Here is a 53,269-nt window from a genome sequence, read left to right as displayed (position 1 = left end):
ACCAACTGAGCCACCCAGGCGCCCATTTTCTTAAAACTACTTTTTGCAAAGCCAAAGTTTTTAATTTTGGCAAAGTCCAATTTATCAATTTTTTCCTTTATGGATCGTGCTTTTGGTATCATATCTAAGAATTCTCTCTAACCCAAGGTCTCAAAGACTTTTCCCTATGTTTTTTTCTAAACCTTTTATAGTTTTACCTTTTACATTCAGATCTGTGATACATATTAAGTTCACTTTGCCTTGAGGTGTGGGATTTAAGTTGAGGTACTTCAGTTTTTTTGCATATTGATGATTGATTGATTGTTCCAGACCATTTGTTGGAAAGACATATCCTTCCTCATTGACTTGTCTTTGCAACTTTGTAAAAAATCAATTGGCTGTTTCAATGTGGGTCTATTCCTGGACACTCCATTCTGTTCCTTGGATCTGTGTCTAGTCCTTCACTAATAATTTTATAGTTGTTCTTAAAATAGGGAGATGAGTCCTCAAATTTTTTTTTCAATATTTTTTGGCTATTTCAGTTCTTAGAAATTTTAGAATCTGCTTATCTTCTATCTACAAAAGAAATCTGATATTTTTATTGGAATTATATTAAATCTATAAATCAACTGGGGAGAATTGACATCTCAACTATATTGGGTCTTCCAGATCAGAAACAGTGCATGTCTCCATTTATTTCAGTGTTCTTTGCTTTCTTTCACCAGCATTTTGTGGTTTTCATTGGACAGATCCTACACATGCTTTGTTAGTTTTATTTCTCTTTTTTAAAAGTATTTCTCTCTCTCTCTTTTTTATTTTGGAGCTATTTTAAATGGCATTGTGTTTTAAATTTTGGTTTCCAGTTGTTTATTTTTAGCATATATAAATATGTCTGATGTTGTATGCTGACAATATGTCCTGTGATCCTGGCAAACTCACTTATTAGTTCTAGGAGATTTTTTGGTAGATTCTGAGGGATTTTTCTATGTACACCTGTTACCTGTGAATAGGGTTGTATTATTTGCAAATAGTTTTATTTCTTCCTTTCCGAGCTGTATACCTCTTTTCCTTTCTTTTTCTACTTTTTTTCTTTGTCTTATTACACTGGCTTCCAATATTATGTTGATTTGTTGAATAGAAGTGGTGAGAGTGAATGTCCTTGCCTTTTCCTAAACTTTAAGGGGAAATATTCAGGGTTTTTTGCTATTATATATGTTAGTTGGGAGGCTTTTTGGTGTAGGCCCTTTATCAGATTAATGAAGTTCCCTTATATTCAGTTCCCTAGGTTTTTTTTTTTTTTTTGATATTTATTTATTTATTTGAGAGAGAGAGAGAGAGAGAGAGAAACAGCATGAGAGGGGAGAGGGTCAGAGGGAGAAGCAGGCTCCCCGCCGAGCCAGGAGCCCGATACGGGACTCGATCCTAGGACTCCAGGACCATGACCTGAGCCGAAGGCAGTCGCTTAACCAACTGAGCCACCCAGGCGCCCAGTTCCCTAGGCTTTTATCATGAATGTTAAAATTTGTTAAATGTTTTTACTACATCAATTAATAGGAACATATGGTTTTTCTTTTTTAGTCTTTAATATAATAGATTACGCTGATCAACTTTCAAATATTGAACCAGTCTTGGATCCCTGTAATAAACCCCATCAAGTTGTTACACATTATTCTTTTTATATATTGCTGGTTTTAGTTTGCTGATATTTTGCTCAGAATTTTTTTTAGATATGTTTATAAGGGACATTGGTCTATTTTCTTTTCTTGTACTATCTTTGTCTGGTTTTGATATCAGGAGAGTGTTAGACTCCTAAAATTAGTTGGGAAGTGTTAACCCACTTATTTTATTGCTGGGGCCTATGGATTATTTAGAAATGTGTTGCTTAATATCCCAGTATTTGGAGATTTTCTAATTATCTTTATGTTACTGATTTCAAGTTTAATTTCATTATGATCAGCAAACCTACTTTGTATAATTCCGTTATTTTAAATTTATTAAGGTTTGTTTTATAACCAAGGGTATTGTCTATCTTGGTGAATGTTTCATGCACACTTGAAAAGAATTTATATTCTGCTCTTGTTGTGTGTAGTGTTCAATGATTGCCTGTTAAATTCAGTTGGTTGATAGTATTATTCAGTTTTTACATGTCTTTCCTGATTTTCCATCTGCTGGTCCTATCAATCACTGAGAAAGGACTGCTAAAATCTCCAACTGTAACTGTGGATTTGCCTACTTGTAATTTAGTTTTATTAGTTTTTCCTTTGTGTATTTTGAAGCCCTGTTTTTAGGTGCATACATGTTTAGGATTGTTGTAGCTTCTTCATGAATTAACTCTCTTATCATTATGAAAAGTAATAAGAAGCTTATTCCTAGCAATTTTCCTTGCTTTGAAATCTACTTTGTCTCATACTAATACAGCTACTTCAGCATTCTTTTGATTAATATTCAAGTAGTATATATTTTTTTCTGTTCTTTTTCTTGTCTATGGCATTATATTTGAAGTGAATTTATTGTAAACAGCATAGAGTTGGTTCTGGTTTTTTAAAATACTGACCGTCTATGTCTTTTAATTGGTGTGTTTAGACTATTTAGATTTCATATAACTATCGATATGTTTTTATTCAGGTCTGCCACTTTATTATTCATCTTCTGTTTGTTATTTCTGGCTTTTGTTCCTCTGATAGAGGGAAGAAAGCATTAAGGATTCTTCCCATGCCCTTGGAACTATAGTTCCTCTAGTCAGAGGAAAGAATTTCCCTTTTTCAGAATTTTAGGCACCTGCATGGCCACCAGTGCCATCCCTGTTGCTGCTATTGTTATTACAAGATTGCCTGGGGGAGATGGAAGGAGGAATTGCAAAAGAAAAAGTAAATTCCCCCATCTCTCCAATCCTTTGGGGACCCATTTTTTGATCCTCAGACCAGAAAGAGAGGCTTTTCTTCTAGCTCTTTCTGTCTGCCCTAAGTGTGCACTTGTGAGTTTCAGGCTGTCTTTGTGTCCAGGCCAGGGTATAATGGGGAGGGGGGACGTGCAGAAAACTCATTGTCAGATTGTTCACATACTGGTTTTCTTCCCCATTCTGCATGATACCATTTACTTTTCAGAATCCTCAGATAGCCGTTCCATGCATACCATCCAGAGTTTTTAGTTGTATTGAGTGGGAGAGTTACAGCCGAGTATACTTACTCCATGTTAACTAGTACCCGGACCTCCTCCAATGTCAAGTTTTGATGTTCAGTTTTTCCTGACTTTTTACAATGCATCTGAGCAAATTTAGAAATATACTTTTTAAAATTAATGTGTTAGAAAGGTGTTAACTGTTTTGTTACCTAGTGTTTAAAATGAATACTTCTGAAAATCTTTTTAATTCAATAAATGTATCATTTTTATGTCTGCTTAGTATTCCATTGCACAAGTAACTTTTATTTGCTTAACTGATGCTCTGTCATTGGGCCTTTAAGTTTCTTCTGTTTTTCTCCCTTTATAAACAATGTTTCGATGGACATTGTTGTATACTTTCCTTATGCACTCATCCAATTATTTCCTTAGGAGAAATTCCTAATAGTGGAGTTGCTTGGACAAAAAGTATACACATTTTGAATTTTGATGCTTATTGCCCAGCTACCCTCCAGAAAAGCTATACAAATTTCCACTCTCACCAGTTGAGTACAGAGCAAATTTTCCATATCTCTAGCAACAGTTGTTGTTTTTATCTTTTCTAATCCTTGCCAATGGCATATCACATTTTAATATTCCTTTCTATGATTATCAATCATCTAGAATTATTCAGAATACATTATAATTTTAATTCATTGAAATCTATCAGTGATATTTATTTTATACTTTTAATATTTAATTTTTTATTGTGGTAAAATATACATATCATAAAATTTTCCATTTTAACCGTTTTAAAGTACAAAAATTCAGTGTCATTAAGTACATTCACAACATTGTACAATCACCACTGTCCATTTTCAGAACTTTTTCATCATCTCTGTACCCACTGAGTAATAATTCCCTATTCTTCCTTCCCCATAGCCCCTGGGAACCTCTGTTACACTTTCTGTCTTTGTGAATCTGCCTATTGTAAGTGCCTCATGTAAATAGAATCAAATAATATTTGTCCTTTTGGCCTGACTTATTTCACTTAGCATGATGTTTTCAAGGCTCATCTATGTTGTAGCATGTGTCCAAAGTTCATTCCATTTTAAGGTTGAATAATTTTCTTTCGTATGGATATACCACATTTTGTTTACTCATTCAACTGTTGATGGACATTTGGAGTATTTCCAATTTTTGGTTATTTTGAATAATGCTGCTATGAACATCAATATGCAAGTATCTGTTAGAGTCCCTATTTTCAATTCTCTTGGGTATTTACCTAGGAATGGAATTTCTCGGTCCTGTGGTAAATCTGTGTTTAACTTTTTGAGGAATCACTGTACTCTTTTCCACCACAACTGCACCATTTTGAATTCCAACCAGCAACGCACCAGGTCTAATTTCTCCACATCCTTGCCAACACTTGTTATTTTCTGTCGTTTTCTTTTTTAAATAGCTGTCCCAGTGAGTGTGGAGTGCTTCATCTATTTTTTAAAGTATCTTTATTAGATTTTGCTATCAAGGATAAGTTGACTTTTTCAGAGAATATTTCCTTCTTTCTCTATGCTTTCGAACAGTTGAAATAGCTTAACATTTTTCTTCGCTGGTTTGAGAGAGCTTATCAGAGGAACCATCTGAGACATATATCACCTTTTTTTAAAGAGATTTATTTATTTATTTTAGAGAGAGAGCGTGTGTATGAGTGGGGGAGGGGCAGAGGGAGAGAGAGAGAGAGGAAGAGAATCTCAAGCAGACTCCACACTGAGCGCAGAGCCTGATGCGGGGCTTGATCTCACGACCCTGAGATCATGACCTGAGCCGAAACCAAGAGTGGGACACTTAACCAACTGAGCCACCCAGGTGCCCTGACGTATATCATTTTTTAAGAGCTAATTCTTTGACAGCTTTCTTTATTTCTTCACTGCTCACTAACATAAACAGTTTTGCTAACTCTTATGAAGCCTTTTGTGTCATTTTTATTTCCCTAGAAAACCATGTGTGAGATATAGAGTTCATATTTTTTTTGCTACAAATAAACATATATCACAAATCATATATATGTGCATATGTGATATGCATGTATGTTATCGTTTTAAATCAATGCCAACGGTGTATCACATTTTAATATTCATTTCTATGATTATCAACAGGCTACAATTATTCAGAGTACATTATATTTTATTCCATTGAGTATACTTGATATTTACCATTCCTGATATTTTCTTATTGTTCTCTCTCTCTCTCTCTCTCAATTAGCTTTCTCAGGCATATTTTTATTCACTTATTCTTGGATTTGTTCATAGTTCCTCTGCTTTTTAGTTGTGGAGTTTATTGCTCTGGGAAGCAGGCTTTGGGGGTCCCTCCGACTGGGATCATGGTCGGGCAGCCAGGGGTCATGACTAAGGGCATGCATTTGAGAGCCAGACAGTCTGAGTTCATTCCTTTACTTACCAGCTCTTTGACCTTGAATCATTATTTAACCTCTCCTTACTTCAATTTCCCCATCTGTAGAATGGGGAGGAAGATAGTACCTACATTATAAGGTTAATATGAATGTTAAAAAGTTGATCGTCTTTAAGTGTTTAGAAGAGTACCCGGCACATAGCCAGCACCATAGAAGAATTTCTTAAATAAATCTAGGCTTTCCTCCAACGCACTAGAAGCCTAGGTCCCCTAGGAGCCTCTCCATTCCCCCAAATATACTTTCTGTACCTTCCCACCACTTACACTAACTGCCTTTTATTTTGCAGAACCACCTCTGTGCGGAAAAACAACCACTTTACTTTCCATTCTGCTGTCTGAGACAACCACATCCTCCTCACACGTACCCCAGGCTCCCATGGAGAGCTCAGGTCAGTATGACTGGGGGCAGAGGGGTCCAGTGCACCTGGCTGCATCGCAGGGTAGGCCTCCCTTGCAGGTGAGAAGGCCCCCAGGGCAGGCAAGACCACCTTCACCTTCATCCCGACCCCCAACTCAGCTGCCCAAATGGGAGAACATCTTGAGAAGTGGACATCCACACACTTGTGTGAGCCCCAGCTGCTTGTAGGTCACTGAGCTGGACACTGGGGATAATGACAATAATAGCCAAGATCTGTCACCAAATGCTTGCATTTATTTAACAAAAACCTCTCTAGTGCTTATACTCTATCAAGTAGTGATAGAAGCAATTGACAAATATTAACTCATTTAGTCTTCATAAAGACCCCATGAGATAACGGTTATCATTCCTCCCATTTCTCAGAAGGAGAAAGTGAGACCCAGAGGGGACAGGTATTACTTCCAAGGCCATACATTGATACTGTACAGTCAAACCAGTATTTGACCCCCTCAATCCAGCTCCAGCCCTATGCCCTTAATGATTTCACTGAGGATTGCCCTGTGCATTCATCAGAAGGATTTGTGAGGTACAGTATCAATGTAATTGTCCTCGTTTTACTGAAAGGGAAACAGAGGCTCAGAGAGGTTAGGTAATTTGCTCAAAGCTACACAGCTAGTAAGTGGCAGAGCGAAGATCAGAACCAAGGTCTAGCTCATTTCCCAAACCCAGACTCTTCATGCTCTATCAACCTGCGACAGCAAGGAGAGACGACCCTTCCCTCAAGATGTGTATCACCTAGTGGTCACCCAGGAAGACCCACAGCACTCCTCACGAGGCCTGACTCTAATGACCTTGAAGACCCCGATCCCAGGGAAGGGGAGGGCACGTCCAACGCAGGTGCAGCTACCAGATTGTTACCATCCCTAAGACACGCATCCTTTCCACAACCTCCTCACCCCCATCGTCATAGTGCCTCACCCAGCCAGAAGAAGCTCCATCTGAATCAGGCAAGTCCGTGAATCCTGGTGTTGAGATATTCTGGGTTGTCTTTAACCAGCTGGGGTTTGCACCAGGAGGATGGTGGTGGAGCCAGCCCTGTGAAAATCTAAATATTTCAAAACCAACTTACTTTGCCCCAACTTTAATTATAATAATAGATGCACACCATGCTGTTTTAGGAAGAGAGGTGTGCCAATAAAGTTCTCTGGATACAAGCAGTAGAAACCCATAGGACTAGTTTAGTTGTCAAAAATAAAGAGTGGCCAAGCATTGAAGGAAAAGTGAAGCCTCAGGCACCAGTAAGGGCAGGGAACAGAGTGGACCCACCACCAGGACAGGAAGAGGTGGACAGTGACCTCAGAGAGCGCTCCACACGTTCTTCCCTGCTGGCCATCATCTGCACAAGGTTTGCCTAGAGGGAGGGAGAGTCCATTGGCCGGCTCGGTCCTGTGCCCACTCCAAGGCCAAGGCAAAGCAGGGCACCTGGGCCACAGTCTCACCAAGACAACAACAAGCAGGGAGGATGGCTGGGCAGAAGAAACAACAGATATCCACCACCAAAGATGTGACAGATGACCCCCCCACCCACCCAAATCAAATGGGCAGGAGGAAACACCCCAAAATTAGGATGCTTGCCCTGGGAGCTCTGAAGGGGAGTTTTCCCATCATGATCAGAAATGCAGTTGTATGGGCTGTCTTCCCAAATTACAAATGTTTATAACTTCCCACCTCCCTGTAGCCCTAAGGGGTTCTGTCATTCTAGAGTTAAGAAGAAGGGCACCTGAAAAGTAAGATATTTATTTTAAGGGATACAAAAGGGCAAATTGCAAAGATACCAACGCTATTGTTACTTAGCCACCCCTGCAAACAGGGCCAAGATGCAAACATTTTTAGAGCAATCTGAGCCTTTGTTCCACATGGCGGCAAGGGGGAATCAAGCATGGGATGGAAGGAAAGCGTGAGCCACGTGACTCCAGCTTACGGTGCATCTGGGTGCTGAGCCCAGATTTCAGTGAGCAGCTGAGATGCCGAGACAGCTGTCTATGCACCAGGAGATTCCAAGACAAGTCCTCGGCCCTGGTTGGAAGGGCAGTCCATGAGGTCCAGATGGTCAACATGTCAAGGTCAGAGAAAGGTCATCCTCTGAAATGGAAACCAGTGTACCAAGTGACATCCATCTGTACAGAGCTAACCTACCTCGGGAGTCCCAGGTCTGAATTGGAACACACATAGACCAACGTGTTCCTCTCAGTTGTTTTATGGCTCACCTCGCATGAGGAAACAGGACCTGGGGTTAGTGATTTTATAGTGATTTCAAAAGAGAACAGACCGGAAAGAGTTTGTTGGTAAATTTCCATTTCCATCCCAGGGAGGGGGTGCTGATTCGGATGGTTGATATCCAGAAAGTAGAAAAGGACAATTCTTCTCAACACTCTAGTTTGAGGGGAACATCCTTTAGGAATTACAAATTCAACCTCTTTGGTAATAATAATTTAGGATACCAAATGACCTGAGTGTCCCTGTAACCCTTGCATCTGGATGGACATGTCCACCTCCCAATTCCACTCCTTGGCTGAAGAAGGCTGAGGAAGCACTAAGTTTGATTATTCTATCAGCCTTCCCCATCCTGATGCCATGGTCCTCTGTGGGTGTGTTAGGAAGGGTATCCTACTGTATACACATACATAGAATGAGATTTATTATAAGGAATTGGCTTGCATTATTATGAAGGCTGTCAAGTCCCAAGGCAGGAAAAAACCAATGTCCCAACTGGAAGGCAGTCAAGCAGGAGGAATTCCCTATTACTTGGGGCAGGGGGGAGGGGGTGCGGCGGTGTCAGCCTTTTGTTCTATGCAGGCCTTCTACTGATTAGATGAGGCCCACCCACATTAGGGAGAACAATCTGTCGACTCAGTCTAGTGATTTAAATATTCACCTCATCCAAAACCACCCTCCCAGAGATGCGCAGAAGGATGTTTGATCAAATGTCTGGGCACCCTGTGGCCCAGTCAAGGTGACACATAAAATTAACCATGACAAGTAGGAATAGAAAAATCTGAGAAGATTTTATTCATGTCATGGCTGGACCCCAAGAGAGTTAGAGACCTAGTGTCTGCTTCCTAGCTCCCAGGGTCACATTTCTGGATGAATGCCATACCTGTTGCAAAACAAGCTAAGAAACAGCAACAAACAAAAATCAAACTTTCTCCGATTGTATTCTTTGAATCTCCTCCCGCCACTGTGACAGCCAGGGAGGAGCCATTCTGACCCTGTGACCTTCATCCTTAATGCAGGGATGATTGTCGTCTGTGAACTCTGAGTGTTTTGGCACCTGACTCCTTCCTTGACTAACAGGTTAATTGTCCAGAACTCTCAGCTTATCACCTAAGACAATAATTCTCACCCTAACTATCCATTAGAGTGTCCTGGGGAGCTATTAAAACAAACAAACAAAAACATTATTAGTCCCTACTCTCAAAGATCTGATTTGAACTGGTTTGGGGTGGGCTGTACATTAGTGCTTTTTAAAGCTTTCCAGGTGATTCTCCTGTGCAGCCAAGATGGGGAAGGAGGGAAAAGGCAAACATCCTACAAGGATGTTTGGGAGAGATCTGGTTCTGTCTGGGATCACAGGGCAACACAGAGCTGGAATGACCAAATGCTACTATAGCTTCAGGTGGCCTGAAATCGAAGACTGGACCTTGAACTACCTCGAGAGCTGGGACTCTTTTTCCAGGCAACTTTATCTGGGGCATTGGCTTTTGGCATTCAAAGCCCAGACACACATAGATGGACGTGTGTTCTTCTCCCTTTTCTGGGTAAGCAGGTGAATATAAGGGCACACGGAAGGGTGAAGCTTTCGAGGAAGAGCATCTGCCAAAGAGAAAGCTCTGTTCCAACAGCTCTGTGGCCTTACACAAATCACCTCTCCCCTCTGAGCCTCATTTGCCCAGCTATCAAATGGGACCAGAGCCTCCGAGGTCCCTCTGGGTCTGAATTCTGTGTTTGGAGAGGCAATATGGGGCAAGAGTAAGAGCTCTTGATTTGGAATCTACGAAACAAAACAGGGAGAACAGTATTTGCCCTGCCAAACTCCCAGGGCTCTGCTCAGAATCCAATGAGATAAGATTCCAGAAAACTCTCTGCGTGTCCGCGAGTCTGTCAGAGAAGTCTAGCCGCTATAACAATGACCCCGATGTCGGTGATTAGCACAACAGATACTTATGTCTCACCCACTACACCATCCAGTCCAGGCTCCAGTCCTTTAGGGACTGAGGCTCCTTCCTGCTTGTGGCACCGTCTTCTCCAACCCCTCTTCCAAGGTCACCAAGGAATGGGAAGACAGCGGTGGAGGATAATGCAGAGGATTTTTTTTTAAGATTTTATTTATTTATCGAATGTGTGAGAGAGAGAGCACAAGCAGGAGGAGGTGCAGAGGGAGAGGGAGAAGCAAGCTCCCTGCTGAGTAGGGAGCCCAAGGCGGGGCTCGATCCCAGGACCCCGGTATCATGACCTGAGCCGAAGGCAGATGCCTCACAGACTGAGCCACCCAGGCGCCCCAGTGCAGAGGATTTTATGTCATACGTTGTGTCCACTGCATTCCACTGGACAGGACTCAGCCCATGGTACCCATCTACCTGTAGGGGATTCTGGGAAATGTAGTCTTCCCAGTGACCTGGGACAAACATGAAATCAGTTTGATGAACACATAACATTGTCTTTTTTTTTTTTTTAAGATTTTATTTATTTGACAGAGAGAGAGAGAGAGAGAGAGAGCACAGCAGGGGGAGCAGCAGAGGCAGAGGGAAAAGCAGGCTCCCCGCAGAGCAGGGAGCCCAATACAGGACTTGATCCCAGGACCCAGGGATCATGACCTGAGCTGAAGGCAGATGCTTAACCAACTGAGCCACCCAGGCGCCCAACACATAACATTGTCTTGCCACACCTCCGTAAGACTCTGTGTGTACGCCTTTTACGTGCTATTTAAATGTTAGTTATTAATAGTAATGTGATGCCTGATAGTAATATCCCACATTCCTAGATGGAGGGGAAGATAATAATTTTGAATGTCATTTATTTATTGGCTGTTCTGAGTCAAGAATAATAGAGACATGCATGTCGTATATGAACAACCCTGAGACACTCGAGGCACAAGAAATATCCCGTTTCTTTCTTTTGCTTAATCAAATCAAATCCAGCTTCAAGCTCTCATTTTCCAAGGTCAGTACAAATTCCAGTGTCATTCGCTTGGGGTGCTTCCCCCGTCTTTGTGATCTTGTAAGCCCAGGCGTTACAAAGTCTTCGTGATGGGAAGAGGCCATGGTCTTCAGTCCGCTGTAGCTACAGCCCACCCCCCTCACCGAACAGGTTGGCCAGGTCTGCATGGTCCGTAGGGTGAGAGGGGGTTCCTTTGGAGACATTCTTGTGCGCTGGCCAAGGTGACCCAGGAGACCACAGCAGTGACCCTCAAGCACAGAGTGTAGTGCTCGCCTGCCTTCAGCTGAGATCTCTGCCACCCCCGTGAGGCTGTGTCCCAGCCAGCCCCAGTCCTTCTCATTCCTGGGTCCCCGTAACTCTTGGGCGCTCACAGTCCTGGGGAACCCAGCCTCCCGCCTCGGGGTGCCACTGTCCTCAGTAGCTAAAACCAGCAGCCTTCATCCCCATCCCTTTGAGACAATCCAGCTGGGTTGTCTCAGTCCCAGAGTCCGGGGTCTCAAACCCAAGGGGCCGGGTACAGGGTGTCGATGAGCAAAACAAGGAGAGGGGGCACTGTGAAGAACCAGAGTAGCTGTGCCCCGTCTCAAGGGGGAGCCCCCCCTCCCCAGCCCTGTGGATTGCCACATGTGCGAAGAATGCGCTCCTGGTGTCAACAGACTTTCAAGAGATGCCAGGAACCCAAACTTTCATGCAAAATCTCCTGATTTGTACATGTTGGCAGCTGATTCGATTTTTTTTTTTCCAAGACACTCTACAAGCCCAAACAAAACACGTCTGCAAGCCAGATGTGGCCCAAAGCCTGAGCGTTTGTTCCAGCCGCCCAGACTTTCGAAAACATAACTTTATTTGGGGCTGTCTCCTGGGGCTACTGGCAACTTCTCTATTTTTCTCTGAAACATAAAAGCTTGACTCCCTGTGCAAGGCAGGGGAACCCAGGGCTCAGAAGACAAAAGCTTGGCTGCCCTTCTAGTGAGGGGGTGGGGAGGAGATCACGGTTATCATAGTTTTAAGTCTGTGCTGTCCATGGTCTGGTGGCTGGGGAAGGAGGGAGGGCAGAAGGAATGAAGGAGGAAAAGAAGAAAGTAGACATAACATAATGTTTTAATAATTCCGCCTGCGTTAACGCCTTAAATCTCCATGCAAGGTGGAGACAGGTAGATGGAAAGATAACTTGTGACCAGCCTTCGTGCCAGGCTTAAAGATTTCTTTGCCAGTGTGGGGGCGGGGGAATGCTGCACTGCCCAGCAGAGTGGCCGGTGGAGAAACTTGGGTTGTAAGAGGTGCCCACTCTCAGCCTTGGGGAGACTCAGGAACAGACCTTGATGAGGTCCAGGGGGACCAAGTGAGCAGCAGGAGAAAGGTGGGGGTTTCAGAGAAGCCGGGGGGCCCTGGCCGACTTAGCCGAGCTCACGCCGGAGCCCCGGAGGGGCTGGTCCCTGAGCACCAGCACCTTGGCTAGACACATTCTACCTGGTGATTCTTTAAAATGTGTGATCTCTATCCTGCCTGCTTCCAAAGGAATGCGAGGGAATTAAGATATAGGTTTAGTAGAACATAAAGCAAGAGCACCAAAAAGGAGCAGAGAGGAGGCGTCCGTGTCCCTGGAGATGAGCCGGGTTTTGGGGCTGGTGCCCCCACTTTGTAAGTTTCCTGACAACGCAGCAAAAGAGGAACCCCCGAGGCATGTGGTTTGTATTGTATGACAACCAAAGAAGGCACACTTGCCTATGAAGACAAATGCTTGGTGAAAGCCAGTCATAAAGAGGAATTTATGGTGCGGGAAGTGTCTCTCATGCTTCCTGTTTTTAGTCTGAAGACTCCAAGAAGCAGACCTCACAATAGGGTGGCCATGCAGGGATTGAGGTGGGGACACAGCCCAGTGGCGGGATACAAAGAGGGTGCTGACTGATATCCAGCTCCGAGGGAAGGAGAAAGAGTCAACGAGCTCGTGGAAATGCGTTCGACTGAGCTGTGACCAAGAAAGGCTCGGCAGGGCGGTTGGGGAGCCCTGAGCTGAAGTCAGGTGCCTGGAGGGCATCCAAGTCTTGGAGGAGGAGTGCCACAGTGGCCGGGAGCGTGGCCCCGCGCCAGGCGATGGACTGCAGGTGCACAGCCCCGAGCACCCCCCAACCCCGGCCAGCTAACCTCCCTGCAGTGGGAGATGGGCCAGGGGCCTCCTCACTGCTCCCATGCTTCCCGATGTCAGGGGCTCATCCTTATATCACGCTCACGCTTTGCCACGTCAATGGACCACAGTTGAAGAAAGAACGATCCCGTGACCCTGGTTCCAATGGCCGGGGAGACTTTATTCTAGACCTCACACCAGGGGACAGAGATGGGGCTCAGTCCCAAATGACACAAACCTGGGGAGTTACAAGCCCACGGACCGCGAGGGGGTCGGCGGGTGGGAAATCGGTCCAAGGAGACACGGGGCGTCTGGATTCCGGCCAACAACGTTCTGCTCAAACTGGGCCAGGCGGGCGGGAGACAGAACTGGGGCGGAGGCCGGGGTCTGGAGGGAAAGTTGGCTTAGCGGAGCCTGAGGTAAGTTTGATGAGGGGACAGTCTGTCACCTCCTGTCCCAGCACTGATCTGCCGTGAAATTGACTTGAAACTTAGGAACACATTATATTTTTTTCGAACACACATTTTAAAAAGTGCATAATTATTCAGGTTTTAGGACCACTCCGGTGCTTTGGGGACCGTGGGTTTTACAGAGAACACGGAGATGCTGATTGAAAGGCTCTATTGCAGACCCGTGTGTGGGCTGCCCGCTCTAAGCTGCTCACTTTGGGGCACCTCTTGGGGCTTATAGAAGGGGCAAAAGATGGTCTCAGGGAGAGCAGGGGTAGGGGCAAGGGTGAGGCCAGGGGCGCTGAGCTCCAAAGCTCCTGGCCTCAGTGCTCCCCCACCCCACCCCTGCTGCCCAGATGTGGAGCTGGACCTCCAGCGGAGTGTGCAGGCAGTGCTCCGGGAGCTCAGCACCCAGGCCCCAGCCCTGCAGAACAACCAAGGTAAGAGCCAGCAGGCAGCCTCTGCGCCCGCTCTTTCTCAACCATCTCCCCAGCTCCCCGTGCAAGCAGAATTCCTCTTGACCTCTGAGCCCGCACGACTTCCAGAAATGTGGCCCGAGGAGCTGAGCTGCAAACATAGCCAGCCCATAAGCCACACGCACACTCCGCCCCACTAATGTTCCACAGTCCCCATCCTTTCCACCCTGAGAATTTGCTGTCCTCGATGGGTAGCGGAGCAGAATCCCCCCATGTGTGACAAGCCCACCCTTGTGCCCCCAGAGGCAGGCGCCCGGCGGAGAGGTCGGATCTGTGGCTGGTCAGAGTCATGGTGTGGGGCTCCAGGGCTCAGGGTCCTGCTCAGGAGGGTCCCCTCTAAGAGCCCTCTGCCCCACCTGTGTGCTGGGCTCTCCTCTGTCCTAGCCAGGCATGTGGAGATGGTCCCTGCACAAGAAGGTCGAGCGAGATCCTGGTAAGAGTCCGGTGCTGGTCCGAATTCTGCTCAGAGAACTGGAAAAGGTGGGTTCTCTCTCAGGCTGCGGGGAGGCAGATGGGTTGGGGGAGGAGGTAGAGAGAGGCGGGGCCTCAGTCCCATCAGTACTGCATCCCCCAAACTCTGGTCCCTTGTGGCCCGCCTGCATGATTTTCAGCAGCTCTGTCTCCCTCTTGTACTTCTATAAGGGATCCCATGGTTTCCCCTGACTTTGCATATTTCAAAAACTCTGTACCGTGGCCATACATGGAAAACCCCCACTTGCAGGAACAGAAAACGCCGATAAACATAAATGCAGACCTATTAAAAATGTTTCAAAATTGTTCTTGTACCACCCAAAATTATCCCCCACACCACCCGATGCTCTGCGTTGCAACCGTTTGGGAGACGTTGCACTCAAGGCACCTCCATATTTGGGGTGGGGGGGCGGCTGGCCTGCTGCTTGGCATGAACTCCTGCCCTGCGTGGTTGCCCCACGCGCCCCAGGCTCTCCCAGCCGGCTCCCACCCCTGTGCTCCCTCCCCACCTACCCCTCCCCTACTGGGGCAGGCTGTGCCCTTTTCCCTCCCCTTGGTGTGATGGGACGCTTGCCTTCCACCCCATCTCCTGCCCACCCCCACCCCCCCAAGCTGCATCCTGCTAGGATGTGGGGAGCCCCCATTGAGCGCCAGCCCAGTAAATGCCCCGCGGTCTCCTGTTTTCCAGGCAGAAAGCGAAGACCTCCGGCATGTCATCATTCCCTTGCTGCATACCCTACTGTACGTGCTCACTAAGGTGAGCTGGGGCTGAGGGTCAGGGGGGTCGTGGAACCCCACAAGTCCCAGGGCCAGACACTGTCCTCTCCCTCAGAGGACACCCGGTCTCTGCCTGGGTGAGCCTAGAACTCTTGGAAGCCCCAAACTGGCTTCTCCACCCTAGCGGCGCCCTCTCCCTAATACACGGAGGGGAAGTGGGGAAAGCAGTTCACAGAATGCACGAGAGTCTCGACTGCCAGAATGAGGTCCTCATTCTGTGCACTGGGGGCCATCACTGACCCCTGCACAGAGAACGGACAAGCCACGGAGAAAATGTCTTGAGAACAGGAACCAGGAGCTGAGTATAGTCACAGGGGGTGGGAGTGGGCAGCGAGGGAGATGAGGGGCACGAAGAGCAGTTCAGGGGCTGTTGGAATCCAGGGACAGGATGGGGCTGGGCTCTGGCCAAGGCAGGAGGCTGGGCGGGGGCAAGGGGAGCCCCCGGGCATTGCACTGCGAGCATCGTGCCCACTGGATACCCAAGCTTTGAGCCTGGAGCACTGCAGGAAAGAGGAGCCGAAGGGTGGTGAGGGGGGTGGATTTGCCAGCAGAACAGGGTGAGATGGATCCATACCATAGTGAATTTGAGTGGGGTGTCAGAGAAGAGGCTGGGGGTGTACATTTGGGAGGGAGGTGTGAGCCCAGGTCTGGCTGTCAGCCCGTCCTTCCTCCTCTCCATCCCACTCTCCCACCCCGCCCAGAGCCCTCTGTGACCTAGGGCTCTGGGCACCCGATTCCTCCCTCCCACCCACCCAGGCCACCGGCATCAGGGAGGAGCTCTACCGGAGAACCTACAACTTTTGCACGAAGCTGCTAACCCTGCCCGCCCCCTACTGCACAGTAGCCTTGGACTGCGCCATAAGGCTGAAAACAGAGACAGCTGTCCCAGGTAAGATCCGTCCAAGCTAAGTCCCAGCTGCAGCGCGTCATCGTCTTGCTCTTTCTCCAAGGTTCCTGGAGCCTTAAAGTCCCAGCACCTTCTGAGGAGGGTGAGGAATGGGGGTCAGGGACCAGGGGCTGGTTGGCTGAGGTGGTCTGCTTTGCAGGGACGCTGTACCAAAGGCTGGTCATTGCCGAACAGAACCTGACGAGTGAGCTGTACCCCTACCAGGAGAGGTGAGTGTCCCCAGGAAGACTGCTGCCTTCTGTCCCGTCCAGGTGTTGGGACTACGTGACTGCTCACTGAGGGGGACCAGGCAGGGTGGAGAGGAACCCTAGCAGAGCTTCCCATGCATGACATGTGTCTAGCAGGGGGGTGTATTTTCAAGGGTGGGCGGGGCCTGCCTTCTCCGGAGATCACGGGAAGCAGGGTAGGTCTTTCTTGTTGGGCTGGGCTTCCGAGCCATCCTGCTCCCATGCAGAAGGTGACATGAGCCCTGAGCCACTCTGGAGTTCTGTCGTCCCACCTCCATCCTGCCCTTGGCCGTGAAGAAGTATCAACCATCCAGGCAGCCAGAGGTCGCTCCGGGGTATTTATAGCTCAGGCCACAAGCACACCATGGAATCTGGGCCTTTCATCTGTGTGTGCCTTGCCCTTTACGCAAGATTGAGCCAATGTCCACTTGTCGTGTTGGGAAGAGGGGCTGATGGAGTTGGGGGTGCCGCGCCTCCCGCCCTGTAGGTACCACTGCTGAGCTAGCACTGGAAGGGGCAGCTTGAGGTGGTGTTCACGGAGGGTGCAGGGAGGTGGAGGGACCCAGAGGAGCTGGCAGCGGGGAGGGGGAGCAGGTGCGGGAGGCTGGCTTTCGGGTGTGATCGGGCAATGGGAGGAGATGGGGCTCACTCAGGGTCCAGAGCCCATTTGGGCAGGAAGGATTTAGGGTCCCTCCTGGAGGCTGATGTCATCAGTGGGCCCCGGAGCTAGGGGAGGGAGCAGAATTTAGGTTGGGGCTTACCTGGACTCTAGACTAGCCTTCCCTCTCCCCCCGCCCCAACAGGGATGAGCTGCTCCTGCCTGCTCTGATTTGCCCCAGTCCCCACCGCTCCCTATCACCATCCCCCTCCTAGACTTTCAAATTCGAGGCTCCTGTTTTTGGAGAAACAAAACACTTGGGGGCTGTGAGGCTCTGAGGGTGCCCATCCAGGGGCTCCTCTCCTGGTAGTCATCCTCACCAGCCCCCCCCCCCCCCACCCCCTGTCCTCAGAGTGTTCCTCTTCGTGGATCCTGAGCTGGTGTCTCCCTCCGTGTGCAGCGCCCTGCTGCTGGAGATCGAGGCGGCCCAGGCGCAGCAGACCCCGGAGGCCTGCATGCGCCATGTGGTCTCCCACGCCCTGCAGGCCGCACTTGGGGACTCCTGCCATGCAAGTTCCCTGCAGAGGAAGCTGAAGGTAACTGCCCTGCCCCAGCCCTCCTTGGCTGTAGCCCACGCCGGCGCTCCAACTCACCCTCCCGCTTCTTCTATTTTCATACCGTTTTGCCCTCAATCAAAAATGAGTACACACTCAAGGAGGAAGATCTGGGGGGGGAAAAAAATGCACGTAAGCCAAAAGAGGAAACAAAAATCCCTCACGCCCCCCAGCCAGACATACTAGCAATGAACATTGTGGTCTATTTGCTGAATCATACTGACGACACTCATCATCATAGTTGCCGTTGACTGAACGTCTGCTCTGTTCCGGGCACAGCGCTAAACGCTTCACAGGTATCGCAAAATTCTCACCACATCTTAACGACATTGTGAAATGGATATAATTGTCAAAACGGGCACAGAGAGGTTGCTAACCTACCCATGGTCACACAGATACAAAGGGACTGAGTTGGGATTTGAACCCAGATCTCTCTGACTTCAAACCTACATTCCACCGCCTCCCAGCCCCAACTCCCCACCAGTGCTTTTTTAACAAAAGGAAATACCAAATTCTGTATACAGTTTTTATATACCGCACGCATATGTGCACTGGAACACTGGAAATACGCCATATGGAAACGCTTTCTTTGGAAAATATGTACCCCTAATGGCTGCACCATATTCTCACCTATGAATGTGCTGTTATTTATTTAACTAGTCCCCTGTTCCTGTTGTGGGCATTTCATTCATTTCTCACGCTCACCTGTTTACTTCCTAATTTCTCTCTCTGACTCAGCCTGGGCCCTTGTACACAGCCAAGACTCCAGTAGGTTAGAGATGCTCCAGCCAAGCATTGTAGCAGATGCAGGACTTCTTAGAGGGGGAGGATGCCACCTGGGGCTGTGCGTCCCGCACCGTGGGAGGCGACCTTTTTGAGGGGAAAGGCTCTGGTCCTCTGGGGCAGCTGGGTGGGATCATGGCTAAGGTTCCGAGCTCGGGGCTGTGGAGTTGCTGCTATGGGAGGGACAGGCACCAGAAGGGGGGGTGCTCTTAGGGGCTCAGCTATCCCCCGCTTGTCCTGCCCCAGGAAGGGGTATCAGTCCTTCATCCGGCCCTGTCTCAGACCCTGCTTTGCCCGTCAAGATGCATCGGATGCGGCCCCATTCCTCTTGCCGTTCTCCACCTGGAACCCTCCATCCATGCTCTGAGCCCAGCATCTTGGACACTTTCTTTGACAGTGACTTTTATGTATGGCTAGGTCCCTCCTGAAACCATGATGACTGATTTCCATCATTCCTTTGCTCTCAAAGAGCCCTTCATGCCTTCAGAATTCCATTCCTTTGTGGTTGCTGGGACCTGTAGAAGGTTCCCAACTCACTCCCCTTCCCCACTATCCTTTATGTCCCTCATTGATAGCACCCCCTTTGGGGAGTTCACAGCACTGGGCCACATCCTGGAGGAAGGTGCCCCCAGCTCATACCTAAGCCCCATGTTGGTTTCAGCCCAGGCACCTATGGCCCCAGATGGGATTACTGTCCCTTCTCCCTGCAATGGGCCATGGGTCTCAGAAATGTGGGGAGGGGAGGAGTTTGTCTACTGACCCAGCAGCCCCCACCGCCTCCCAGCAGCTCTGGTGATTGTTTCTGGCCTATAAGACCCTCTGAGAGGGCGCCTGGGTGGCTCAGTTGGTTAAGCGACTGCCTTCGGCTCAGGTCATGATCCTGGAGTCCCAGGATCGAGTCCCACATCGGGCTCCCTGCTCAGCAGGGAGCCTGCTTCTGCCTCTGACCCTCCCCCCTCTCATGTGCTCTCTCTTTCTCATTCTCTCTGTCTCAAATAAATAAATAAAATCTTAAAAAAAAAAAAAAAGACCCTCTGAGAGCAAGTGCCCTAGATTATGTTCTCTGGCTGTCTTCCCTCACCCTCACCCACCACTAAAGAATCCCATCTTCTAGCTTAGAGGATGCGGGGTTCTAACAAGGACATCAGCAGGCCCACCTCTGTTCTGTGCTAGGAGTCTGCCGAGAAGGGTCCTGACTTCCCGATTAAGGAAGAGCAGGTCATTCTGACCAGCTAGGGCTCCAATAAATATTTGTGGAATGAATAAATAAGGCAGTTAGAGGAATATATGAATCAGAGTTGGAAGGGGCCATAGAATCCATTTCGTCTTGTTGCTTAATTTATAAATACATTAAATATTTACTGAGCACCCACTATGTGTCAGGCATTGTTCGCTCTAGGTGCTGGGATCCAGATAAAAATTCCTGTCCTCAGGGAGTTTATATTATAGTGTATCTCTTTCTCTTTCTTGCTCTGTGTGTGTGATAATAAACAAGATAAGTAAAATGTATAATATCATAAATAACAGCTAAAGGGGAAAATGTGCAGAGAAGAAGGACATGAAATTGGGGGGGGAGGGGCTGAAATTTTAGATCATGCGATCAGGGACGTCTCCCTGTCAGGTGACTTTTGAGTCAAGTCCTAAAGGAAGTGAAAGAGCGAGCCATGTGGATATCCAAGGGAACATTCCAAGCATCGGGAACAGCAAGGGCAAAGGCCCTGGGGTGTAAGCATGTCTGGTGCAATTGAGGAACGATAAGGAGACCTGTGTAGCCAAAGCAGAGTGGAAGAGAGGAAGAGTATAGAAGATGGAATCAGATGGAATCAGAGAGTAAATGAGGTGGTGGGACAGATCTTGAGGGTGTATATGACTGGAGGCAGGAAGCAGCCATGCTAAAGAGCACAGAATGCACAACGAGAGGCTTACGAAACCTGTTTCCATTAATTTCCATTAAGGAGAAAGGCTCAGCTTGGTGCTTTACCCCTAATTTCTTTAACACTAACTTCCCTTTCTAAAAAGAGAAGGCAGCAGGGGCGCCTGGGTGGTGCAGTTAATTAAGATCTGACCCTTGGTTTTAGGTCCAGTCGTGAGCTCAGGGTTGTGAGCTCGAGCCCCACAACGCCCTAAGGCAAGCCCCTAGTTGGAGCCCCATGGGGGGCTCAGTGCAGAGTCTGCTTAAGATTTTCACTGCCCCTCCCCCTGGCGCTCATGCATGCGCTCTCGCTCTAAAATAAATAATAAATCTTGGGACTCCTGGGTGGTTCAGTAGGTTAAGCATCTGCCTTCGGCTCAGGTCATGATCCCAGGGTCCTGGGATCAAGTCCCGCATCAGGCTCCCTGCTCAGCAGGGAGCCTACTTCTCCCTCTGCCTGTCTCTCCCTCTGCTTGTGCTCTCTCTCTCTGTCTCAAATAAAAATAAAATCTTAAAAAAAACCCACATAAAATAAAATAAATAATAAATCTTTAAAAAGAGAGAGAAGGGAAGCTCCAAGCTCTAGGCTTGGCAGGCCAGAGTACCTGGCTAGAATTTAATAATCGTGCCTTGTGATCGTTATAGTCACCTTAGTTATTGTCTGTTACCTCTGCGACACTAGCCTTTTTATAGAGAGTAGCAACATAAATTGCCCCTCTGAAATCATTCTGAACACAAAAAAGTGAGCTGATTGAAAGAAAAATAGCAAGTAAATCAAGATAGCGTAGGAATGACAGAAGTCTAGGCAACTGTTTCTGGAGCACCTGCTGTGTCGGAAGATGTTCTAGGGGCATCGGGTGCAGCTGCAAACAGAGGCCTGCCTTCCCGGAGTTTGCACCCAGGTGGGGGCAGCACATTGATCCCAGGACGGCGATCCCTGCCGCTCTGGGGTCCAGCCCTTGCAGGGAGCCACAGTGGGAGGGACAGAGGGGACCCGCAGGTGCAAGCAGCTTCGGGCAACGTCGGAGCTGGGGTGGGTGGGTGCTGGGCCAGGACCCAGGCTCTGGCGCTCACCGCCCCCCCGACAGGCCAGCCCTCGCCACGCCCTGGAGCGCTATTTCCACGCCGTGGTGGCAGCCGTGGAGCAGATGGCCGGCGAACCCAACCCGAGCCGGGAGGTACACCTGGAGAGGCTGGAGGAGATTTACTGCTCGCTGCTGGGGCCGGCGGCGGCCGCCAGGGGGAGCTGCTGCGGTAAGCGGGCGGGGACAGCGAGGCCCGGCGAGGGCCCGCAGGGGGCGCCAGAGAGCAGCGCTGCACCTGCCGCGCGCGGGGAGCCTGGGGACTGAGGGCCGCCAGGAACTTGGAAGGGGGGGGGAGCGGCTAAGAAGGTGGGTGATTTGGTCACAATGACAGCTGTCACCTGCGGGGCACCGCCTGTCCCCCAGCTGCTGTTCGATATTGCATGGATTAATCCTCAGAGCAAACTTCTGAGATAGAAATTATGCCCCTCGTTTTATAGACGAGAAGCCGGAGTTAGAAAGAGGCTGAAAAATCTTGCCCAACATCACCCGGCTACTAAGAATCAGACCCAGGCTGTGTTATAGAAACACGGCAGCAAGAAAGGTGACCTGGCCTGGCTGCGCTTCTGGCTCGGGGTTAGCGGGAAAGGACCAACCACGGGAGGAAAGGTCCCGAAGGACACTAGGAAGTTTGCAGGAAACAGGGGGCCGCTAAACAGCCTCGGGCAGGGAGGGGACAGGTGGCTGTTGGGCCCTGGGTGAGCCGATGGGACAGAGAGGCAGCCTGGGCTGGACCATATGGGAGAGAGGGTCTCTGCACCCCCTCTGGGCCCTATAGGAACTGGAGGGGGGAGGGCAGAGAATGCCACAGCCCTCCTCCTGCCTTCAGGTGACCGCCTGCAGGACCCGCAGCCAAGCATCCCTCTGCCCAGCCCTCACATCACCTTCCACCTGTGGACCGATGAGGAGCAGCTCTGTAAGTGCCTTGCATCTTCTCCGTGGAGAGCTGGCTGGAAATAGGTGTGTGTGTGCGTGTGTGTGTGTGTGTGCGCACGCGTGCTCCTTGTTCCCTGAGTCATTCCGCACATCCAGGAGGACCCCTTTTCTCTATGTCAGAATAGCTCACGTGCCTAGGAATTGCCACATGCCATGTTGATGCTAATAGACAATGAATGTCCCCAGGGAGGAGGCAGTCGCCAAAAACAGTTCCAGTTCCAGCAGCTGGAGGGGGCCTTCCAGAGAGACCCGCCTGCCTGACACTTCTATCCACCTGTGTTCCCATGCGGCTGTCCCCAGCCCTTCTCAAGGCAGGCCGGTGGCGGGCAGACAGGGGTGTGGATTATGGTGGGAAGTGCTGGGCTGGTGAACTGGGTCCAAGTCCTGGCACTTCCTTTCCTATGCTGGGTCACCCTACACTGACTCAGTTTTCTCATGGGTAATAAAATGAAAGCAGATTAGAAAAGCCTAGAAGTCTTTCCTGGAGCAGGTGCAGTCTGTTCTCTTTGTCCCGGGGGAAGCTACAGACAGTGGGAGGATGGGAGGAAGCCGATGAGTGGATATGATAAAGAGGACTCCAGGGTCAGCTAAGTGGGAGGTACTGAGTGAAGCTGACTTCTTTACTGCAGGACTTCTCAGAGCCTTTAATATGTTTACTAATGGAACTCAACAAGAGGTGGCAGGAATATGCGGGGTTCTCCGTCTTTGTTAGCCACAGAACCTTTATTCCTTTGTGGGGCATCTTGTGGGGCTTCTATCTGGCTGAACGGGGTTTGAGAAACACGGAACCACAGGCCTTGATGGGGTGAGACCCTGCCAGCCTCACGTAACTTCTCCGCCCTGATGGTCCCCTTGTTCTCCGCATCCCAGGGAAGGAACTGGTACTCTTCCTGCGCCCGCGATCCCAGTTGCGCCTCAGTGCCGACTTGGAGGCCTTGGACCTGCAGGGCCTCTGGCCAGACCGGGAGCTGGCCCGGGCGTCCATGCTGTCCACTGACAGTGGCATCGAGCGGGACCTCCCTGCAGGGGCCGACGAGCTGCCTGTCCCCGGCAGCCCTGAGATGGAGCGTGCCGGGCTGCAGCGCAAAGGAGGCATTAAGAAGCGGGTGTGGCCCCCCCGACATCTTGATGCCTGCGTGCTGGGACGGGCCCCAGGGGCTGCACCGCAGGACGGGCATGCCCAGTGGGGATGGGGAGCTACTGCCCGGTGTCTCCCGGATCCACACGGCCAGGGTGCTGGTGCTGGGGGACGACAGGATGCTGGGGCGCCTGGCCCAGGCCTACCACAGCCTCAGGTAGGGCCCCGTGGCGGGGGGGCGGGGGGGGAGGGCAACTGGAGGTGGGGGTGGTGCTGGCCGGGGCACAGGCGGGCCCATATGCAGCAGGGGTGCGGTCACCAGCTCGGCGCTTTGCAGTGAGCTCCGTGAGCCCCGCCACCGCCCCTCGAGATGGACATTACTGTACCCATTCTGTAGATGGGAACACAGAGGCTCAGAGAGATTGAGCATGTCACCCCAAGTCAAGAGATACTAAATACCAGAACCAGGATGTGGAACTGTTGGGAACCACAACACCTGCCTTTACCCCTGTGGTCTGCTGCCCCTTTCCAGGAAACGAGAGACCCAGAAGTTTTGCCTCACCCCCAGACTCAGCCTGCAGCTCTACTACATCCCCGTGCTGGCGCCCAAGGTGGCTGGGCAGGGCAGGGGAGGGAGGGGAGGGACGTGGGGGAAGGAGTAGGGGGGCTGTTCCCAGCAGGGGTCTGGCTTAGGCGCTGGGCAGCTGCATCCCTGGTTCCAGGGACTAGGATCGTCCTTCCTTAGGCTGCGGGGCCGGGGGAGCCCGTCTAGATCAGGTCTGTGTTCCAGAAGCCCCAGATGCGGGCCCTGGAGGCTGAACGTCCCCTCACGGGGGCAGCCTGCCCATGGCTGAATTTTGTTTGGCTTTTCTAATGGAATTCATTGCAAGCTTCTCCTCAAACAGGGGCTCGCACACTGTCACATAAAAGGAAATTTCAGACAGTGGGAGCCCATTGATCTATTGGGGGGTGGGGGACAAACTTACTCTTGCAGCTTTGCATTTCTGCTGTCCCACTCTGCTTGCTTTTCCGGGAGCAGTAAATTCAAAGCAGTCCTTGTCTCTCCACTTCCAAGGCTCATGGTCATTTTTCAATGTCCCTGGCAAGCGGCCCTCAGTCAAGGGTATCCCAGCTTCACCGGAGGCGTAAAACCTAATGGTCTTCACATGGCAGAGAAACTGAGGCCCCAAGAGGTTCAGTGTTTGGCCAGTTTGCCTAGGGGAACCTCTGGCCAGGAAGAAAGTGCCAGAGACCAGGCCTGATGGGTCCGCCCTGTCCCCCTGTCCCCAGGAGCCGCCGTCATGCAGACATTCGGAGCTCAGGGAGCTGGCCACGTTCCTGGGCCGCGCAGACCCGTGGTACCAGAACACCGTCAACACACTATGCCCGGCCATCCACAAGCTGGCAGAGATGGTAGGGGGCCCGCGAGGGTAGGGGGGAGGTGGGAGGGGCCCGTTTTCAGATACCACCCTTGGCTCTCGACCTCAAGAGTCAGCCCCAGGGCCTACTGGGGTGGGATGAGGCTGGAAGGGAGCGCAAGGGAGGAGCCCTAACCAGCTCGTGGTGGAAATTCACTCGGAACTCTTTTTTTTTTTTTTTAAAGATTTTATTTATTTATTTGAGAGAGAGAATGAGAGAGAGAGAGCACATGAGAGGGGAGAGGGTCAGAAGGAGAAGCAGACTTCCCGCCGAGCAGGGAGCCCGACGCGGGGCTCGATCCCGGGACTCCAGGATCACGGCCCGAGCCGAAGGCAGTCGCCCAACCGACTGAGCCACCCAGGCGCCCATCACTCGGAACTCTTAACAGGCACCTGCTTTGGGGGTGGGGGGGACACTGGGGACAATGTGAAGCCGAACCTTCTTCCCTAAGGTGTAGGCCCGTTTCTTCCTTCTCTTCTGAGGTTCCTGGGATGGTTTCTCTGTGATTGTAAGAGCCCATGCCTCCTGGGCGCTCACACGGGCCAGGCACTCAGCAGCCCTACCAAGTAGGCACTCTTGCTGGCGGATGCTAATGTTGCCATGTCCCCACTTTACAGATCAAGCCGCGGCGATGCAAATAAGTTAGGTGACTTAGTCCAGAGTTGCAAAATGAGAGGTAGAGTCCCACTTGGAATCAGACAGCTTGATTCCAGAGCATATCCTCTTGACCACAAAACCAGGCTGCTACCCCCCAACCCTCCTGGGTGGTAGGGAGGGAGTTCCCATCTTTTCCTGACTTGGAAAGGCCTTTATCTATTAAGAGAATCTTTTTTTATATCTTTCCAGTAAACTCTACCCCCAACATGGGGCTCGAACTCACAACCCTGAGATGGAGAGCCTCATGCCCCACCAACTGAGCCAGCCAGGCAGGCACCCCTCATATTAAGAGATCTTAACCTTTTTGGTGTTGCAGACTTTTTTTTCCCATTTTGTTTACTTCCCTATCAATCTTGTCAGTAGGGTTTTATGACTTACAGAAGTTCGATATTTTTACGCATTTTACTTTTATCCTTTGTGATACCTGCCGTTGGCGTCCTGCATTGAGAGGTCTTCTCCACTGATTACGTTATATCCAGGATTAAACTAATATTCACTGATCATTTACTGTAACTTTTCAGGTCTCGGTTTTTCCATTTAAATAACCTGCCTGCAATCGATTTCAGGGTTGAGTGTGAGGCATGCAAATTGTTTTTTTTTCCAAATGGCTAGCCAGTTGTCCTAAAGCTATTTATTGCACGAACCATCTTGCCCCGTCAGTCTGAAATGCGCATTTTATCATCCACTAAATTTTTACAGATGCTTGAGTTTATTCCGGGACACTTAACTCTTTCTCGTTAATCCATTCATTACCGGCCACGTTAGCATTTTTTAATTTAATAGTTGGCAGGGTAAGCCTACCCCATTACTCTCCTTCTTGAAAACCTTTCAGACTATGTTTGTTCATGTCTGTTTCCAGATAAATATTAGAAATTTGGTCAAGTTTTTTTTTTTTTTAATCCTTCCACCTCCCTTGGGATTTCAATTGAAATTTGGAAGAGAATCAGCCTATTTTAGGGTGTTACACAGCCCCCTCTGGGAGCATGGTGTTTATCTTCATGTAGGGAAGTCTTGTGTTTGTCCCTCAGAATAGCCTTACACTGTTAATCACAGCGCTTTTACCCATTTCTGGTTAAATTTCCTCCTTATGTTTCCTAGTTTTTTTCTTGCCATTGTGGATGGTGTCTCTCTCCCCCCCTTATATCTGGGCAGCAGGTACTCCTACATAAAACGAGCCTCTTGATTTTAGGTACCTGATTTCTAACTTGACACTCGACTTGATTAGGGTGGTTTCTTGTACATTCTAATAGAGGCACGGGGGGAGGCCTGTTTCCTGAATTACTGCTTACCCGAAAAATGTCTTTGCGTATGCACAGGAGACTGTTTAGCTGGGTATTGAAATACTTTTTTGCTCAAAACTTGGAGGCTGTTAGAGGAGGAACGTCTTATTTGTCCTCTTCTACGGTAGCTTTTATTCCCATGCTGGTACACATGCAGGACTTCGGGTCCTCCCTGTTCTCCTTGCCCTCATAATTAACAATTTGTACGGCCCCAATGCTTCCTCCAAAAGTGGTTTCCACAGGAAGAGACTGGAAACAGTGTGAGCAAGGACAGCCTTGTTAGAGTACGTTCCCCATTCCTCCATGTGGCCTTTCTGAAGGGAGCAATATTTCGATAGGCCAGACAGGAGAGTCAGAAGAGATGTTATAGGATTGGGTATGAGTTGGATGAGATAAACTCTAGCTGCTTTCCAATTCTGGTACTATGTGAGCATTCAATTTATCTAAAAGAAAAAAAAACTATGGTTCTGCTTTATAATCATATGAGGAAGGCCTGTAGGACATGGCACTAGTGTTTTCCCAATAACCTACAAATGTAAATTAATCTGTGATATACTTAAATACCCCAAGAGCTGAAGGAGACAGCAGATCCCTGCACTTCTCATGCCCTAGGTCACTTGGCCAGTGAGTGGCTGGGACCCAGCCCAGACTCTGTGATCATTGGCTATATTCCCAAGCATCTTGTCCACACCCAAGGCACCCAGCTCAGTGCCTTCCACCTAGAGGCACCCCATGTGTCTTTGTGCAAGTGGAATGAATCAGAGGCCCTGGGGACCTGGGGGTGGAAATCGGGTGGGAGGGAAGGCCTAGAGTGTGTTGAGGGACCAGCTGGGTTAGTGCCTCATGGAGGGTACGTGGGAGCGTTGGAGTTTCTCTGTTACCAAAATAGCACCCCCCACAGTCACATGGAGGGCGGTGGCTGAAGATCTTCTCTGCCCCTTCACAGCCCCCTTCCCTGGACACATCCCGGACTGTGGACCCCTTCATCCTGGATGTCATCACTTACTACGTTCGCATGGGCACCCAACCCATCTACTTCCAGATCTATACTGTCAAGGTAGGTATCCCCCGCCCTGGGACTCCACGGGTAGTGTACCAGCCTGCAGGACCCCAGGACCCCACCCCCTAAACACCCTAGCTCTGGGGAAATGCAGGTTACTAGGGTACAAATCACAGACTCACTGGACTTGGTTGTTAACTGTATCCTCCTAATCTTTGGATGCATCGGATAATTCTCAGCTTCAAAGACCTCCACTGCAAGCAGAAACAGAATTTGTTCATGTGGAGGGATGCCTTAGGCTTTGACCCTGCAGAGGATGGGGGACAGGCAGCTGTGAAAATTATCACCAGGAATTGCTTTACCTCAGAATTCCTAGATGCTCACTTTCTAGTCTCTGATCACAAACTCCCATCCCTGCAAGACCCTCTCACCTTCTCCTCCAGGACCTGCCTCCTTAGAGAGATGGGCAGGTCCTTCTACTTTCTCATGTCCATTGGCCCCTTGCTGTGGTTTCCTGTCCCAACCCCGGCCTCCCTGCCCTGCTGTCTCCCGAGCCCAGAGCAGCGCTGCAGTGTGCCTTACCTTTCACTAAGCTTGGGCTCCTGAGCACCATCTGGAAAACATTCCAAAGCCCTCTGGCTGGACACAGACACTTCCGTGGTGTCCAGCCTCAGCTGGGCCTACACCGCCTTCTTGGCAAGCTCCCCCTTCCCTGCTTTTCTCCTGTCCTTCACTTTCAGCAAGTGACTTTGTCATCCACACCTCTGGGGAAAATGGAGACCATTAGGTGTCCCCACGCATGCTGTCCACACCTATCGATGCATCCACACCTTCGCGTGCGCCTCTCCAGTGGACGCGGAGCACCTCCAGCTCCAGCAAAACCCTGTTATCCGTGCCCTTCTTGTCCTCACCCACCTCCTTCTGGACCTCCCCCTCAGCCAGCCCCTCTCCTGGGCCCTCCCCTCCCCCATGCTGTCCTTGTCACCGAAAATGCACAGAACAGCCTCTGGAGCCTGCAAGGTATCCATTCATTTTCCTGCTAAGCATGTTGCCTAGTGACAGGGCCTGGGAGGGAGAGCCCGAGAGTCAGACTCTTCCCAGACTTTGTCTCAGCCTTATCTCCCACCTTGTTTTCAAGCTCCCAGGCTCAAAAGGTGGCAGGGAAGTCGGGTTTTTAAACCCTCTAGTTCCCAAGACTATCTAGCTCTTGTAGGCTGATCTGGTCAGAAAGGAGCTCTCTTGGAGGAGAAGTGTTTCTGCCCTCTCTGCTAAGTTCCACCAGCGTCTGCTGACAGTTGGCACTTTCTTAGCGTCCCTCACTGACACACACCTGCATCCCCGCCCCCTGATGCTTCAGCCTCCGTAGGCTTGGCGTCTGAGCGCGGGTCTCCAGTGGGCAGGCCTCCCAGTCCCCACCGGGTGGAAGGATGCTCACTGCCCTCCACTCCTCTTGGACTGTTCACTTGCAAAATGCCCCTCCTGGCTCCCATTTTGTGTCGGGGAAGACTCTTGGAGTTGCAAGTAACAGACATCTTAAAAATCGGTGTCAGGAAAAGAGTTCTCTTGGCTCACCTCACTGGCAAGGGCAGAGTTGACGTGGTTTTGGAAAAGTTGGGGGCTTTAAACAGGGTGATCAGTACAGCATCTGCCTTGCTTCGTCTCCCGTCCTGGTGACCAGATAACCTGCAGCCGTCCTGGGCCAGCATTTTTTCAAGCTCAGCAACCCCAGTTGGGGAGAGAGTGTCCCTTTTCCAATGGGATCGAGGCCAATGCTCATCAGTATGCCGATCACTATGACCCAGGAGATGGGCCACACGTCCGTCCACCCTGAAGCCAGGGCTGTGGGGTTAGATGGCCCGACCACCATCTCCGTCTCTTTCTGTCTCACTCTGTCCTCCAACCAGGCAGTCTGGCACTTCTGACACCATTCTTGCCAGTGACCTCCAATCGCCAGGCCCAAAGGATGCTTCCTGTCCTCTCTTTTGGGCCCTCTTCTGCATTCGACATCCCGGGCCACGATACTTTTTTCCCTTTGTCTGTACAATTAAATGTGTGATATCCATGTGTGTGTCACAACAGCAAAAATCAAGGCCCGCATTTCCCCTTCTTGAAGCCCGCCCCTCGCCTGACTTCTGGAACCTTCTCTCCTGCTACTCGTCCTCTGTGACCTTCAGAGAGGCTTCTTTGCCCAGCAGCCCCTTCATTCTCTCTTTGCTTTCCATACACACCCTGATGCTCCCACCTCCAAGGCTTTGCTCACGCTGTGCCCCATCCTGGACTTCCCTTCCTGACCCCACCTCACCTCCCCTGCCTCCTCGCCAGTCCTCACCTCTCTGTTCCTCTTGCCCCCGCAAGCAGGCTCAGGTGCTTCTCCTCTGTGTCCACAGTGCTGTGGACACAGCCCTTGCTTTTCCCTACACCTCTGTTGCATCCCTGCTCTGTGCATCACTTCCCACCCAAACTGTGAGTCCCTGGAGAGATGGTTCTGCACTTTGAATCCGAATTCTTTTTAAGATTTTATTTTTAAGGAATCTCTACACCCAACATGGGGCTCGAACCCACAACTTGGAGATCAAGAGTCGTGTGCTCTACCTACTGAGCCAGCCAGGCGCCCCCTGTATCTGAGTTTTGAGTCTCCCGCCATTAACACAATAAATAGTGTGTGTGCATGCATGCGTGTGTGTGTGTGTGTGTGCGTGCAGACAGTGAATCCGTGTGGCACTGGCGGGCCGTCAGGGTGCAGCAGGTGTGGAATCAGGGGCCATGTGGGGTGGTAGAGAGTCCACAGCCTGGCTGGTCCCTCCGCTTGCTAGCTCTGTGGTCATGGGCACCTGGAAAAGAGGCATGATGATCTTCACCTGCCTTAGGGGTTTCATGAGGTTTCAAGTATGGTAAAGACATGGGGGTGGGGCAGGGCAGGGAGGTAGGCATACAGATGATTCCAGAGCAATTCCAGAGCAGTGGCTGGGATGCTGAATGACAGCCCAGCTTTGCCGCTTGTGACCTGGGGCAAGTCAGTGCACATCTCTGAGCCTTAGTGTCCAGGGTCCTAATGGAGGCTAACGAGACCCATCCCCTGGTGCTGCTGGGGGGTTAAATGAGGTCACGTAGGTCAAGGGCCTTTCTCAGAACGTCTAGTGCAGAGTAAGGTCCCAACAAAAGGGACTCTTGAGCCTCCTCCTGCACCAGGTCTCATTCATCCAAAGATCCGGCCCGCATTCCCCCAGCAAATGTCTGCGACAGAGCTGGACGTCGGCATGTGTCCCGGGCTTCTGCTAGGATCTCCCTGCTAGTGCAAGTCTAATGACTATTTCTGTGAGTCCCCATTCTGTGTTCTTTTTTTTTATTGTTATGTTAGTCACCATACATTATATCATTCGTTTTTGATGTAGTGTTCCATGATTCATTGTTTGCGTATAACACCCAGTGCTCATTGCAGTACATGCCCTCCTCAATACCCACCACCAGGCTAACCCATCCCCCCACCCCCCTCCCCTCTAGAACCCTCAGTTTGTTTCCCGTAGTCCATAGTCTTTCATGGTTCTTCTCCCACTCTGATTTCCCCCCTTCATTTTTCCCTTCCTTTTCCTAATGTCCTCCATGCTATTCCTTATGTTCCACAAATAAGTGAAACCATATGATAATTGACTTTCTCTGCTTGACTTATTTCACTTAGCATAATCCCCTCCAGTTCCATCCATGTTGATGTAAAAGTTGGGTATTCATCCTTTCTGATGGCTGAGTAATATTCCATTGTATATATGGACCACATCTTCTTTATCCATTCGTCTGTTGAAGGGCATCTCAGCTCCTTCCAGAGTTTGGCTATTGCGGACATTGCTGCTATGAACATTGGGGTGCATATGGCCCTTCTTTTCACTACATCTGTGTCTTGGGATAAATACCCAGGAGTGCAATTGCTGGGTCATAGGGTAGCTCTATTTTTAACTTCTTGAGGCATCTCCACACCGTTTCCAGAGTGGCTGTACCAACTTGGATTCCCATCAACAGTGTAAGAGGGTTCCCCTTTTTCCGCAACCTCTCCAACATTTGTTGTTTCTTGTCTTGTCAATTTTTGCCATTCTAACTGGTGTAAGGTGATATCTCAGTGTAGTTTTGATTTGAATTTCCCTGATGGCTAATGATGTTGAACATTTTTTCATGTGTCTGTTAGCCGCTGTATGTCTTCTTTGGAGAAGTGTCTGTTCATGTCTTCTGCCCATTTTTTTGACTTATTTGTTTTTTGGGTGTTGAGTTTGAGAAGTTCTTTATAGATCTTGGATACCAGCCCTTTATCTGTAGTGTCATTTGCAAATATCTTCTCCCATTCCGTGGGTTGCCTCTTTGTTTTGTTGATTGTTTCCTTTGCTGTGCAGAAGCTTTTTATCTCGATGAAGTCCCAAAAGTTCATTTTCACTTTTGTTTCCCTTGTCTTTGGAGACGTGTCTTGGAAGAAGTTGCTGTGGCCGATGTCAAAGAGGTTACTGCCTATGTTCTCCTCTGGGATTTTGATGCATTTCTGTCTCACATTGAGGTCTTTCATCCATTTAGAGTTTATCTTTGTGTATGGTGTAAGAGAATGGTCGAGTTTCATTCTTTTGCATGTGGCTGTCCAATTCCATGTTCTGAGGAAGGCCCCGCACCGCCCCATCCCCCAGAGATTTCTGGGGGCCGCCTCTGCCTTCCTGACTTCCCCTTCTGAATTCTCCTTCTTCCCCTGGCATCCCGAGATGGATCTTTATCACCTTCCCCCTTTCAGACCTAATTGAGGGATTTAGGCCCTTTCTTGGGTTTTCAGAAGACAAAACCAAACAACACAAAGTGGGACAATTGGGAGAAACCTCTCATGCAGGTAAAGGGAGTAAACATCTCAGCACCGCAAATAAAAGGAAAGGTTAGGCATCCGTCCACGGTCAACGCCTTCAGCCGGAGGCCCCAGGAGCGCACCTGCCCCAGCACGGAGCTGGGTTTGCGGACAAGGGAGGAGCAGTGCACAGCGTGGGCAACCGCCGGGAGTGGTTCTGTGATTGGGCATCTTGGGCGTTCTTAATTCAGAGTGATCGATCACTTTGATTCTGAGAGGCAGCAGTCCCCCTCACGTTTGCCTCGATGGGAGGGTAGGGGGATGCGGCCCGCACAGCGTTCCCGTTTTTTCCCGTGTTTGCGACTGTGGCAGGGCCTGGTGTCAGTCTTGACCCATCAGGGTCACAGAGCGGCCTCCCCTAAGGATGCTGGCATCTGTGAAGTCCTTGACGGTCAATGGGAGCGCGAGGCCTCGCTGGGAGTGCCCGCCCGGCTCACGGACCACTCTCGGTAGCCACTTTTCTTTCGGGATCCCCGCTCTCAAAAATCCTGCGGCCACCTTTCCCTGCTGCGCTGCCTGGCTCCCCTCAGAGGCCCCTCCAGCCCCACATTTCTGGCCCCCCCACCCCTGAGCGGCTCAGCTCCCTCTAGCCCTTCCCTCCCAGCCCAACTCACAGTGCAAGTCAGGAATGTGGTTCCCCTCACCGGACACAGCCCCACAACGTGAGAATTCTATTCCCCGCTCCTGCCCTCCCCATTAGACCACACTGGTACAGTTAGGGTTTCAAGACCAGCTTCTTCCCTGATTTATAAATATGTTACGTGGCTGGAGACATGTGGACCACAGGTGCAGGAAGTCACTGGATGCAGCTCAGAATCTAGCGCTAGCAGGATGGTGGGGGACCCTCCGCCCTGCTTCCGGACACTATTCAACTATCTACACCCTTGGGTTCTGGGGGAGGAGGGTGAGCTGGCCTCCTCCAAACCTCCTCCCTGTCCCCCTTCCCTCCAGATCTTCAGGGACCTGAGCCAAGACCCCGCAGAGGACATTTTCCTCACCGAGCTGAAGGTGAAGATCCAAGACTCCAAATTCCCCAAAGGTGAGCATTTGTTTCCCCTTTCCCAGAGCTGGCTGACGCCACTTGCCCCCGCCCAAGCCCCGTTTCCAGAAAGTCCTCCCAGCTCTCACCTTCGCTGAATACCAGGATGCCCTTGGCTCCTCCAAGCCTGCCTAGACTGGAACCCTCAAGGGGCTTCCTTCCAACCAGGGAGAGGTGCTGTCAAAATTCAGGAGCTTAGCTCACCCTGGGTGAGGTGGGGAGCAAGCCTCCCACCCTCAGCCTCTTCTCCCCTTGTCCCTCAGATGGCTTTTCACCCAGGAGGAAGGGTGCGGCCGAGGGCCCAGGGGCCGAGCTGTCCATCTGCTACCAGAAGGTGCGTGGCCATGGGCGTGGTCAGAGGAGGTTGGGGGGTGGGTACGGCAGGATGGAAGCAGGTGTCAGGGACGGGCAGGTGGGGAGCAGATCGAGCCAGAACCTTCAGCCTCTTTTCTTGAAGCTGCCCCCAGACTTCTCCCAGCCTCTGGAGAGTTTTGCAGGGATGGGTGCATTACAATTGGCCTTGCGTGCAGCCCAGGAGGCCATCTGATTTAAGGAACAAGGGGGCTGTCCCATCGCTCAAAAATACCTTCCTCCCTGGCCGACCAGATGCTTGAACTGATGGCATCAGAGACACATTCCCTTGGGTCCGGGAGGCTGAACGTGTTCCCTGGGGCCAAGAGTGCTCTAGGCCTTTCTCCACCAGCCCCTTGTTGGACAGGAGCGACACAGACAAGAATCTCAGTCAGGCCAGGGGCGGGAAGCAGGACTGTTGACATGAGGATGCCCAGGAACAGGGCTCTTCTGAGGACCCCCATCTGTTCCTGCCTCCCCCTCCCCAGGCCCTGCTCAGCCACCGCGCCCAAGAGGTCTCCAGTTCCCTGCGGGCCACTGGGCTGGTCCTGAAGGCCCTTCCAGCCAGTGACACTGAGGGTGAGGAGTGGGGACAGCAGAGAGAGAGAGACAGAGAGGAGGCACGAGAAGCGGGGAGGACGGGGGAGAAGGAGAATGACAGTCGAGTGACAGTAGACGGGGAGAGCCAGGGGAGTCGGGCCTCCCACCCGTCCCTGGGATCCTAGAACGAGGCTGAGTCCCTACCAGTGCTGGGCCCAGGGCCGGGCGCTGGATACCTGGGTGAGGCGTGGTCCCCACCATCAGGGTGCTCACCAGCGGGGAACGCACCGTAGCCGTGGCCTCTGGCTGTGCCCTGTAGACCTGATGAGACAACAGCTAGAAGTCGGAGGCACCCCATGGAGGCAGGTGCATTTGCCCTCCTGCTTCTGCGTCGGGCCCGCAGAGCTAGTTGTGTTGGGTCTGGAGATGTTGAATGTCGTTCCACGGGGCAGGTACTCTCCAGTTCGCAAAAGGCACCACTGGTCCAAATTATCTAATTCTGGCCAGTTGCCTAATTAGAGCTATACAGTAGATAATCAGATAGTCAGTCGATCTAATTACCTAACTACCTAAATCTAAAATGGGGATGAAAAAAGATACCGATTTATATGCATATCGTAAATTATACATATGAGCTCTCCCGTTAGCCCCCTGGTCTTCTGAAATGACGAAAAGTTTTGTAAGGTGGATTAACGTCACCGAACACCTTCATCGGAGGCGAGGCCATGTTCAACGTCAAACACGTCAACGCTTTGAATCCTGTGAGACAGGCATTATTACTGTTAGCAGCTTTTTACTGGAGAGGTAATGAAGCCAGAAAAATGACCCACCCAAGGTCATGTCCCACCTCCTTCCTCCCAGGTTCGGGGCCCACCCACGCCCCCCCCATCTGCTGCTCCAGTCATAGACCTCAGGTGCCTGAATGTCAGCGTGATGGAGGTGGTCAAGTCCTCCAACTTGGCGGGCAGGTCCTTCTCTGTAAGTACTGGTTTGAATGGGATGCTCCGACAGGGCAGGTGGATGGGAGCCTGGGCTGGGGGTGTTCAGAGAAGGGGAAATGTCTTCTGAGCCTTTGCTGTCGAAGTGGGTCTTCCTATTGGAAAGAATCTGCTTTCCCCCCATCTGTGAGGTGCTGAGCGTAAGTAAGACACAGTGAGACTTAAGGCCTTGCCCTCCACCTGCTGGCCCTCCAAGGACCTAGAACATGCCCCCAAATAGAAACTGCGTGCACATTCTGGCTTCCCCAGCAGTCAGACTCCTACGCAACAAACCTTGGACCAAATCGAACCAGCTCTTTTAACCTCGCTGCCCTTTGCCCTTATTGATACTTACTGATTTGGATTCCCTTATTGATACAGACCTAGGACCTGCCCATATGCTCCCTATCTGATGGCCTCTCTGGACTTCACTTCCCTACTCAACCAGGCTGTGAATCCCATGATTATACCTGAACCCTATTCCAGACGCCCTCCACTCCCCTACACCACCGACCAGGCAGACACTCCCTTGGGATCCAGCCGCCTACTCTCTGGCTCCAGTGGCTTCTTCTGGAATAAATTCTACATCCATGGGAGCAAACACCTGACCTCCCACCTCAACAGGACCCTTGGCATCACTCAACCCTCTTCTCTTGCTCCTCTTCTGGGCTCTTGTTCATCTATGTTAGTTCCTTTTCTCCAGCGTGGACCCTCTCTACCACTCCTCCCTCGTAGCCTGGAAATGTGCTCGGGTCTTTTCCATCCTAGAAGGAAAATCTCTACCATGATCCGCTTACCTCTCTAGCTACCACTGTACTCCTTCTCTTCCTGGTCAGGGGTCTTGAGAGATACCCCCACAGGAGTTTCCAGTCCCTTGCCAAAGACTCTCCTCCCCACTGCCATCTGCATACAGCCCACCCCACCTTGGTAAAGTCACCTCCGTGCCACTAAGACCAAAGTTCACCTTCGAGTCCTTAATGTTTCTTTTTCTTCCCCTTTAAAAATGATGTTTGTTTTTTAAAAAGATTTTATTTATTCATTTGACAGAGACAACAAGCAGGGAGAGTGGGAGAGGGAGAAGCAGGCTCCCCACGGAGCAGGGAACCCGATGTGGGGCTCGACCCCAGGACCCTGGGATCATGACCCGAGCTGAAGGCAGACGCCTAACGACTGAGCCACCCAGGCGCCCCAATAATGTTGTAACCTATAAACAAAAGTTTAGTGATACGGGAGAAATGCAAAAAAAATTTTTTTAAAAGCACAAAGAGGTAAAACCACTTCGAGTCCCATTTTCTAGAGAGGATGACTGTTACTATTCCAAGGTGCAAACATCCAGCCTCTTTTTTGTATATCTGTACATAATAGATAGCTATAGACACATGGATGCTTACTTCCTTGTATGTCTCCTCAACTGGGAGCTCCTACCTGTTGGGGTTTTCTCTGTGGGAAAACTGGGTCGAAACCTTGACCTTCTAGAGAATTCTGTATCTGCCTTTGCCACGGGCCTCCGGGATATCATCAGCCCAGGACCGTATTTGGAGTTAATTTCTAGGCTCAGAAATTCCCAGACCATGCAAACAGTGAACACGTATACCCCAGATCCCCCTAAGGGCAGACGTGGCTTGGAATTCCCAGGGGAGACTCGTTCTCCTCATCCCATAGCACAGCTGCTGTTTTTCTAATTGAGTCTTTTGCTAAGAGCATGGCCTTCAAGAGTCCTTGAAGGCGATCTCAGTTTCCAATCCCTTGGGCCTGTCCCCTGGTCCCCATGGCTGTTGAAACCCAAGCCCCTTGATTCCTGACATCACCGAATGACCCTGGGACGACAAAGCATGTGACCCACACAACTTCAACTTTAGAATTTATATGGCATTGTCTTCACTGCCCCATATATGATCGATTTTTAAATATCCTGTGATAACTAAAGAGGACATGTGTGTTTTCTGTCTACAGAATACAAACTAAGGTACTTAATTATTAGGTCAAACACATCATACTACTCAAATCTGCCATGTAGAAATGTTGGTCTGCTTCATCTATCCAAAACAAGAAAGGTTTGTCCACATTCCCAGTATGGCTTTGATTTTGTCAGTTTGATCTCAGTTTGTTCAAACCTGAGTGTTCTAGTTTCTGATACTGCTGCTGTGGAATAGGACGCCTCCTTCTGCCCAGCCTTTGTATAAGACTGTTCCTTTCTCTCCCTTTCTAGAAGCTTCTGATGCTTCACTTCATAGAAGGTTCTGGAACATCACAAGCACATGCCTTGGTGGAATCTTTTTCATTCATTATTGTGGATCTTTAAAGGGCATTATCAATCTGGAGACTCCCATCTTTTGGCTCTAACATATTTCCTAATGTAGTTTTAAAAATTATTTCCTTCAGGGCGCCTGGGTGGCTCAGTTGGTTGGGCGACTGCCTTCGGCTCGGGTCATGATCCTGGAGTCTCTGGATCGAGTCCCGCATCGGGCGGGGAGTCTGCTTCTCCCTCTGACCCTCCCCTCTCTCATGTGCTCTCTCTCTCATTCTCTCTCTGTCAAATAATAAATAAAATCTTAAAATAAAATAAAATAATTTCCTTCCTCTTCCCTCTTTTCCTCAAAGTTCTACATATCTGAATTGTGACTTTTTGGCCTCTTTCCTGGGGCTCTTTTTCCTAAACCCGTTCCTTAAATAGCTACTGTTCTCGACTTTCATCCACAGCTCACTTCTTTTCTCATTCCCTGGACTACCTAACCCACATACGTGGTTTGAGTCCGATGTGCTCAGGGCACCCAAATCTCTATCCCCGGCTCTGGTAGTCAAACCCCGAGTTTCTGACTCTGCATTCAACTCCGCGCGAACCAGACGTCCCACAACACCCCACACTCAAGACCTGCAAAACCAAAGCCAGTACTTTCGGATAGTTAAGAGCTCTCTAGAACCAGACTGAGACGGCCTGGGTTTCGGAGCTCAGCTCTGCCATTTACCAGCTGTGTGACTTCAGGCGAGTTAATCAAGCTGCCTGTGCCTCAGTCTCATCATCTGTAAATGGGGAATTTACCCAGTTGTTGAGGGGATGAAATGATGGTCACATGCAGAGCTCTCAGAAGAGTGTGTGGCCAAGTAAAAGCTATGCATGTGCTAACAGTGATTTTTAATTCATTCTCTCACCACTGTGGCTGACCTCTCACTTAATGGTATCATCATTACCCAGTCACCTCTGCCAGGATCCTGGGAGTCCCCTCAGATTCCTCCTCTTCCTCCCTTCCCTGTGTCCTGCTGCTTTTCTCTCTCGACACTTCTCGAACCTCGCCCTTTCCCCCATCCCCCTCCTTCTGAGTCACCTAGGTTGACAAACCACCGCAATTTGCCCAGGACCGAGGACTGCTTCCCGGGGCATGGGACATTCTGTGCTAAAGCCTGGACGGTCCCAGGCAAATCAGGACGGGTTGGTCACCCTTGCTGCAGACCTTCACCATCCCCTTTTCCTGGACAAACGCTGTAGCCTCCTAGCTGGTCCCCCTCATGCCACTGCAATGCTCCTTAGGTCCACCCTCCACATATCTGCCCGAGTGCTCTTTCTAAAACCCCTCTGTCATTTCCCATTCTCCATGGCAGAAGGGCAGAAAAACCCTCTAGTTTTGCATAGTGTGGCTCCCATCCCCCCCCCCCACCTCCCCCCAAAATAGTGCACTTTTTCTGGGACAGCCCATCCCCCGGAAGGGAACCTCTGATTGGCTGGGGGGCCCCCCCCCCCCCCCCAGCTGAAATCTGCCTTCCTATTGGACAGCTCTGTGCGCGAGCCTCAAGCCCCAAGGTGGATCCCTTTCAACTGACCTCCAGGGCTGCACTTACAGAGTGAAATCCCAGAGTCCTGTGGTCCCCCACGGGGCCAAAGCCAGGCAGGTCTGCATGTGTCCAGGCATGCAGGCCACAAAGGGGAAATGAAGGCATCTGTCTACACAGCAAGCACGTGGAAGGAGGCCTTTAGACTGCCTCTAGCTACTGGGAGGGCAGGGTCATGGGAGCCCAGATCCTACTGGGAGTTACCTAGAGCGGCCTGATGCAGAGAAGAGCACTGTGTCTGGAGTCAGGGAGAAACATCCCACACCTACTACTGTGAAAGCTTTAGAAGATCACAGTCAATACCTCCAGACCTTGGTCTTGTCCTCTGTGGGAACCCGGAGTTTCCCTCACCAGCGGGGGTCAGTTCAGGTGGGGCCCCCTAAGCTGTCATAATGCCTCTGGCTTTCCCCACTCCCCAGCCCACATAGGACTCCAGCCTCCCTGCAGTCTCTCCAGGTACTTCTGGAAGGTCATGGACCACAACTGCCCCCCGTAGCTGAGGGCCCCAGGCCCCGATGCTGCCGTGGGTCCTGATGCACAACAGGGGAGAAGTCTCCTTTCCCTTTGTGTCACTCTCTGTCCCAGCAAGGCTTAAGGCTTTCTGCCTTTGCTCAAACCCACCTGTTCTGACTCATAGGAGTCTATAGATGGAGGGATGGCAGGAGGGGGCTTGGGCTAGGAGACAGATGGAGCAGCAAAAGAACCCACAGTGGGGTCCCCATCCCCTCTGACAACTGAAGCCGCTACTCATGCTTGGCTCCTTCTTGCACAACTATAATTAAGAAGAAGGAGAGTAACAAAGGGTCAACAGAAATACAGGGCTTACCATGTCTCGGGCACGTGGTATATTCTCTCCCTTTTAATCTTCACAAAACAATCCTACAAGGTAATTGCTATTACTACCACGTTTTGTTTTTGTTTTCTCAGTAGGTGAGAAATAAAAGCACAGAGAGATTAAGAAATACGTCCAAGGTCACACAGCTAATAAGTGGCAGAGTTGAGACCAGAACCCAGGCAGTCTGTCTGTAGGACGCCTGGGTGGCTCAGTTGGTTAAGCATCCGACTCTTGATTTCAGCTCAGGTCATGATCTCAGGGTCATGATCTCAGGGTTGTGGGATCGAACCCCCCGCATCAGGCTCCACACTCACTGGGGAGTCTGCTTGAGATTCTCTCCCTCTGGCCCTCCCCCTCTTCTCTCTCAAATAAATAAATAAATTTTTCTTAAAAAAAAAAATTCCTTGCCTGGGCTCGACTCCAGACCACTTAAATCAGAATCTCTAATTTTCTATCTTGGAAAGGTGATGCTCATGAGCAGCCAGGACTTGCGAATTCTTGAATGAGAATGAATCCTAAAGGCTCAGAACGTTGTGGGGATGAACCACCAAAGCTGCTGTCTGCACGTAGGGGGCGCCGGCCACCTGGAAAGGCCACCTGACTGCCCCACGTGTATCTGACCCCTAGATGATTCCACGATACAAACAGATACAGGCCCGGTCTGCATCATGAGACTAGGTGGCTGCTTCCCAGGGAAATAATTTTGCATGTAATCCAATTCTGAGATCGGCAGTCAGGACTCATAGAACCCCTGAAATACTGCCCCCCCAACATTGCACTTGTGGTATATTCACCTGGGATATGGGGATGCTGAGGCACCTGGATAACCTGGCAAGCACCAGCCACAGCATTCGCGGTGGTTTGAAATTTAGGACAACAGATTGGGAGAAGACTTGCAGAAATGAGAGACCCAAGGGCCGGGGGGAGCCCAGATGCAGTTTCTGCAGACTTGTCAGTGCTCCAAGTCACTTGCAGGAAGAGAGCTGGGGACCCCGTGGGCTAGCCTGTGGAAATACACCTCAGAGGGCAGGAGGTGTTGGCAAGGTGAAGGTCGTGAAGGTGACACGCACACGAGCTGTCTCTCTGTTGTAGACGGTGAAGAACACCTTCCGGACGGCCACCATCCAGATCCAGAGCCAGGACCAGAGGCTCCTGACGCTGCTGCTGGACAAGGACAGTCGGCGCACGTACAGGGATGTGGTCAGGTGAGGCCGGGCCTCGCCACCCCTCCGTGCCCCACGGAGCGATCCCCTACCACCTCCTGCCTCTAGCCCAGGACACCTGTCGGAGGCAGAGCCTGGGGCCGGGCAGGTGGGGTCCATCTGCTGGCGTGGACTGAGGCCACTGCCCAGTGACTTCCTGGGAATCCAGGAAGAAGAGCAAATGAATGGGGCAGCCGAGGATACCAATGTTTCCAGAGATTTCCTGTGCATCCGCTCAGCCTGCGGCCATAGCCACAGATGCAACCCCCCGTGTGGGCACTGATCCCTCCCACACAGGCTGGCTTTCTGTGGCAGTTGTGACCCAGTTAATGCGACCCTCTAGCCATTTCCCCCAGGACGGAGTAGTTGGGTATGGACGGGGTGTACACAGAGGGACCCACGCAGGCAAACCTCCTCTCCCGGGGTCCACCCCTGGCCTGGGTGCTCTTTCCTTGCCCTGACTCCCCCTCCTCTGTCTGCAAGGCCTCCTCCCGTATACCCTGTAATAGAGGGGATGTCTTCACAATGCCCCAGCCGATCTGACCCCAGAGATGGGTCTCCTGAGCCGGCCTCTCTCCACCCACAGGTTCGAGGTTGCTCCCTGCCCAGAGCCGTGTTCCGGGACGCACAAGTCCAAGGCGCCGTGGCTCGGTTCACCCCGGCCGGAGGTGGAAGGGACCAAAGCCAAGCCCAAGCCCCTTCTGATGCCCATCAACACGTTCTCCGGCATCGTCCAGTGAGCCCGAAGGGGCGGCAGAAGTGCTGACTCTGAGAGCCCCAGACCAAGAGGAAGGATATACTACCCCGCCAGCCTCCAAACCCTCACACCAGCAGCCAGGACAAGGCCTGGCTGTCCTGGGTGGCTTCTGGCTGTGAGTAGGACCCAGCGAGTGACCGGAGCACAGGGAGCTCGGCCGTGGCAGGTGATGGTGCAGGGCCCACACCCAGGCCCAAAGATGGTCCCAGCAAAGCTGCACACACACAAGCAAGACCCAGCTCTGAGCACAAATGTCCACACGCCTTTGTTTATTTTTAGTCCCCACCTCTCCCACTCAAGCTCCCCCCTCGCCCCTTAAAACCCAAGTGAGAGCTGCTGTTTTGTCCAGGCCCCGTGGCCTGGGGGAAATGGGAAGCAGGGCAAAGGCACCTCCTCTCTCCTGAGTCTGTTCCTTTCCTCCCTCAGCCACCACCCACACCCTGCGTGCCCAGGCAGGTGTCTCTCCTGGAGGAGAGGAAAATGTCAGATTCAATAAAGGCACACTAAAGCCCTTTTGCCTTTATCTAATACCTACTGACATTTGGATTTTAATAGAGATCCAGGGCCGTACGTGATCTGACCTAATGAGTCCTCTTAGGCCAGTTGGGAGTTCTGTGGAGTATTATTGGTGCGTTCTCTCTGGCGCCCACCCCTCTCCCCGTTCACGTGGACTTAGGGACTTCTGACCAGTACCGTCCCAGAACAGAGATGGGGATGCAAAGTCATTTCAAAGGAGCCAGATAGTAAAGACATGAAAATTCTTGGCTTTTGAGTTCCAAAACTTATATCCAGATGCAAAATAGGGAAGATCAGGGACACAGAACTTCTATCCTCACCGCCAGGACTAGGTGGGGGGCAGGAGGGAAAGTGGAGAGGGCAGGGTCCCAGGGGAGAGTGGGAGGAGGGTGTGGAAGAATCCCTTTCAGGTTCGGGGATCCAAGAGTACAGAGGTAGGTGCTTTACTTCCGGCCTCATTGCCCGGGGAGTGGGGACAAGTCTGGAAGACTCCCTGTGAGAGGGGCCTCCTGGGGGTCTAGGCAGAGGGGTCCAAGGGACACCAGTATGGCAGTGTGCCCGCCCCTCAGTGGACATCAGCCCTGGACAGAGTGAAGACGGAGGAGTGGATGGATGTGAGATCCTCCACTGAAGCTGCCCCCTCCCAAAACAGAACCCAGGGAGAGAGGGATTAGGGACAGTCCCCAGTGAGCCTGAGTGGTTTTAAACCGGAAATGACTGATATCACTGAATTTGAGTGAGTTCACCTGGAGGTGGCTAAATATTATTTCTCTGCTCTTGGCGTGATATACCCTGATTCCTATCGATTTTGGCATTCACACAGTTACTAGATTCTTTCAGTAAACATTTGCAGAGTTTATCAGTTGTTAGAATTAGGTGAGATCTCTGGGCTCCCCCAGCAGTAATCTCTCTACCAGCTCACCATGGAAAGCAAGTTGCAGACCAAATTTTGCTACACATTCAGACGGGTGTTGGCAAGCCGCCATCCCCCTCAACCCCACCCGCCAGCCAAACTAGGTGCTCTGAGCACACCTTGCACGAAAATTTCACGGAATCGGTGGCTGGACGTTGGACCATTTGGGAGTAAAGCCTATGACACCATTTCAAAGGGCTGGACCACTTGGGATCTCCAGATTCCTATAAATGCTCGCCCAAGGAGCAAACGCCTCCAAGAAAACTATAACCAATCCACTAATATCACCAGTGAAATTTCACCAGTATCTATCAGGCTAATTAGTGAAACCCCTTCGGTTGATCTAAGACTGCTGACGTGTTGGTATTCGCTGCCTCCGGAGCGCAGCTTTTGGATTAAATGTTAGCTAACTGCCTCTGGAGGCTGTACCCCCTAATTGGACCACGGAGCACCCTTAGGTGTAGATTAAAACTCTCTGATACACACACACTGTTAGAGGGGCTGGGACGGCTGTCTGGATGGGGTGCAGAGTGCCACCCCAAGGCAGCCCTCAGCTGTCCGCCCTCTGGGGATCGCTCCGCTCAAGAAAGCTGTCACCCAGGGGCGCCTGGGTGGCTCAGTCGTTAAGCATCTGCCTTGGGCTCAGGTCATGATCCCGGGGTCCTGGGATCGGAGCCCCGCATCGGGCCCCCTGCTCCGCGGGAAGCCTGCTTCTCCCTCTCCCACTCCCCCTGCTTGCGTTCCCTCTTTCGCTGTGTGTCTCTCTGTCAAATAAATAAAAATCTTTAAAAAAAGAAAAGAAAAGAAAACTGTCGCCCACAGTGCCTCTTCCGGGGGCACCTGGTATCCAGTGAAACAGCTCAATGCCCCGGGGACAAAAACAGCCGCCTTCCTGGAGTTCTGATTCTGATGGAGACAGACAAGAAACAAGATAAACACGCGCAACAGAAACCCGGGGAGTGCTGGGCAGTGATGCGTGCTACGGAGAAAAATAAGGCAGGGGACGGGGTGGGATTTGTCAGCGACGGTGGACAGGGACGGTCCCTGAAGGTAACAGGGCAGGGCGGTCATTGACGGAGGGGGCGTCAAGACCTGAAGAAGATGAGGGAGGGAGCCCCCATCACGAATTCCATTCCCGCTGCCACCACCGTCCACCAACTTTCCTTGCCTGACGCAACTCGGGGCGCTAACTCAGGTTTGCGGGCGACCCTGCGCCTAGCTCGCAGCGCGCCCCGCAGGCCACAGGCCCCACCCTCGCGCACGCGCGCACGGCCGGGGCCCCCGCAGGTGCGGCCGGCAGGTGCGCCGGCCACGCCCCCCAGGTGCGGCGTCCCGGGGGCGGGGCCAATCCCGGGCCGGCTGCCGTACGTGGCGGGGGGTGGGGGGGGCGCGGCCGTTGACCCGGTGACCGCGGCGCCGCCCGAGGCCCGAGGCGACTCCCCGCGCCCCCGGCTCCCGGGCCATGCCCCCGCGGCCGCCCCGCGCCCAGCTCGGCCCCCCGCCCGCCCGGGACTGACGGAGCCGGGCCGCCATGAGCGCCAACCCCCAGTGGGACATCAGCAGGGCGCTGCGGGTGGCCAGGCTCTTCCACCTGGTGTGCGGGGTCCGGGACGCCTGCGTGACTCCCTTCCTGGCTCTCTACCTGAGGCAGCTGGGCTTGGCCGCGCCCTGGGTGGGCATCCTGATGGCGACCAAGTACCTGATCGCGGCCCTCTGGGCTCCCTTCTGTGCCTTCCTGGCCAAAAGCTACCGGAGAAGGAGGGTGCTTCTGATGGGCTCGCTGCTCGGCTCGGTGGGAGCCAGCCTGTTGATGGTCCTGGTGCCGCCGCCGGACAAAGATCCGGCGTACCTCTCCTGTAACGCCAGCGACCGCGCCACCCCCACGGCCCTGCCACCGGCGGCCGCACGAACTGTGACCGTCGCCTCGGCCCGACAGCCCGCCTCGCGCCACGCGGCGGGGGCGCCCAGCCCCCCAGGCGGGAGCAGGATTGGGACGCTGGACGCCGCCGGCTTCAGAACGGCACCTGCGGGAAGCGGCCACCAATCATCCGGCTGGCCGCCTGGCTACGCCGTGCGCTCCGTGGAAGGAGCCAGGACCACGTCCCCAGTTCTCCATGCTGGCACTTCAGGGGTGAAGGATACTCCTGGGGAAGGTGCTTTGAAGGCGGGCTGGACGGCCCTCCCTTTGCTTGCTGCGGGTACAGCCCCGGGAAGCCCGGCCAACTTATCGGCAGCCCAGGGGAATGCCCGGACCCTTGGCCTCTCCTTGGAAGGCTTGCGCTGGACTTTCCTCCTCTCCCTGGGGTCCCTGGTGTTCTGGGAGCTGCTGACAGCCCCTCTGGAGCAGGTGGCCGACGACAGCCTTTATGAATACCTGGATTTTGTGGACGCCACGGACCGCTACAGAAGCCTGTGGATCTGGAGGCTGTTGGGCATGTCGGCAGGTGTGTGTGGCATCTCGGCCCTGGTGGGGCAGCTGGAGTGCGTCCTGATGACAAATGGCCCCCGGGGTGTGTTGCATTTCTATGGCTACTCGCTGGTCAGCACCCTGGCTTTACTGGTGAGCATTGCCTTTCCCGTCCCCATCTGCAGGCGGCGGGAGCCCAGCTGCAAAATGGTCAAAGCGCTGTCCCTGGTGGGCGGCGACCCCCGGCTCATTCTCCTGGCCCTCACCGTGTTTCTGATAGGCGCGGCCACCAGCACGGTGCAGAACTTTCTGTTCTGGTACATGGAAGACCACGGGAGCAGCGAGCTGGTCATGGGTTTCTCGGTGGCCCTGGGCTTGCTGGGGGAAATTCTACTCCATCCGTTCAAAGCGACGCTGCTGAGGAAACTGTCGAGGGTGGGCACGGTGGGGCTGGGGCTGGGCTGCCTGGCAGCCCAGCTGCTTTATTACTCCTTCCTCTGGAGCTGGTGGTCGGTCCTCCCCGCTCAGATCTTGAGTGCCATCAGCAATGGGGCCCTGTGGTGGGCCGTGAAGGCCTCCGTCGAGGACCTGGCCACTCCCGGGACGGAGAGACCTCTGGGTGCCATGTTCCGTGGCCACATTTATGGGGGAGGGTCCAGCCTGGGCAGCGTTGTGGGGGGCTTCGTGGCGTCGTCCTTCAGCCTGGCTGTGCTGTATCAGGCCTGCTGCGTGGTCCTGGTGCTCTGGCTGGCCCTGTTCCTGTCCATCCAGCCCAGACTGCCCCAAGAGCAGAAAATCAACTACTCGAAACTGCTGGTCATGGAGGCCAGTGACACGAGCGACTCTGAGCAGGGGACGGAGCGGGACTGGCTGGTGAAGGCCATGAGGGAGGAGTACTCAGAGTAGAAGGGCAGAGAGAAGGTCAAGACGCGCTGACCCAGGAAGGCGCCCGAGGCGCTGGACAGGAACTCACCTGCTGAGGACAAACCCTGCGTCCTGCCCGGGGGCTGCAGGGGAGTCTGGAGAGAGAGAGAGTAAGTTTGTGCAGAATCCCCCACACCCCCACCCCGGGGATCATCTCATTGCATGATTTTCTTTACTTTTACGGTAAAAGGAGATTTAACTTTTTGCTGTTCAATCTTTTTTAAATAATGGAAGAAGAATACATTTGCTTAAAAAGAAAAAAACGCCCTTTGTATTCACCATGAGTTGGCGTCTAAGGTTTGCAAGAGCTTAATGGTACTGACTCTGGTACTGTTGATTTCAGCCACGGCTGGAGTGCTCAAACAGTGGGGACCCGCAGGATTCAGTTGGCAGAGGGGGCAGCTGGCTTTGTTTGGTGAGTCACGTGCGTTGCCATGGGTCCTAAAAGCAGGAGCCTGGTCCCATAGAGGCCATGCCGTGGGCAGGTAAGAATGGGAATGAAAACCAAGCAGGTGTCCACACTCATACCCAGGTACCTGGGTTTCCCGACCAGAGCCAATGCTACCCAATGTACTCTGTGTTGGGGGAGCAGGGATTCAGGTTAATACATTTTCATTCTTCCTCTCGGATGTGTGTGTCACCGGGGGTATGATCCCTAGAATTGCCTTCCATACTTATATCCGAGCAAGGGCGGCTTCATGTCTTTGGGCACATACCATGCACGCTCCGCCCCGCACAAGTTCATGGAGATTGTTTGCATCTGCTTGGTTGGGGTGCCACAGGTGGTCCACACTTGTACCTGTGCTTAGCCACACAGCGGGGTGACTGCTCAAACCCCCCCCCCCCCCACCCCAGGAAAGGGCCCTTTATTCCAGAAGCCAGAGATCAAGTCTTCTACCTTATAATCAGGTAAGTATAGGATATTGGATTTAGAAGGGCCTCACTTTACAAATGTGAAAACGTCTCATAGCTGGAGAAGGGGGATGAACCCATGAATGTCCACTGGGTCAGACACGGTTCTAGGAAATGGATTCTTTTTCAATTTTCCCTGCAAAGCTTTAGGGTATAAATAACCACCACCAACAAAAAATTAACCTCTGCCTTAAATAATTAGGGATTCGTTTGTCTCACATAAGAAGTCTGGGGGTAGGCAGTCCAGAGCTGACACAGCTCTTCAGCAGTGCTACACTAGGGACCTAAATCTTTTCATCCCTCTGTTCCCATCACCTTCAGCTCATAGATCCCGTATTTGTCCACTCATAATAACAAAATGGCTGCCGCACCTCCAGGCCTCTCATCCGTGTTCCAGGCAGGCAGAAGAGGGAAAAGGGAGAAACAGGAATGAGTGCCTATATCAGGGGAACAAAAGCCTTCCCAGAAATCCTCGGCAGATTTATGCCACCCTGACCTGCAAAGCAGTCTGGGAGGTGCAGTATTTTCCGCCAGGCACGTTTACATTCCAAGCAAAGTCAGGGTTGTGTGAGGAAGAAGAGGGGGCTGAACGTCGGAGCGTATCTAGCACAGTATCAGATGTGAAATTCACATCCAGGCCTTCTCACTGCAAAGTCTGTGTTCCTCCCTGCACGGTAAGCCAGCCTCCCCGGCCTAAATGGCTTTAACAATTCCACTCCCCTGCCAACAACCCTGCGATTCAACCAAATTTGTTATCTGCCTGTTACAAAGGAGAAGACAAGAGTCTCAGAAAAGTCACATATTGGGTCGCTGGCGGAAACACCACCAGAGCCCTGATCGCCTTCCCCCAAATTTTGATCATTTTCTGCAGTGCCACAGTTCCCAAGCCCGACTGTCCATCCGAGTCATCTGGGGAGCAGATCCAAAAAGACAGGTTCCTGGGTTCCATCAGAACCTGCTGGCTGGTGCCCAGAAATCTGTATTTTTAATGCAGTCTCCGAGGGATTGGGATGTGCCCTTTCCAGCCCTGTCTGTCTCGCCAGTCCTTCGGGAATGCTTCTAGCATGCAGGGAAATGCACCATAGCTGCTGAGGGGTCACCGTGTGCTAGATACTGTTGTGAATACTTGACATGAGCTGGCTCACTTCATCCTCAAAGCGATCTTAGGATGCAGCCAGTGTCACCACCTCCAATTTACAGATGACAAAGTGACAGCTCGGTAACTTGCTGGAGATCAACAGCTAGGAAGTGGCAGAGCAGGGACTCAGATCCAGCCTGGTGGCACCACAGCCCGAGAGTTTAATCACCATGCTCTATGGCTAAGGAACGGGAGAAAAGGAGGGAAATACAGTATTTAGGATTTAAGGTAGCCAGCACTTGAAATTTACTGGATGGGAGACAGAACTTCCTAAGCAGACAGAACATACAATACTATCAAAACCCAAACACAGGTGTGTCCCCCTAATGTAAACAAAAGGATGAGGAACAGGACTTGGTTTAAGGAAGGACTGAAGTTAGGAAGCGTGGTTTGACCTGCAGAAGGAAGGAGGAGAAAGAGGAACAGGAGGAGCTAAGTGACGTGCCAGTTTAAGGATCTAAAAGATTTTACGGGGAAGGTACTGAGAAATTTGTGTTTGGGCTATTTAGTTAATATGTGACAATCCTCTGTTTGTTTATTTTAAGATTTTATTTATTTGACAGAGAGAGACACAGTGAGAGAGGGAACACAAGCAGGGGGAGTGACAGAGGGAGAAGCAGGCTTCCCGCAGAGCAGGGAGCCCGATGCAGGACTCGATCCCAGGACCCTGGGATCATGACCTGAGCCGAAGGCAGACGCTTAACTGACTGAGTCACCCAGGCGTCCCTACACTAAACTTTAAAAAGAAAAATCAGCTTTATTGAAGTGTTACTTACATATAATAACGTATACATATTTAAATGGTACAAGTTGACATATATACAAATACACACCCCTGAAACCGTCACCACAATCAGGATAGTGAGCATATCCATCACCCCCCAGATTTCCTCCTGCCCTTTTGTAATCCTTCCTCCACCCTGGTCCTAAACAGCCACCAATCTGTTTTCTGTCACCACGTAGTGGTTTGCATTTTGGTAATACACACCAAAGACTATGGTATGTATTATTTTATGTCTAGCTTCTTTCACTCAGCATAATCGCAGTGACTTCTGACACCAACCACCCTGAGTTAGGCCAAATTCCACTGGTTAAGGGCACCCAACTGCCCCCAACTCCCTTTGGGCCCCCAAGGCCACCCTCACTTCTGACCAACCGGCTGCACATTTGGAGGTTCCCAACCCCCCTCAGGTTCCAGAATTCACCAGAACGATTCCTAGAACTCCGAAAAGTGTTAACGCTTGTGATGACAGATTTGTTAGAGCCAAAGAGGACAACTCAGAATCAGCCAGAAGAGGGGCGCCTGGCTGGCTCAGCTGGTGGAGCACGCGATTCTTGATCTCAGGGTCATGAGTTCGAGTCCCATGTTGGGCATAGAGATTACTTAATAATAATAATAATAAGGGGCGCCTGGGTGGCTCAGTTGGTTAAGCGACTGCCTTCGGCTCAGGTCATGATCCTGGAGTCCCTGGATCGAGTCCCGCATCGGGCTCCCTGCTCGGCGGGGAGTCTGCTTCTGCCTCTGACCCTCCCCCCTCTCATGTGCTCTCTCTCTCATTCTCTCTGTCTCAAATAAATAAATAAACTCTTTAAAAAAATAATAATAATAAAAGAATCAGCCAAGAGAAAAGATGCGTGGGGCAAGTTCTGGGAGGATCCTGATGTGAAGGGTCATGTGTCCCCCCCACCCCACCCCCAGCCCCATGGAGCCGGACCACAGCGTGCGTTCAGCACATTGATGTGCGATGTTACACAGAGTACAGCCAATAATCAGGGCGACCCACCAAGCTTCGGTGTCCATGGCTTTTACTGGGGCTTCATTACAGAGGCATGATTGAAGGAAGGACCAAAGTCCTAAAGACTCGAGGTATGACTTTTACTCTATTATCTCTCCGGCAGGTCAATGAAGATTCATAAAATCAAAAGTGACTGAAATTCTTAGCTCCCGGCCTTATGGCTATCAGAGATACTGAGTTCTAGCATATCCTGGTTCCATCTAAGAGGAAAGCAAACATTGAATGAGCCATTAAACTTTAAGCTCAGGCTTACTTAGGCCATTATTTTCCAAGTGAGTCCTGCAGAACACTCAGTCCTCGTGTGGTGGGAGTTACAAGGTTACAACACATATTAGCAGTAAAGGCTCCATAAAGCCCTGTAGTCAACCCACTCGTTTAGCCCTGTAGTCAACCCACTCGTTTAGCTCTGTCAGACCTGTAATTCTCCTTACCCGTGGGATGCCAAAACCTCCTTTCTGGTAACACACATCACTATCTTGCACAACTCGGATTTCCTGGATAATACTTTGGAAAATGCCAATGTTGGTAGTTCTCTGTGTGACCTTTTCAACCCGGCAGAGCCGGTGCTTGGGGACAAATCTGGGCTCCCACCCCCAGGCTGGCAAGGATCCTGAGAATCCGCGCTAAGAATTTGGCTAAGCCTGTCCCATTAAATCAGAGCATGAACTCATTTTACTGGTGAACTAACTAAATTCAAAGCTAGGTCTGTTTGAGCCACCCTATCAGGCTCTACGTTACAACTGGTTCAGATAAGTGGAGGGTTCATTCCTGGCTGGGGAGCAAGGATCAGAGGCAGGGACATGGCGGGGAAGAGACACTGAGTCTGCAGGTGGATTTTGTATGCAGAGTCATGGACAACAAGGTTGGAGACATGAGTTGGATCCAGATTGTGGATGTCCTGACTGCTAACCTAAGAGAAGGGGAACTCTCATAGGATGAACCGTGCCTTCCCTCTCTGGGCTTAACACCTGCATACGGTAACGCTTGTAATTTTCACAGCACTAATGCTCATTTTACAGCAGGGGAAACTGAGTCTCGGAGAGATTAACTGACCTAGTTGCCCAGCATCATGACTAGTAGATGGTAGAGCGTGGCTTGAGTGCAGATCGGACCACTGCAAACCTCATGGTCCTTCCTCTGAACACCATGCTGCCTCTGGGAGGTTTTACCAGCCACTGGGGATGCACTGAAAGCTTTTGACCCTCTGTTGCCACTTGCCTTGTGAACAATAGGTCTGAGTTGGGGGGAGATTTGGGCTCTGGGCCATCTGTTTTGGGCAGACCATTGCAACTGTCCAGGCAGGAAGTGTGTTAGCAAGGGCTTCTAATACCATATTGAATAGTAATGGTAAAGCAACCATTTTCATTTTGCTCCAGACCTTGAAAAGAATGCATCTAAAGTTTTAAGTATGATGTCCACTGAAGGTTTTATTAAGTTAAAAAAAAAACAAACAAAAAACCTTTCCTTTTCTTCCTCGTTTTCATATTTGCACCACAAACCTTATCAAGAATTTCCTGCATCTATTGAGAATGTCATATGATTTTTCTTCTCTAGTCCATTTGTGTGGTGAATTTCACACTAACCATGAATTATTAGATGACCCTTATTTGGTCCTGATAAATTGTGTTTAAAAGAAAACACACTGTTGGATTTGGCTGGCCAACATTTTATTGAAGATTTTTGCATAAATGTTCACTTTGCTTTTTCTTTCCTTAGCTAGTTTTGTCGTTATGGTTATACCAGTCTCCCCTTTATATTTTCTATTCTGTGGAACAACTCATATAAGATAAGACTCATCTGGGGACACCTGGGTGGCTCAGTCGGTTGAGCGTCTGCCTTCGGCTCAGGTCATGATCCTGGAGTCCCGGGATTGAGTCCCGCATCGGGCTCCCTGCTCCACGAGGAGCCTGCTTCTCCCTCTGCCTCTGTCTCTCTCTCTGTCTCTCATGAATAAATAAATAAAATCTTAAAAAAAAAAAAAAGATAAGACTCATCTGGTCAACGAATGGTAGAACTGTTTGTCGCGGGCTGTCAGTAGAACACATTTTCCTGTATATAGGCACAGTTCTTGGTTTATTCATGTGACTTTTTAACGTTTTTCTGTATCCTTTTTACTCAAGCTTTCAATGCATTGGTGTATTGTTGTTGAGACAGAAACTGCTGCTTTCCTACTCAACACTCATTCTTCTCTCTCCTCTACCCAAATTGTGTTCCTGCCAGCAACTGTGTTCAAGTGGAATGCTTACCTTCCCAGATTCCCTTGCAGGAGGAAATCTGCACAGGATGTCTGGGGAAGTCTTTGCTTTCCTGGGCATAGGCCCCGCCTCCTCTAGGGGCCCCGCCTCCTCTAGGGGCCCCGCCTC

At 51.1% G+C, this 53,269-nt stretch overlaps 2 protein-coding genes across 2 annotated transcripts; both read left to right on the top strand.

Moving 5' to 3' along the window:
• Positions 1-5,920: 5,920 nt before the first annotated feature.
• Positions 5,921-42,283, top strand: PIK3R6 (phosphoinositide-3-kinase regulatory subunit 6). Its single transcript, XM_044921797.1, is given in 21 exon segments — positions 5,921-5,933; positions 14,050-14,133; positions 14,558-14,649; positions 15,329-15,397; positions 16,174-16,306; positions 16,464-16,533; positions 17,562-17,745; positions 21,547-21,712; positions 22,370-22,456; positions 23,347-23,588; positions 23,590-23,771; positions 24,087-24,165; positions 24,845-24,967; positions 27,857-27,967; positions 33,726-33,813; positions 34,077-34,147; positions 34,653-34,743; positions 35,389-35,465; positions 35,566-35,682; positions 41,434-41,546; positions 42,130-42,283. Coding segments are annotated over 21 exon segments (2,346 nt in total).
• A 2,977-nt stretch (positions 42,284-45,260) lies between these two features.
• Positions 45,261-47,042, top strand: MFSD6L (major facilitator superfamily domain containing 6 like). Its single transcript, XM_021694851.1, has one exon. It carries the CDS (start codon positions 45,261-45,263, stop codon positions 47,040-47,042), a length of 1,782 nt encoding a protein of 593 aa, XP_021550526.1.
• Positions 47,043-53,269: the final 6,227 nt, after the last annotated feature.

This window comes from Neomonachus schauinslandi, chromosome 15 (assembly GCF_002201575.2).
Source record: "Neomonachus schauinslandi chromosome 15, ASM220157v2, whole genome shotgun sequence".
Classification (NCBI taxonomy): Eukaryota; Metazoa; Chordata; class Mammalia; order Carnivora; family Phocidae; genus Neomonachus; species Neomonachus schauinslandi.
Note: the sequence above shows the minus strand (reverse complement) of the source record. Positions and strands in the feature narration are given on the sequence as shown.

What these genes read in the sequence shown, in the direction of transcription:
- MFSD6L (XM_021694851.1), top strand. Translation starts at nt 45,261, where the DNA reads ATGAGCGCCAACCCCCAGTGGGACATCAGCAGGGCGCTGCGGGTGGCC.